The 72,089-nt window shown below is 39.2% G+C and overlaps 4 protein-coding genes, 3 long non-coding RNA genes and 1 other non-coding gene across 11 annotated transcripts; 5 read left to right on the plus strand and 3 right to left on the minus strand.

Annotated features, from left to right (window-relative positions):
* The first annotated feature begins 8,663 nt into the window (after positions 1-8,663).
* LOC113291529 lies at positions 8,664-9,191 on the plus strand. The gene is made up of 2 exons (XM_026541054.1): positions 8,664-8,861; positions 8,979-9,191. The coding sequence occupies exons 1-2, from the start codon at positions 8,664-8,666 to the stop codon at positions 9,189-9,191; spliced, it is 411 nt and encodes a 136-aa protein (XP_026396839.1).
* Positions 9,192-9,277: 86 nt separating this feature from the next.
* LOC113291530 (protein ALP1-like) lies at positions 9,278-9,784 on the plus strand. The gene has a single exon (XM_026541055.1). The coding sequence runs from the start codon at positions 9,278-9,280 to the stop codon at positions 9,782-9,784; it is 507 nt and encodes a 168-aa protein (XP_026396840.1).
* Positions 9,785-28,280: 18,496 nt separating this feature from the next.
* Positions 28,281-30,783, plus strand: LOC113289421 (protein YIF1B-like). The gene is made up of 5 exons (XM_026538669.1): positions 28,281-28,470; positions 29,272-29,444; positions 29,697-29,795; positions 29,891-30,042; positions 30,148-30,783. Exons 2-5 carry the CDS (start codon positions 29,274-29,276, stop codon positions 30,521-30,523), a joined length of 798 nt encoding a protein of 265 aa, XP_026394454.1. The 5' UTR covers positions 28,281-28,470; positions 29,272-29,273; the 3' UTR covers positions 30,524-30,783.
* A 412-nt stretch (positions 30,784-31,195) lies between these two features.
* Positions 31,196-32,820, minus strand: LOC113286221. Its single transcript, XR_003329173.1, has 2 exons — positions 32,574-32,820; positions 31,196-31,412 (listed from the first exon to the last, which is right to left on the minus strand). It is a non-coding gene; the product is annotated as an uncharacterized LOC113286221 (long non-coding RNA).
* Positions 32,821-33,147: 327 nt separating this feature from the next.
* TRNAM-CAU lies at positions 33,148-33,234 on the minus strand. Its single transcript is given in 2 exon segments — positions 33,148-33,183; positions 33,197-33,234. It is a non-coding gene; the product is annotated as a tRNA-Met (tRNA).
* Positions 33,235-50,428: 17,194 nt separating this feature from the next.
* Positions 50,429-57,214, minus strand: LOC113291531 (uncharacterized tRNA/rRNA methyltransferase YsgA-like). The gene is made up of 5 exons (XM_026541056.1): positions 56,982-57,214; positions 56,654-56,895; positions 51,167-51,222; positions 50,954-51,004; positions 50,429-50,866 (listed from the first exon to the last, which is right to left on the minus strand). The coding sequence occupies exons 1-5, from the start codon at positions 57,212-57,214 to the stop codon at positions 50,465-50,467; spliced, it is 984 nt and encodes a 327-aa protein (XP_026396841.1). The 3' UTR covers positions 50,429-50,464.
* A 1,123-nt stretch (positions 57,215-58,337) lies between these two features.
* On the plus strand, positions 58,338-60,174 carry LOC113286222. The gene is made up of 3 exons (XR_003329175.1): positions 58,338-58,482; positions 58,582-58,669; positions 58,880-60,174. It is a non-coding gene; the product is annotated as an uncharacterized LOC113286222 (long non-coding RNA).
* A 271-nt stretch (positions 60,175-60,445) lies between these two features.
* LOC113286223 lies at positions 60,446-62,712 on the plus strand. 4 transcript variants are annotated; one of them, XR_003329177.1, is made up of 5 exons: positions 60,446-60,545; positions 60,634-60,895; positions 61,753-61,821; positions 61,912-61,990; positions 62,314-62,712. It is a non-coding gene; the product is annotated as an uncharacterized LOC113286223 (long non-coding RNA). The 4 variants fall into 4 exon arrangements; XR_003329176.1 differs by having other exon boundaries at positions 61,912-62,712; XR_003329178.1 differs by having other exon boundaries at positions 60,455-60,545; positions 60,780-60,895; positions 61,912-62,712.
* Positions 62,713-72,089: the final 9,377 nt, after the last annotated feature.

The raw sequence follows: 72,089 nt of genomic DNA on the forward strand, positions 1-72,089 counted from the left end.
GACGGTGGTGGTCTGATTAATATGGAAACTGGTGGTTATGGTGATGCAGAAAGAGGAAGGGACAATGGTATTTGGACTATCAAGGTAAAGATAGTGAGACTTGGCTTCACGAATCCCCAAAGTGAAGTCTTTTAGTCGTAGACCTAGTTATGTTTCGCAGAGGTAACCTACGCCAATATAGGACGACTCTAGATTCAATTAGGACAATAAGTGTCAGGGATTGATTTTTCTAGTTAAAAAAGAACTTATATTTATAGTTTTTCAAGACCAGGAGTTGCTTAGAATTTAAGCTAAGATAAATTGAGAATCAAGAAAACACTTTCTCAGTTTAGATGAATATTGGTTAGCGTTTCGATTAAACATGTGAGAATTATGTTTTGAAAATACAAAAGAATAATATACACTATGGTCCGATTACGGAACCGTGTACAATGAATGTTCGGTTTGGCAAGTATTCCAAAGAACAAAAAGCAATTTGATGTTCACTTAAACACCTAAGAATTTAATCATGATGCGCACACATAAGTGTTTGAGTGATCAATGAAGTCTTATAAGTGTTTAAGAGGGTCATAACAATGTTAAACATATTTAAAAAATAAGTCTTTGAGTATCTGCTAAATTCTGTTGGGATCGTTGGTAGAACGGTTCGTGAACCGTAAGTTTTGTTTATGAGCCAGGGTCCTACGGTTCATGAACCGGGTTCGCCAACCCTACTAGACTATCGAACTCAGTTGACCACGGTTCGTGAACCGAGTTCACCAACTGATAGCCTATTGTTGATGGTGGTTTTTAGCTTAGGGTTAAAATCATAAAACCTTAGTCAGACAGTGACGTCACACTTGAGTAATAATATCGCCACTAACACATTTATTGAACCATTCAACATGTCTACGTAAAATTACCGGGGTACCTTTTTTATATGCCATGATCCACGGCAGAGCCCTCGGTACAGTCTTGCATCATCTCTGCACATGCCAGCCGCGTAAGCTAGCCAACCGTGCCAATGGCACGCCATGCCAGCCATATCTCCGCGCCAAAGGCATGCTGATAGACACATTTTTGTGTCTACGTTGTCCTTAATTTCATGTATTGTTGGTACTCGATTTTTGTACTTATTATGGTATTTTATGTGTTTTTAGGTATTTTTGGAAATAAACATTCTTGGAAAAATCGGCTCAAAAAGTCGTCTAAAGCACTGGAAGGAACGTGTTATTCAGACTCTCACTTGTGGATAAGGGGCGCCCAAATGATAAGGGGTACCCAAAGGATATTTGCACCCAAGCAGCTGATCAGAGATACCCCTCATGGCATCTTCTATTCGCACCCCAGGACCGGATAGGGGGCACCCATCTTCTTCTTCACGGGAAAGATATTTGGCGGGAAAATAAATCTCAACTATGTGAGATTCTGGTCATGATATTATGGGGATATTTGTGTCTTTAAGACATGATTATCTTCTTACCATGACAATAAGATTTTGTACGTGTCTTGAATGGAAGGAAATCATATACTTTTGGATATTTTCGAAAACAGAGAAGGAATTATTCACGGAATTAATTAAAGATATTCTCTTCATTATTTGGCTCAATTAAATGAGAAGATTTGGATATACCATACAACTCAGAAGACGTGTGAAAATGGGAAGAAAATATTCCCAGAATATTTTTCATCAAGGCCGAGTTAAGAGAGAATTATCTTGAGTTATAGCGAGATTTCTTGGTGCTACTGGGTATAAATAGGTTCTTAGGATCACATAAAAGGAGGATAAAGAGTTTGGGAGAGTTACAGAGCATCACAGAACCGAAAAATCGAGTTGCAGAGAACACCATTTCTGCTACTGCAGAACTGAAGAACACGAAGAACAGACTCACGAAGACAGTCGTTTATCAACAGTGATCACGACACAGAGGCGGAGGTCGTAGAAGCTGAACAACGACAGTTGGATTTTATCGCTTTATGTAACAGTGTTTTGCAACAATTAAAAACGTTGCAAACACCCGATTTTTAATAGTTTTTCTCCAATTCATCATTTGTAAACACTTTGGGCAATGAAATCAACTTTTGAGCGCGTTTACACAATGATGAGCTAAACCCAATCCTTGGGGCGACGGAGGATGCTATCTTTCCAATGAAAAAGTGGTAATTCTTAATTATTTAATTTGTGAAAATTTTATTTATGATTATTTGCCTAGATTGAAAATAAATTTTATGGTTTTTGTTAAACAATTGTATTTTCTTTTGATGGAACATGCTTATCCTAGGGTTTTGATGTCTCATAGTTTGGATTAACATTTGTTGTTTCTAAAAATCTACTTTTGCAATAGTTGAGAATCAATTTGAACGTGTGAAATTGCATGATTATAATTAGTATCACTTTGTAATTGGTAAATAGCGGTATCCTAGCCCCAGTCTCTCCATAATTCTCACAACACTTTTTATTCGAGTTTGTTATATTTTTTTATTTATAAAAATTAAGTCGTAAAAAAATCTTACTTCACAAGTCTCAACGAACCTTTTTATTACAACAACTTTGAAACCCCATCAAATTTTTGGCGCCGCTGCCGGGGACTTGTCTTTAGGCTAGAGTTTTTAGATTTATTTTTTTTAGGTTTTTATTTTTATTTGTTCTTCTTTACGTTTTTGGGTTTTTGTCTTTTTCTTTCAGATTTTGGAATTTGAAGCGAAAGAAAATTTTGCCAAAGCTTTTGGTGAATACTTAAAGACTGGAGTAAAAGGCAAAGCGAAAGGAGCGAAAGAAGAAGATCTTTTTTTTATATAAAAAAAATAGAGAGAAAAAAAAAGAGAGACATTTTTATTTTTGTAGATTTTTATTTTTTTTAGACTTTCTTTTTCCTTTGCACTTTATATTTTTGGACTTTGGACTTTAAATTTTGGGACATTATTTTTTTTTAAACCCTACGGAAGGGTAGTTTAAATATTAACTGTTTGCAGAGAAGGACGGTGATTACGATATCACCTCGGCCCCTCGGGTTCGTACATGACATAGGAGTCGTGTCCCGAGTCGACTACAAAGGTTCATCCCCCGTCTGGTACGGGAGGTAAGTTTGTCGAAACACTCGCGAATCCCCTGTCAGCGAGTTAATGTATTCCTTCGTATGCATATATGTTGAGGACTTGAAAACGACTGCTTTAATTACCTAGTAAAGGGCAAGGACTGGCCATACAAGATAAGGGTTCGGATTTTATCACCGTTCTCTTCTTGCCCGCCTTAGGAAAACGACACCAAACGCGAACCTAAGACTAAAATTTTGACTAGAACGAGACCGATAAGGTAACGATCTTAACAGGAAAGTCATTCGAAAAATATTGGTTACTCTTTTAAGCATACTTCGAAGTTCTTGACGGTTTCTGTAAGTTGAATGCGTGACTGCGTCGCCTTGTAATACCGGTGAGGCCTTGGGTATCAAAGCTCCACCGAGCTTTCCTCGCATCTATTCAACTTACTTTAACTCGGATTGATTCCAGAGGGGTTTGATTAAATTGTAACGAATTCCCTTTTGAAGGATTAGAAGCTGGTCTAAAAACAATCTAAGTGGAGCAATCACGCTTTTTGTTTGCTAGAAATCAGTAGGTTTGCTATGGTAGAGTTAGCCTTGTCAGTGGGTTTATTTTGAGAATGTCAAACTGGTACAATAGCCAATACAACGAATATCCAATTGAACAAAATGGACATTACTACTTTGACCATAGTGTGAATAGTGGTTGGGAACATCCACCTTTTGAAGGTTATGGGTCATACCATGATGAGCCTAATTACTATTCACACACCCACAGGTCATACGAGCAAAACGATCCTCCTATTTCTCTAGAAGAGTCTCTCAAGAGTTTCAGTGAGTCAACACAGAAGTTTCACTTATTTATGAAAGAGACTTATAATATTCCGCTTCCAGAAGAGTTCGTAGAGCAGTCAACTAAGATGTCTCTAGAAGAGTCCCTCAAGCAGTTTAATGAGAGTACAAATAGGATTATGGAAAAATTTGCTCAAGATAGTCTTAACTTCCAATATAGTGTTCCCAATACCACCCTTGAAAATAAGGATAGTTTTTATTCACATAATCAAGATGACGAGGTTAGAATTGGTAACACTACTAGTTTAGATGAGGTTCAACCATTTTCATATTATTATAATGATGATTGTGATGAGGATAGTGTTGATGAAGAATCAGACACATATAGGCATAGTGATCAGGAATTTGTTACTCCAATTGAGCTTTACAATAATAATATTATTTCTAGTTCAAATCCAAATAATTTTAGCAATTATTCACCTATTCAAAAGGATGAGGATTTGACTAGAAGTATCCCCGTTTTAGACGATGTAGTATCTCCTTTTTGCGAAGCCAATAATGGTTTAGAGGAAAGAGTTTACCCTGAGAATATTGTTTTAGAGTCTAGCGAGTTAAAAACGCTAGTCTTAGAAGAAGATAAACTCGTAGAGATAAGTGAGGATGCTGATTGTAACTTAGAAGAATCAATTGACTATTTTCAAGAATCTGATGATCTAGAAATTAGGGAGATTGTGACTAGTCTATCGAGAGACACTGAAAACTCTAAGTTTGGGGGTGATTATCACTTTCCTAGTGCCTTACCTTTAACTCTCAAAAAGTCCCCTCACTTAGGACTTGATATATGTGCCTCAACCATTGTGCCAGAATACCTTCATACTAGATCTCCTGAACCTAATAATTTCCAGGAAGAAGTTCAGTTGTTAGAAACCCATCCTCTGGTTGATGTGGTTTACCCAGGCGAAAGTACCCCAATTGACTTTGTTTTCCCACCAAATATTTTTCAACCAATTGTGGGAACGTATAAGTTTCAGATGTGTCAATTATTGAGTTTTGAGACTAAACCTAATTACTTTAGGAGATTAGGGTCGACACATTTGTTTAAGGAAGACCACCACGTTCATTATGGTCAGTTGTGTAAGTCAAATTTGATTGACTTATAGGATCCCCAATTATTCAGGTTACTTTTATGTGCTTCTAAATTCTTAGTTGAGTATTTCCAGACTCTACAACCTGACCTTCAGGATCCTGCCTTTGAGGAAGTCCGACCGATGAAAACCTTTTATCTAGAGCCAGTTATATAACCCGAACCTGAACCACAACTAGATATTGTTATCTTAAAGTTAAGTAAGGGTATGTTCGGTATCTTCATGGTCTGTTGCGATTTTCTCTTCGTTTGGGTAACACTTTTTGATTCAGATGACCCGCAATTATTCCGGCTGCTGCTATATGATTCTTCGTGGTGACTAATCCTTTCTTAGTCTGGCTGAAGACTTTAAACTTAGCACTTCCTGGGAGGTAACCCATGCTCATGCAACACGGTAATATCATTCCTTAACTCTTTTGCTTCAAGTGGTAACAATTTCTCCTTGTTCATGCTTTTAATTTTATCTTTAGAACATTGAGAACAATGTTAGATTTAAGTTTGGGGGTATGGGAGAAACTTTTAGTTGCAATAAATAAACTCCGGAGCCTAGAAATTTATGCTTATTAAGGTTGGCACTAACCAATCTAAGTGAATGGGAACATCTTGGTTGTAGGAGTTGAGGAACAATCTGATTAGATGGAAACATCTAAAGAGTCTATTCATAAAAGCACAGAGCTCAGGTGTTAGAATTACAAAAAAAACATGGTAGTTTCGCCATATCTCGTTGAATCCTAATCCTTCTGTTTTTATTTTTTTAAGTGATTTGGTGGGGCACACGATTCAAGTTGTTACCTTTTCTAGGGTGGAATAGAGTGATTGAGATACAAAAAAAAAATGAAAAAAAAAAGACCAGACCACTAGACCAACTGGAATAAATTCAATAAAGTCGACCACTGGTGCCCTTGTATATGCCAGTTGTGTTGACCTAGAGTTAGGTTTATCGACCACTGGTCCCCTTGTATATGCCAGTTGTGTTGATATTAGTCAGACCGGTATCTCTGTCCATTAGGATAGGTTCATCATAGCAGAGGCCTTCAGACAGATATGGGAAACACCGTTCACTTTAAACCATCTTTTTCTTTATCCATCTTCTTAATCTTTCCATGTGATTGGTTGACTCCGATTATGATGTCCAGAAACTATCTGAGTAGAGCTCTGTCACTTATATATGAATTTTAATATGCTGAGTGCAAACTCGTGTACATCAATTGAAATTTCGCATCAGGGTACTTCCTCCTATAGTCAATGATTGTATGCCAACCAAGAAGATTCTTTAGTGCCTTCCAAGGTTATGCGTAGATAGCTAGGGTCTGTAGTAAAGGTTTTGTGGGTACACCTCTGGTAAACCCTCCGGAGACAACACTCCGTCGTTAGGGCCACCTAGCGGTCTAACGGCTTGCTGCACGTGCTAATAGCGTGTTCGTTTCGGGTAATTGGGAGCCCAGGAATTGGATTCCAAGGGAATAGGCCCAATTTCCTTGAACCGAACAGCCATAAAATTTCCAGAATTGGATTCCTAAGGAATCCGATTCCCTCCTATCAGCTCTATTCCATTGCAGCGCTGGGTGGGTGGAAAAGAATTCGATTCCAGAGAAAACAAGGGGAATTGAGTTTAAATTATCAAACTGTCCATCTGAAAACAAAATCTCGATCTGTTTTTCAATTTTCATTTCTAACCATTTCTTCGTAATCGAGAGAGAAGAAGAATAAAACCACTGAAGAACGAGAGATTGAGATCTACGATGATTAGGTTAGGGTTTTAACTTCTGGTATGTATGTCTTTCATCTTCTATCTGTATGTAATTTCCTTTTCATTTTTAACTGCTCATTTAGTTTCTTTTCAGGGTTTTGATTTCTTTTTATTTTTTTGCTGGAGTTATTAATTAAACGACCAATTATCATCTCAATTGGATTTGCATCTTTGTGATAATCGGTCATCAACTCAGGAACAATAATCTCTTCCACAAGAACTGTAATTTTCATTTTCAACCAATTTCTTCTTCTCCCAACTCAATCAACTACAGTATTATCAGCTTTTCCCTTTGATTCAATTATTAAGAACTTTCAAGGTATAATTTGTTCACCAATTTCATTTAAATTGATTTCGGTAATTTTTTAGTATGGATTTGAGTGTTGGTTTTATGATAAAATTAGCTTATGCATGTGTATGTGTGTTGGGTTTATGATATAATCCATGAAATCATCTTTTCACTATCTCTTGATTGTGTTGTGTTATGTTAGTAGTAGTACCCTGCATAAATTTGTAGTTGCTGTAATTGGGGTTGTTCTATGTCTTCTCATATGAGTCAGGGAAATGATGTATAACAAAATTTGGTGCAAGAGATAGAAAGCTATTTATAATAGGAAATGCTAAGCAACTGGGTATGTTCTTTGTGGGGGGAAACTCATTTTGCTGTTTTCTAGATATCCGATTTCATTTTGTTCTCCGTATTCTGGTTAGCGGATAGTTGGTTTTTGTGATTCCAATTTCTTAAATTTGACTCACCATTCAAACACGGTAACAGCTCGTTGGGGAATGAACTGGTTGATAGTTTTAATGTGAGTTTATACCATTTTGTTAGTACTGAATTTTTGTGAAAACTTTTGAGTTTGGTTGGAACCTTTTCAGTTGGGAAAATAACACTTTCCAATTCTTTTAACTTTTACCATTTTTATGTGAAAACTAGTATATTTTTTACCTTGTCTTGAACTTTTCCTTAATCACTTTATTTGGAGAATAACTTCTGAAAATAGGCCTAAGCAAAGTGTGTACGAGAATCCATCTATAAGCTTTGGAGGAATTTGTGTTCATTAAGTTGTATCTTGTTTTGGTTTTGATCAGGTGTTGAGGAAGAAGAAACTGTATCTTTGGTGGTGGTTCATTTCGCAGTTGGCTTTAGCTTACACAGAGACTAACTTAGAGGTTTTTTTTGCATTTTTCTCTCATTGTGTGGTTCTGGCATAATTTTTTTGTCATGCTATTTGCTTCAGACTATCTTGCTTCAAAATATCAAATTTTATTTTGCCATTGAGGACAATGCTTCCCTACTTGAATGAGAATGATTTTACAATCCACTAATCACTTATAACTTAGATTATGCTTGTTTTGTCCTGAAAAACTTTTGAGATTTGATTTGAGGCCTATATTGAGTCACCCTGTGGCTGTATGATTTTTTATTGTTTCTATTTTTGAGATCTTGTGTTTTCAAGTGGTGTGATGGGACTTCAATGAATTACTGGGTCCGCAGTAATTTGCAGAATAATAATCTTCTCTAACAGTAACAAGTAGGTTAAAAATGGCAACACGTTTAGTTTTATTATCTGTCTCTCTATAATCATGTATGGTTGACCATTTTGTTCTTATGCTTTTCAAATTCAGACCCACTTCCAGTATGGCACCTCTAGTCTTGACCAAAAAAAAAAAACTTGAAATGATGACAGACGATATCCGAACAACGTTGGATGCAGTAACTTTATTTTACATTTATTTCTATTCATATGTCTCGCGTCAGCAAAGCTGTGTGTTGAGAGCCAATGATCGTTTTGAATTATCTATGGTACGATTGTGGGTGATGGAAGATTTGGTATACAAAAGTGACACCAAATGTAAATCCCAACTTCGTCTCGATAGATGCACTTTTAGAGTTCTTTGTCATAAGCTGCGCACCACTAGTGGATTAGAAGATAATAGAAATTGTGATTTCGAAGAAATGGTGGCGATATTTTTATATGTAATTGCGCATCACCATAAGAATAGAGTTGTGGGTTTTCAATTCAAGCGATCAGGAGATACGATTAGTAGACATGTGAACACGGTGTTGAAAGGAGTTATTAGGCTTCAAGGAGAGTTGTTAAAAGAACCGGTAGCAGCTACAAGTTCAGTTGACCAAAGATGGAATTGCTTTAAGGTATGAGATTATCTCTAATGAAATATTAAAACCTTGTTAACCTTATCTGTAATGAATATTAACGCTTGGTTTTTCGTATCTATAATGAACTATTAACACGACCTTGTTTACCTTTAGAACTGCCTAGGGGCATTAGATGGAACACATATTAGTGTCCACGTTGCTACAGCAGACAAGCCTAGGTATCGTACAAGGAAAAGTGCAATTGCTACCAATGTCTTAGGTGTATGTTCTCAAGATTTGGAGGTTATATATGTATATCCTGGATGGGAAGGATCAGCTGCCGATTCTCGTGTTCTTAGGGAAGCCATTTACAAAAAAATGGCTTAAAAGTTCCACATGGTAAGTTTGTTAGAGTATTGTAACTTGAATCTGCGGATTAGCGAGTGTTTTTCATGTTTTTTATTAAGATAATGATGGTTTTTTACATGCTTACTTGTTTAGGTTACTATTACCTTGTCGATGCCGGTTATCCAAATAGTGGAGGATTTCTTGCTCCCTTTAGAGGTCAACGTTATCATTTGAAGGAATGGGGGAGAGATCGTCTAGAACCCAGGACAGCTGAAGAGTTATTCAATATGAAACATTGTAGGGCTAGGAATGTGATTGAAAGAGTTTTTGGACTGTTGAAAATGAGATGGGAAATACTTAGGGGTCCCTCATGGTATCCTGTGAACATACATTGTCGTTTTATCATGGCTTGTTGTTTGATACATAACCTTATTAGGAGAGAAATGCCGATGGATGAATTTTTACCGGAAGATGAATATGAAGATGGACCAATTAATTTGGTTTCTCCTCAAGAAAGTCGAATGATCGAACATGTTGATTCCTCGAATTATTGGGATGTTCAGAGAAAGGAGTTGGCAGATCAAATGTGGGAAAGATGGACTGCACGTAGACGTAGGCGCATAGTTAGTTAAATGATTTCATCATTTTCCTGTATTAGCTTACATTTTTTATCACTTTCATTTGTACTGTACTGTTACAAGAACAAGGTTTATTACTTATCTTCGAATGGTATAATTTTGTCAAATGGTTTATTTCAGATTTATTTTTGCAAATGGTTGATTTTTTATCTCTATCTTAGTATCTATGTGGGTTTATATGTAGCAATGATTACTGTGTTTACTGCTCTACAAAAATTTAGATGGTGGTAGAACATTGGAGCATGTGATTACTTATAGAAATGAAATGCAGTTTTCCGCCTTTATGGCTTTCTGGAATTACTATTCCTAGACAGAAGTCTGTAGTAGTTGATAATGAAATGTATCATTCTTGTCATCAACAGTATAAATGTCTGTTAATAACAATTAATTTGTGTTCTTTTATTCCTTGTTTTATTTGATGTTAAACTATTTTTGAAATTATCTTGACGGAACTTGGTTGTAAACAGGCAAGTAATGGCACCTCATCGGAATTGGGTACAAGCTGAAGATGACATATTGGTTGATGTTTTGACGGAACTTGCGCTCGATGGCAAGTGGAAAAGTGACACAGGATTCAAATCTGGATATTTGAAAGTGATTGAACAGAAGTTAGCTGAGAAAATACCCAATTCCGGGTTAAGTACTACCAACATTGATTCTAGAATCAAAACACTGAAGAAGCATTCAATGACAATCAACGAAATGCTAAATGCTGACAGTGGTTTTGAATGGGATTATGTCAACAATAAGCTTGTGTGTGAGAAGAATTTATTTGATGAATGGGATAAGGTAATTTCAAACCATTATTAAATATATTCCTTTCGGTTTAGTCAGTTTGTTCTCTTAATCATGTAGTTTTATCCTTGGTTTGGTATTGATATCAGTATCATGTCATACAAGTAGTACGGGGTTGATGTCTTAGAATTGCAGAAGAAAATAAACATAGAAGTGTTATAGGAATGCCCTGGAGCTTACACTTTCGTTTTTTTCGACTGAAATTTGTGAAGTTCCAGTTCATTTTTCTTGTTTTTTGGACTGAAATTTTGTTGTTTGTGGATTTTGCAGTTTCATCCAAGTATAAAGGGAGTGTATGGGAAAGTTTTTCCTCATTTAGACGCGTTGGTTGAAATATTTGCTGAAGATAGAGCAAATGGTAAAGGAGATGCGTCTTTAGCTGAAGAGTAAGAATACATAGATAAAGAAGATGAACAAGAAAGGGAGAACGAAACAGAACAAGAAACAGAGCATGAACAAAGTAACCAGTCTGGATCAGTGGACGAAGCCAATAATAGCAATGGTAATGGTAGGAGAAGGAAAAGGGTTAGATCATCTTCTTTGGATATTGGATCCGGTGAATCAAGTGGTGATTCGAATGGTCTTCATTTGATGGCTAATTCTTTCAGCAAGTTTGTATCAGGCACTCTTTCACATTTTGAAGCGATTCGTAGTACATTGGCTCAAGAATCAGACACCAACAAGCAGTTGTTTGAGGAGCTGTAGAAAATTGATGGTCTTAATGATGATGATGTGATGGATGCTGCATCGATTATACTTGATTCGAGTACAAAGACCAAAATGTTTTTCGGGATGGACGAAGGAAAGAGGGCTTACTATGTGAAGAATAGAATACTCAAGTAGAGTAGTGGAAAAGGGAATCTCTTGGTATGTTTATTGTGCTCTTGTTAGGGCGGTATTGTACACAAGTTGGTTGCCAGTAACATTGTGGAGGAAGAATAGTGATCTTAAATCTGTTTTGAAATTTTGAATTCTTAAATTTTTGAATTTGAATATGAATTTAGTTGTGTATTAGAATTTGGTTGCCAGTTAGATTGTGGAGGAGTAATTGTCCAATTGTTTAAATTTGTTTTGAAATTTTGAATTCTTAAATTTTTGAAATTTAGTCATATATTAAAATTTTCAAGGATATTTAAGTAATATGATAGATTTGAATTACATTGTAATCCAATAACCCCAACCGAACATATTTTCTTATACCAAGGAATCCATTTCCTGGAATCCAATTCTAGGAATTGGATTACCCTATAATCCAATTCCTGAGATTTGAAAAACTTGAAACGAACGAGCTATAAGTGTAGTCATTTTATTTTCTAGATTAATTTTGCTCGAGGACTAGCAAATAATAAGTTTGGGGGTATTTGATAGACACATTTTTGTGTCTACGTTGTCCTTAATTTCATGTATTGTTGGTACTCGATTTTTGTACTTATTATGGTATTTTATGTGTTTTTAGGTATTTTTGGAAATAAACATTCTTGGAAAAATCGGCTCGAAAAGTCGTCTAAAGCACCGGAAGGAACGTGTTATTCAGACTCTCACTTGTGGATAAGGGGCGCCCAAATGATAAGGGGTACCCAAAGGATATTTGCACCCAAACAGCTGATCAGAGACACCCCTCATGGCATTTTCTATTCGCACCCCAGGACCGGATAGGGGGCACCCATCTTCTTCTTCACGGGAAAGATATTTGGCGGGAAAAGAAATCTCAACTGTGTGAGATTCTGGTCATGATATTATGGGGATATTTGTGTCTTTAAGACATGATTATCTTCTTACCATGACAGTAAGATTTTGTACGTGTCTTGAATGGAAGGAAATCGTATACTTTTGGATATTTTCGAAAACAGGGAAGGAGTTATTCACGGAATTAATTGAAGATATTCTCTTCATTATTTGGCTCAATTAAATGAGACGATTTGGATATACCATACAACTCAGAAGACGTGTGAAAATGGGAAGAAAATATTCCCAGAATATTTTTCATCAAGGCCGAGTTAAGAGAGAATTATCTTGAGTTATAGCGAGATTTCTTGGTGCTACTGGGTATAAATAGGTTCCTAGGATCACATAGAAGGAGGATAGAGAGTTTGGGAGAGTTGCAGAGCATCACAGAGCCGAAAAATCGAGTTGCAGAGAACACCATTTCTGCTGCTGCAGAACTGAAGAACACGAAGAACAGACTCACGAAGACATTCGTTTATCAACAGTGATCACGACACAGAGGCGGGGGTCGTAGAAGCTGAACAACGACAGTTGGATTTTATCGTTTTATGTAACAGTGTTTTGCAACAATTAAAAACGTTGCAAACACCCGATTTTTAATAGTTTTTCTCCAATTCATCATTTGTAAACACTTTGAGCAATGAAATCAACTTTTGAGCGCGTTTCCACAATGATGAGCTAAACCCAATCCTTGGGGCGACGGAGGATGCTATCTTTCCAATGAAAAAGAGGTAATTCTTAATTATTTAATTTGTGAAAATTTTATTTATGATTATTTGCCTAGATTGAAAATAGATTTTATGGTTTTTGTTAAACAATTGTATTTTCTTTTGATGGAACATGCTTAGCCTAGGGTTTTGATGTCTCATGGTTTGGATTAACATTTGTTGTTTCTAAAAATCTACTTTTGCAGTAGTTGAGAATCAATTTGAAAGTGTGAAATTGCATGATTATAATTAGTATCACTTTGGAATTGGTAAATAGCGGAATTCTATCCCCAGTCTCTCCATAATTCTCACAACACTTTTTATTCGAGTTTGTTATATTTTTTTTATTTATAAAAATTAAGTCTAAAAAAATCTTCCTTCCCAAGTCTCAACGAACCTTTTTATTACAACAACTTTGAAAACCCATCACATGCCAACCATGCCAGCCGCACCACCGTGCCAATGGCATGCCATGCAAACCACATCTCCGCGCCAAAGGCATGCCAACCATGCCAACCGCACCACCGTGCCAATGGCATGCCATGCCAGCCACATCTCTGTTCCAAAGGCATGCCAACCATACCACCGTGCCAATGGCATGCCATGCCAGCCACATCTCCGTGCCAAAGGCATACCAACCATGCCAGCCGCACCATAGTGCCAATGGCATGCCATGCCAGCCACACCTCCGCACCAAATCCATGTCGGACCTGCCTCCATGCCGCTGGATGCCAAACGAAGGGTTGCAACAATCAACGGCCACCCTTCCTTCTGAGATGCAAATCTCAGCCGTCCAAGTTCGCCACTAAACGCGTGGCAACTTTTGGCCCAATGCCAAGCCCTAATTTTGGCTGCGCCTAAACTATGCCAAAACCCTAATTTTGGCCGCGCCTAAAACTATGCCAAAATCCTAGCTTGGTCGCACCTAAACCACGCCAAAGCCATGTCGGCCATGCCTCCATGCCGCTGGATGCCAAACGAAGGGTTGCAACAATCAACGACAACCCTTACTTCTGAGATGCAAATCTCAACCGTCCAAGTTCGCTACCAAACGCTTGGAAACTTTTGGCCCAATGCCAAGCCCTAACTTTGGCCGCGCCTAAACTATGCCAAAACCCTAATTTTTGCCACGCCTAAAACTATGCCAAAATCCTAGCTTGGCCTCGCCTAAACCGCGCCAAAGCCATGCCGGCCACGCCTCCACGCCGCTGGCTGCCAAACGAAGGGTTGCAACAATAAACGACCACCCTTCCTTATGAGATGAAAATCTCAGCCGTCCAAGTTCTCCACCAAACGCGTGGCAACTTTTGGCCCAATGCCAAGCCCTAATTTTGGCCGCGCCTAAACTATGCCAAAACCCTATTTTTGGCCGCGCCTAAAACCATGCCAAAATCCTAGCTTGGCCGCGCCTAAACCATGCCAAAGCCACGCCGCCGGCCATGCCTCCATGCCGCTGGCTTCCAAACGGAGGGTTGCAAAAATCAACGTCTACCCTTCCCTCTGAGATGCAAATCTCATCCGAATAAACTTTCCACCAAACGACTTGTGGAAATCTCTTGGCTACGGTGCCAAAACCCTAATTTGGCCACGGTGCCAAAGTCCTAATTTGGCCACGCCAAAGCCATGCCTCCATGCAACTGGCTACCAAAGGGAAGGTTGCAACAATCAACGACTATCCTTCCTTCTCAGATATAAGTCTTAGCCGTACAAACTTGCCACCCAACGACTTGTGGCAATCTCTTGGCTACGGTGCCAACCCTTGGCCGGGTGCCAAAGCCCTAATTTGACCACGCCGGCCATGCCTCCATGCCGCTGGCTGCCAAACGGAGGGTTGCAACAATCAACGGCTACCCTTCCCTTTGAGATGCAAAATCTCAGCCGTACAAACTTGCCACCAAACGACTTGTGGAAATATCTTGGATATGGTGCCAACCCTTGGCCACGGTGCCAAAACCCTAATTTGGCCACGGTGCCAAAGCCTTAATTTGGCCATGCCAAAGCCACGCCGGCCATGCCGCTGGCTGCCAAACGGAGGGTTGCAACAATCAACGGCTACCATTCCTTCTGAGATGCAAAATCTCAGCCGTATAAACTTGCCACCAAACGACTTGTGGCAATCTCTTGGCTACGGTGTCAACCCTTGGCCATGGTGCCAAAACCCTAATTTGGCCACGGTGCCAAGGCCCTAGTTTGGCCACGCCAAAGCCATGCAGGCCATGCCTCCATGCCGCTGGCTGCCAAACGAAGGGTTGCAATAATCAACGGCGACCCTTCCTTTTGAGATGCACATCTTAGCCGTCCAAGTTCGCCACCAAACGCGTGGCAACTTTTGGCACAATGCCAAGCCCTAATTTTGGGCGCGCCTAAACTATGCCAAAACCCTATTTTTGGTCGCGCCTAAAACTATGCCAAAATCCTAGCTTGGCCGTGCCTAAACCATTCCAAAGCCACGCCAGCCATGCCTCCATGTCGCTGGCTGCCAAACGGAGGGTTGCAACAATCAACGGCCACCCTTCCCTCTGAGATGCAAATCTCAGCCATATAAACTTGCCAACAAACGACTTGTGGCAATCTCTTGGCTACGGTGCGAAAATCCTAATTTGTCCACGGTGCCAAAGCCATGCCGGCCATGCCTCCATGCCACTGGCTACCAAACGGAAGGTTGCAACAATAAACGACTATCCTTGCTTTTGAGACACAAATCTCAGCCGTACAAACTTTCCACCAAATGACTTGTGGGAATATCTTGGTCACGGTGCCAAAACCCTAATTTGGCCACGGTGCTAAAGCCTTAATCTGGCCACGCCAATCCATGCCGTCCATGCCTCCATGCCGCTGGCTGCCAAACGGAAGGTTGCAACAATCAACGACTATCCTTCCTTCTGAGATGCAAATCTCAGCCGTACAAGCTCGCCACTAAACCAAACGACTTGTGGAAACCTTTGGCTACGCTGCCAACTCTTTGGCCACGGCGCACACTTATCTATGCCAATTCTATGGTCACGACACCAAACCCTAATTAGTCACGCCAAGAGCATGCGCAAGCCATGCCAGCACCGTGGCCAGACCACTGGCTACCAACGGAAGGTAACCAAAATTAACGGCTAACCTTCCTCTCAAGATACAAAATCTCGACCTTCGAAGGTCACCACCGAGCCGGCAAGCCTCCCAAGATCAACTTGCAAAACAATAGCAACATGCTACACAAAACACTCGAGACATCAAAAACATGTCACAAACTGGAGGATGCTCATCAGGGTATTGGTCTGGCGGTTTACAGCGTGTGGCGTACACTACGCCCGTTAGAAGAAAGTGTCATAAGAGTGAGGCGGTTAGTAAATACAAGAAGTAATGGTGAAACGTTTCCTCCATTATGGAAACATCAATTCCAGGCGTTACCCGTTACCGTTTTCTTCTATTTACTCAACCGTTTCCACTTCTTACGAGGCCAGAGTACGTTTCGTTGCGACTTGTATAAATAGGTCTCACCTATTTCCACCAAAGGAAAAGTTTTGGTCAGGAGAATACAACACTCAGAAACCATTTATTAGCTTTCCACTTTCTGATACAAGTCGTCAAACAACTACTCTTCCCGAATCAACTATTCTGGTCTCAACACTCTCTTTGCTTCCATACCTAGACGAACCCTTCTCCTTCACTTTGTGACCGAAGCAAGTCTGGAACGGCCATTTCTTGGTTTAGGCCGGATTTGTACAGATTGATCTCTCGGATCAAAGTACTCCCTTACAGTATATTGTTTAGGGTTTAGACTCGTTTCTCACCCACACACTCGAAATTACAGAAATCAGCAGAAACTGTTTTCACCCACAAACAATTGGAGACCACAGTGGGAGATTATTCTATCGATCACAATATCAATTCACGATTTCCGATTCCATCTTTTCAACACAGATATCGAGATGATGGAAGCATACTAGCCGCCGCCTTGGTTATCATACGACTCTGGAACGACTGGGGATTTAGGAATGATCGGGGACTTTTTACAGTCACGGCGCCGCCGCCTACAAAAAACTCAATTTACATCCGGGAGATCCACTTTGTTGGGAGACTCTAAAAACCAAGTAAGTCTCGTCAGATGAGTTGCATGTTTTACTACCTATAATTTTCACATAGATAGTAGAAACCGACAGCCATGCTATCCCCATGTTTCATCCCGTACTTTCTACTGACAACACAACATTCACAACTCCATGACTCTCCTGGGGTATTTATGCCACATATAGTCATAACCAAAAACAACATTATTCTAAAAAAAAAATTCATTCCAAAAGAATAATCCAAAACCCTCATAGGAGACGATTATTTATCAGTTCAAATCGAACCATGAACCAGACGCTATGTTCTCCTTTTAAAAAAAAGAAGAAGCATAAATAAAGAAGTTCAGAAGACATGAATACATTCAAGGAAAACCATCTAGTAATGGCTTGCTCTTCTTTGAGAAAGAATCCTTCGTGCTTTCGAGAGCCGCCCGTTTCATCTTCAGCTCCGTGGACAACCTTTTGATCTCCGCCTCCTTCTGTGAGACCTCATCCGCAGAAGTGCCTTCAGCCTCCGTGGTCTGCAACTTTTCGATCTCAGAGAAACCTTCAACAAACCAGGGAACGTTGAACCCGTGGTCTACGCACACATCACGATGGAACTTCCATCTTGAGACCACGTCCTCAGAAACGGTATGGCCAGTCATTTTCACATGTCGTCAATCGGAGATAAAGCTTCCTCCACACGCTTGACCAGCGCAAACCGACTAGTAACCTTTTTGGTTATGGCGATGTGTCCATACCTTTCCCATATCTTGGTATATAATGTCTCGTATTTGGCTGGCACGCTGAAGTCGTCGATCAACACATGATCTGGATAAGGAACTAAGTATGGAGGAGCGAAAACGACACCCATAACCGAACCGAAACTGGAAAGGGATTCCTAACTACAATGGCGTCAGCGGTCGCTGGAGCACTCTCCGCTACTTGAGCCGTAACAACATCTTCATCTTGATCGACCTCCATTTCCGGGTCGCCAGGCGTAACTACCGCGGTTGGAGAAAAAGATGTATCTCCACGGTTTTCCGCCTCGGGTCCATCTTCAAGAGCGGGTTCTCCCTGCGATATCGTGGATTAGACATTTTTCAAAAAAAAAAAGAGAGAAAGGAAGAATAAGAACGCGTGGAAGACTCACTGATTCACTTCTAGACCGACTAAAAGAAGACTCAGTGCTGCTGTTGGAAGAGCTATTTTCATCATAAATAGATTCCGAGCTTTACTCCTTTTCGAGCTCTTCTTCACCGCAAGAAGGCTCGGCATTGTCACCCTCTGCCGCGAGAGCCGCCGTTCTCTGAGGCTCATCACTGCCACCCTCTGCTGCGAGAGCCGCCGTTTTCTGACTACGTGCAAGCTGGGAAAAGCCGTTCACGCCCTGGTTAAGGAATAAGGAAAGATTTTCAATAAAGAAATAACTGTGCAATCCGACTGAGTGGGCAAGGAAAAGAATACATAACCGAACGTTGGAAGAACTGAAAGTCATAAGGGCCGTTGAATCTGATCGAAAACTGCCCGCGCGATCTTTCGGCCTTCGCTCCTTCTTTTGGAGACTGTCCTTGTCCGTATTAGGAGATTTTCGTTTGGGCGAGGAAGGATCCCTTAACAATGGATGTCTTGCTAAAGTTGCAGCAGAAGGCTTACCACGGGTATTCTTCACTACGTCATTCACGAATCCATGAATGGCAAGGAACTCGTCTTGCCATAATATGTTATACTTAGAAGTTGTTGTCGGATTTCGTGCCGAGAGCAAGAAGGGAAGACTCATACCCGGCGCAAGAGCACTAGTATCAAGAGCGGCTGGAAACAAGTTTTCTGGAACAGCCTACTGACGAGAGAGCGGGACCCCTTGTTCAAATCCCATATGTCGAGCCGCCCTGTCAATGTTGTAAGAGACTGTCTAACAAGATCCTCGAAAGAAAGACGGTACATAACCAGGCATGCAACTTCGCATGAACACAACCTCCCCAATGCTCGTATTCTTTTCAGAAAGTAAAGATGTATTCGTAACAGAGGCAAAAGTGTTTATTTGAACTATGGATCCATGCACCGGAGCCCATGGACGAAAGTTGATTGTGTGGGAGTTGTCAAGGAAGTCAACCAGGTTTGAGCCAGATCTTGGGCGCCTGTTCACCCAGCGAAGTATCCTAGAACCACCCCAAGACTCGGGAAGTAAAGCCAGCAGTTTGGGAGCGCACTTCTCTAAATGCTCCCATAACCACGCTTGAAGAAAAGAAACATGGACGTACGAGTCCACTTTCATACAGTCGTTTGAAGCACGCATGTCCGCAACCAGATGATCAAAATGTGTGTAAAGATAACCAAGAAACAAGCCGCCCATGGGGAGAACAACACCTTTCGCTAATCTGATGGCAAACTTAATGAGACCTTGTCTTATTTCCTTTTTACCAGAACCGTCGTTAAAAATGTCCCTGGATAACCAAAGAACCAAGAATGCCGCGACATGAAGCGTACTATTCTTTTGATCTGGTTCCGACTCATATAGGAACCATTGAGACACCCACCAGCTGTAGAAACACCTCGTCTCGTTTTCCTTCCGGACAAAGCCTTTTGACTTCGCAACGAGATAAGCGTGCATTTGTTCTTTATCTTCAGACAAAGTGATATCAAGATTCCCGGTTATGGGAAGGTTCAGCAAGACAACTACACTTTCCAAAGAGACAGTTATTTCACCCCACCTGCATATGGTCGTATGAGTGTCTGGACACCATCGGAAGATGAAAGCAACTAAGATCGGGATATCTTTCCTGATTTTAAGCGCCGCATAAGCTGTGACAACGCCAATGATTTGCGCTTTGATCAAATTTGCTTTTACGCAATCCTGACTTATCATGAATTGCATCCACTTGTCGAAAGAACGCAACGGACTCTGACAGATTATGAAGTCAATGGAAGAAGCAGGATACTATTGCCTCTGAAGGCAAAATCGTACTACACAACCTGGTCGAACCGACTGGGTGTCTCCTTCACCCTCTGAACCGGTCAGAAGGACGGGCACAAACTTAGGATGATTTCTCCTAGCCGTGGCGGACGTTGTGAAAAATTCATCATCCATGTTTGGCTTAGAGCTGCCAATATTTTTCAAAGCCGCGGCATTAATTTTCTCAGGTGACATCCTAACAAAACCTTTTTAAGCTGCTTACGCTTTCAACTACAACAAAGAAAGGGGTACGAAGAGAAGTTACTACAAAGTGCATGAAAACTATTTTATCAACAACGGAGAATCCATTTTGGACGCGGACCAATTTGTTTTAAGTGGCAATCCATAACGCTCATAACCTAAAAAATGGGGATTGGCAAACCCTACGTTTCCGCGGAAAGCACGCCCCTTGCCAAAGTGGTACCTTGCAGCAGAAAGTACGCATGCGTCCAAGAAAGCACTCCCCACCGCGGAAACTATGCACACAGTCACCCCAAGGAAAAGGAGGAAACCCTAAAAATTAGGTTTTCATGGGAAATGAATTGGTGGCAGTCACCTACCCGTGCATGCCTATTTTGCATAATAATTGAGGTGGCTAACATTACTACGGTGTTCACGCTGAAATATTTCTACTAGTTCATGGAAGATACACCTATGGATAGGTTTGCACCAATACAAGAAAAAAAAGAGGTCGAAAGAGAAACCCTGGAATACATACCTGTAATATGCTTGCCCGCTTTATTGCTACCACTCTACGCTAGCGCAAGGATGTGAGAACAAAGATATGAGATACAAAAAATGAGAGCAAACCCTTTTATAGGCGTGACACTTTTGGAATTTGAATAAGGAAAGAATTTCTTATTTGAGCTATGTATGGAAAAAGGAAATTGGGCCCGCAAGAACAAGCTTCACGGTGCCAACAACCCGCGCCATGCCAAGCCAGCGCCGTGACAAGCCAACGCCGCGCCATGCCAGCGCCCATACCGTGTCGTGCCAGCACCCACGCCACACCAAACCAGCGCCCAAGCCCATGCCAACGGCTTGCCAAGCCAATCCAGCAACGCCAACAACTCCTCGTTCCCCAACCTAGCCAAGATGACGCCAACTGTTTGCATCCCGGACATCAACCACCACTACCAATCCACGGCCTAGATAGCAGCACCACGAGCAGAATCTACGCAAAGCCACCAACACAAGAATCAAGAATTCTCCTTACCACTCGAAAAGGTTAGACGGATCTTCCTGACCATCTTTTCGTTACTTGCCATTTCGATTTTGTCCTTGCCTGTCACCATCTTATGCTTACCTCGCAACAATGTCCCTGTTCCGAGCTAAGCAGGGGACTTAATGTTGATGGTGGTTTTTAGCTTAGGGTTAAAATCGTAAAACCTTAGTCAGACAGTGACGTCACACTTCAGTAATAATGTCTCCACTAGCACATTTATTGAACCATTCAACATGTCTGCGTAAAATTATCGGGCTACCTTTTTAATATTCCATGCTCTACGGCAGAGCCCTTGGTACTGACTGGCATCATCTCTGCACATGCCAGCCGCGCATGCTACCCAACCGTGCCAATGGCATGCCATGCCAGCCACATCTCGGCGCCAAAGGCATGCCAACCATGCCAGCCGCACCACCGTGCCAATGGCATGGCATGCCAGCCACATCTCCGCGCCAAAGGCATGCCAACCGCACCACCGTGCCAATGGCATTCCATGCCAGCCACATCTCCGCGCCAAAGGAATACCAACCATGCCAGCCACACCATAGTGCCAATCGCATGCCATGCCAGCCACACCTCCGAACCAAAGCCATGCCGACCATGCCTCCATGCCGCTGGCTGCCAAACGAAGCATTGCAACAATCAACGACCACCCTTCCTTCTGAGATGCAAATCTCAGCCGTCCAAGTTCGCCACCAAACGCGTGGCAACTTTTGGCCCAATGCCAAGCCCTATTTTTGGCCGCACCTAAACTATGCCAAAACCCTAATTTTGGCCGCACCTAAAACTATGCCAAAATCCTATCTTGGCCGCGCCTAAACCACGCCAAAGCCATGCCGGCCATGCCTCCATGCTGCTGGCTTCCAAACGAAGGGTTGCAACAATAAACGACCACCCTTCCTTCTGAGATGCAAATCTCATCCGTCCAAGTTCGCCACTAAACGCGTGGCAACTTTTGGCCCAATGCCAAGCCCTAATTTTGGCCGCGCCTAAACTATGCCAAAACCCTAATTTTGGCCGCGCCTAAAACTATGCCAAAATACTAACTTGGACGCGCCTAAACCACGCAAAAGCCATGCCGGCCATGCCTCCATGTTGTTGGCTTCCAAACGAAGGGTTGCAACAATCAACGGCCACCCTTCCTTCTGAGATGCAAATCTCAGCCGTCCATGTTCGCCACAAAACGCGTGGCAACTTTTGGCTCAATGACAAGCCCTAATTTTGGCCGCGCCTAAAACTATGCCAAAATCTTAGCTTGGTCGCGCCTAAACCACGCCAAAGCCATGCCGTCCATGCCTCCATGTCGCTGGATGCCAAACGAAGGGTTGCAACAATCAACGGCCACCCTTCCTTCTGAGATGCAAATTTCATCCTTCCAAGTTCGCCACCAAATGCGTGGCAACTTTTGGCCCAATGCCAAGCCCTAATTTTGGCCACGCCTAAACTATGCCAAATCCATATTTTTGGTCGCGCTTAAAACTATGCTAAAATCCTAGCTTGGCCACGCCTAAACCATGCCAAATCCACGCCCGCAATGGCTCCATGCCGCTGACTGCCAAACGGAGGGTTGCAACAATCAACGACTACCCTTCCATATGAGATGCAAATCTAAGTCGTACAAACTTGACACCAAACGAATTGTGGCAATCTCTTGGCTACGGTGCCAACCCTTGGCCACGGTGCCAAAGCCCTAATTTGGCCACGCCAAATCCATGTCGGTCATGCCTCCATGCCGCTGGCTGCCAAATGAAGGGTTGCAACAATCAACGACCACTCTTCCTTCTAAGATGCAAATCTCAGCCGTTCAAGTTCGCTACCAAACGCGTGGAAACTTTTGGCCCAATGCCAAGCCCTAATTTTGGACGCGCCTAAACTATGCCAAAACCCTATTTTTGGCCGCGTCTAAAACTATGCCAAAATCCTAGCTTGGTCGCGCCTAAACCATGCCAAAGCCACGCCGACCATGCCTCCGTGTCGCTAGCTTCCAAACGGAGGGTTGCAACAATCAACGGCTACCCTTTCCTATGAGATGCAAATTTCAGCCGTACAAACATTCCACCAAACGACTTGTGGAAATTTCTTGGCTATGGTGCCAACCCTTGTCCACGGTGCCAAAACCCTAATTTGGCCATGGTGCCAAAGCTCTAATTTGGCCACGCCAAATCCATGCCGTCCATGCCTCCATGCCGCTGGCTGCCAAACGGAAGGTTGCAACAATCAACGACTATCCTTCCTTCTGAGATACAAATCTCAGCCGTACAAACTTGCCACCAAATGACTTGTGGAAATCTGTTGGCCACGGTGCCAACCCTTGGCCACGGTGCCAAAACCCTAATTTGGCCACGCCAAAGCCACGCCGGCCATGCCTCCATGTCGTTGGCTGCCAAACGGAGGGTTGTAGCAATCAACGGATACCCTTCCCTCTGAGATGCAAAATCTCAGCCGTACAAACTTGCCACCAAACGACTTGTGGCAATCTCTTGGCTACGGTGCCAACTCTTGGCCACGGTGCCAAAACCCTAATTTGGCCACGCCAAAGCCATGCGGTCCATGCCTCCATGCAGCTGGCTGCCAAACGGAAGGTTGCAACAATCAACAACTATCTTTCATTCCTAGATGCAAATCTCAGCCGTACAAGCTCGCCACTAAACCAAAAGAATTGTGGCAACCTTTGGCTATGCTGCCAACTCTTTGGGCACGTCGCACACTTAGCTATGCCATTTCTATGGTCACGACACCAAACTATAATTAGCCATGCCAGCACCGTGGCCACGCCAATGGCTACTAACGGAAGGTAACCACAATCAACGGCTAACCTTCCTCTCAAGATGCAAAATCTCGACCGTCGAAGGTCACCACCGAGCCGGCAAGCCTCCCAAGCTCAACTTGACAAACAATAACAACATGATACACAAAACACTCAATACATCAAAAACATGTCACAAACTGGGGGATGGTCATCAGGGTATTGGTCTGGAGGTTTACAGCGTGCGGCGTACACTACGCCCGTTACAAGAAAGTGTCATAAGAGTGAGGCGGTTAGTAAATACAAGAAGTAATGGTGAAACATTTCCTCCATTATGGAAACATCAATTTCATGCGTTACCCGTACCGCTTTCTTCCATTTACTCAACCGTTTCCACTTCTTACGAGACCATGGTACGTTTCGTTGCGACTTGTATAAACAGGTCTCACCTATTTCCACCAAAGAACAAGTTTTGTTCAGGAGAATACAACACTCAGAAATCACTTGTTAGCTTTCCACTTTCCGATACAAGTCGTCAAACAACTACTCTTCCCGAATCAACTATTCTGGTCTCAACACTCTCTTCGCTTCCCTCCCTAGACCAACCCTCCCCTTCGCTTTGTGACTGAAGCAAGTATGGAACGTCCATTTTTGGTTTAGGACGGATTTGTACAGATTGATCTCTCGAATCAAAGTACTTCCTTGCAGTACATTGTTTAGGGTTTAGACTCGTTTCTCACCCACACACTCGAAATTACCGAAATCAGCAGAAACTGTTTTCACCCTCAAACACCTATTATAAAAACTTCAAAATTCAGTTCCCCGTTGTTCCCAACTGAATTCACATTTTGTGAACTGATTCGCCAACCTTCCCTGTATTTCTGAAACTCAGATATCTATGGTTTGCGAAATGGTTTTCCAACCTATCCTGAGAAGAAATAACATAAGTTCAAAATTTCTCTCTTATGATATTTGAAACATCTCAAATGATAAGACCATTTGCATCGACAATTTTCAATCGATCCACAAATTAAATCTCAAACCATAAATTTCTTCGAACTAATATTGTTAGGATTGTTGAACATCTTTGGTAAAATCATATTTCGAGATTTTTAACAAGACAAGCTTGACTCGAAACTTCTTCTTTATAAATCTACTAGAAGTCATATGACGTAATCTGAACAGATAAAATGGTAAGATATGGAGTAAAATAGAATGGTTCAGTCTTCACATACCTTATACAGAAGTTCTCCAAATGTCTTCGTCGATCTTCAATCTTCGAGGGTGATATCTGATACTCAACTCTCAAATCTAACCTAGTCCGAAACTTGACTTAGTAGACTAGAAATCAAGATGATTATCTAACATTAACAACAAGCTTGAGATAGCAAAACTTGTGGGTTCAACCTAGCATTGCTCCAACAAAGATGATGTGTTGATGCTTAATTTTAAAGGAAATTACAACAACTCAAGTTGAAACATAAATTGATCTAAGGTTACAGGGTTTTTGATTTTTTATACATATAAAATTATTAATTCCTTTATTTCATTCATGTGAATTTTGGTTATGATTTTTAGGGTTTTGGTAACTTCACAGAAATTAGAAAAATTAAAATTAGATGAGCAAGATTTTATTTTCCAGTAAATTTAATATTTAATGAAATTTATTTGATTTTCAATTTCGGGAAACAACAATTCAATAAGCTGCAAATAGTGGCTCATAAAATCAAAAGAAAATATAATTGCAACAAAATTGAAAAATTTGCAGTAAAGCAGCGTAATAAGGTTTCCAATCTAAGTTGCCACGTCCAATACTGATCTCTTAGAGGTATATGTTTCTACTAAGCTTGTTGTATTAGGAATTTCATATTATTAATAGTAGTAGCAGCATAACAACAATAACAACGTCTATGGTGTTTAGATGATTATTGTACATATACGCAGTCTGTGACTGAAATAATCATAATCTTAGTGTTAAGTTTCAATGTGGTATTGGGTTCTTGTTTAGATGGCCATTGTATATATATATACAATCTTTGACTAAAATACTCTTAATCTTAGTTTAATTTTGATTTTTTGGACTGCGATTGAAATACTCTTAGTAGTTTTAGTGGTAAGATTCAACATTTGGGATTCCAACTCAAATCCGATTTTAGTCTTAGTGTTGATGAATTTATGAGAAATTAGATTCATTTGTGAAGTTTGTTTCATATTCAATTCGATTTAGTCACTGGCTTTGAAATTAGTTTTTTTTTAATATATAAAACATAATATGAAACAGAAGAAATGACATAGTAGTGGTGAGACGATTTTATTTTCTCATACTTATGTTGCACATTCTTTTATGTATTCAACTAACAAAGGATGTTGGTGCTTTTATGCCTAACACTACCCATCACGTACTAGAATCTCTTTACCCAGACCCCCTGATAGCAAACCATGAACATGTAAGTCACAACTAGATTTTATCTTTCCAAAAGAATTCAAACTAGTTAAAAAGGGGGTTATGATTCCTCCTAGTCAGGTGGCGACTTCAATACCTCTCATCTCTACCGAGTTAGCTCCCTTATTAACGAACTAGTAAGAAGTGATCTTTATATGACTTGAGCAATAAACATTCACGAACGGATGAGCACATCTTATACTGGTTTCATCCCTCGACCCTATTATGCCATAACAGAGACCGGAAAATAGATGGACTCACATCCCGTGCATTACCCCGATTTCAGCAAACCTCTTAATCATATTCTTCATAAAACTACTTTTGTCTGTTTTTTGTAGGAGCAATATGCAAAGATAAACTACGCCATTGATCTGCTTACAGAATTCAAGTTTTACGAAAGCTACGTAAGTATGAAGGAAAACGTCTCGGAACTTAATACAGTACAAGCACCCTATGATCGTCCTCAAGATGGAGATGAAGATTAAGACAATTATAACGGCATTTTAGGTTTTGTGGGTATATTTCTTGTAAACCCTCCCGAGACACCATTAAACCGTTAGGGTCACCTAGCGGTTTACAGAATTGCTGCACCATCTAAGTGCAGCCGCGATATCTGCGAAAATCAGTTAGGTTTAGAATTCAGTAATTTATCAATATACAATCTTGAGTCGCATTCTAAAATTAATAAAATCATTTAAATATCCTAGTTCAGTTCAATGAAATTGACCTCGTTGAACCTTTATATCTCGACTGCAATACCAATGCGATGCAAGTGTGAATTATGTCTTAAGAGCGTAAGGGTTTGGCACGTCAGCATTAGCAATGCATGTAGTTGCCAGTTACATGTAGTTGCAATGTTTGGTGTTTGGCATGAAAATAAGATGAATGTAATACACCGATGCATTTTTAACTTTAAAATCTAACAATAGAAATAAAAATTATAAACAAATAAACAATATTCAAAAATAATTTTTTTAATAACAACTAAAATTATAAAAAGATTTAAAAAAAATAATAATAATACAAACTAAATTAAAAAAAACAAAAACTAAATAAGAAAATTAAAATTAAATATTTTTCTAAAATTTTAATAAAAAAAAATTGCTAAAATTTAAATAAAATTAATGAAAATAAAAAAAATAACATTAAAGGAAATATTTAAAAATGAAAAGAATTAAATCAATCAATTAATTAAAATTGTACATTTAATAAAGAAACTATAATAATATTAAAATAATGAATTGAAAAAAAAAAAACAAAAAAACTACAATAATTAAAAATAAGGAAACCGAAAAATAAATAATTAAAACTGAACATAATATAAAAAGGAAAAAAGAAAAATTATAAGAAAAAAAATAAATAATTATTATAATAAATTAGTAAATAAAATAATAATAAAAAATAAATTAACACAAAAAATTAAATCTGAATATTTAATAGTCAACAAATAAAGTTTAGAAAGAATATAATGAAAATATATCTGATTTTGCAAATAAAATAAGTGGTCAACATTTGTCAACTGTATAGTTGAAGGGTAATACAGGGCCGCTTTCAATGCACACCTCAAGAGGAGGTTATTCAAAGTAGCCCTTTAGAGGTAGCAGGAACTACGTTTACATGTAGTTGCTATGTCGTGCAGTTGGATCCATGCCAAACACCCAACATTTGAATGCAGCCCTTGACTACTCGCTTTGACTGCACTACACTCTCCAACTACCTCTGATTTAAGCGTGCCAAACGGACCCTAAATGGAGTGCATCTCGACTACAGTTCCAATGCTAACGATGAGTGCCCACTGTTTTAAAGTTGGTTGCCTTTAACAGTATGTATGTGCTGCCACTTTTACTTCGTGGACAAGGGAAAACTAAACAAAAAGAAAACCTGACTAAAAAAAGGGGGAAATTCACTAGTTCCTCTTCTAAAATTCTCTAAAAATCGTGCTGAGTTCTTTAAAAAATCTTGAAGTCATCAAGAATCAGATCTGGTTTGTTAAATTCATCAGAATTCATTGAATATTTACTCGAGCTACAGTATCGTCTGAAAAAGGTTTGTTCTCTTGATTCAGATCTGCGTTTTTTCTTTATCGTGTTTTTTCACTTCATGATTATTATTTTTCTGAATTAGGTTGAATTTCTATTTACTTGTATGACGATTTATGGAAGTCTATGTCGTACTTCGAATAATTACGATCTGAGACCTGATTTTGTATTTAGGGTTATGTAAGGATTGTTGTTTTACGGATTCTGGAAGAATCTTGAAACCCTAATAGAAATTAGAAATGAAGTGTTTATGTTTTCGTGATTTGATTAGATTTTGTCTCTGTTTGAGTTGAAACCACTGAACAATCTAAAAGGCAAACAGGAGGAACAACAATGCTGCAAAATGACTAGATTGACAACTGCGTTCTTAATCACCACATACTAAGTATGATATTTGACTAACAAATACATCGAATATGTGATGAAAATTCTTAAGATGCTTGGTGTCGACTGGAAAACGAAATCGTCCCCCCGAAGGGAATAGCTAACTTTCTTCAGGCAATGGTCCAGCTGCCAGTTTGTCCAAATTGATAATTAACCGAAACAGAAAAAACTGGAATGTTTGTTATATGTCGTTCCTGTTGTTTCGGAACATGCTTAAAAATGGGATTCTTATGATACGTTCATGTGTTAGTGATTAGAATGTTATAACCTACAGGTTATAACTAACCAAACCAAAAAGGCATGGTTTATATTCTTGTTCTTATCTGTATTTGTGTTGATGTTTCGTATCCGTGGATTTGTCTTCTGAGGTCTAACTCCTGCTGACTTAATCTTATGATTCATTATTCGATATGTGTATTTGTAGCAATGTATGACAATTTGGGAGGTCAAGGCGGGGGACCAAGACCACCACTAAACCCTCAGCCTAATCCATTTGATAGTGCAACTTATGGAGCTGGCTCAAAGTTCATCAGAGCTGGACTAGGTGCATATGGAGAGAAAATATTTGGATCAAGCTCCGAGTACGTGCAGAGCAATGTATGTAAATTATCTTGGAAGTAAAAATGGAAGGAAGTGTGAATATGCTTTTGCCATTATAAGTGGATCACCACTCTTTTTTTTTTTTTTTTCTTTGAGTATTGTTTCAATAATTGTATGTCTTGTTCATTGCCAATTAACAGTTTGATTGATCAGAAAGGATCTTGGTAGCGAGTCTAGTAATAGATTTTTGTTTGTACGGCTTTGGTAATAGATTGGAGAGTATTCTTATCAGTTTATCACATTATGCAGATAAGCCGGTACTTCTCTGATCCTCAGTACTATTTCCAAGTGAATGACCAGTATGTAAGGAACAAGCTGAAAGTTGTACTGTTTCCCTTCTTACATCGGGTAAGAACTAGAATTCTCCCTTCTTCTGCTGACTAGCTTTTATGTTTTGGAAGTCATTGAACATAATTTCTTTTGTTTCCCCCCTTAAAATTCAGGGACATTGGACGAGGATAACTGAGCCAGTGGGGGGAAGACTGTCATATAAACCTCCAGTATACGATATAAATGCTCCAGATTTATACATCCCTTTGATGGCTTTTGGTACCTACGTTGTGCTTGCTGGCTTCTTGCTGGGTCTTTCTGGAAAGTGAGAATGACAATTTGTAAAACTTAAGTATATGATTATTCAGAGAGTTGCAAAATCTTGTTCGTGTAAGTAACTCTTTCTCCCCTCTCTCCTTCATTTATGCAGGTTCAGTCCAGAAGCTCTAAGTCTGCAGTTCACAAAGGGAATGGTTGGTTGGTTTTTGCAAGTCCTGTTGCTTAAAGCTTCATTGTATTCGTTAGGGAGTGGGGAGGCTCCATTGCTGGACATTGTGGCATACGCTGGATATGCATTTACGGGGATGTGTGTTGCGGTTCTTGGGAGGCTTGTGTGGAGCTACTCATACTATTTCGTGATGCCTTGGACATGCTTATGTATGGGTGTGTTCTTGGTGAAGACCATGAAGAGGGTTCTGTTTGCAGAGGTCAGAAGTTACGATTCCAGCAAGCATCATTATCTCTTGCTTTTCATGGCCTTAGTTCAGTTTCCATTGTTCATCTGGTTAGGCAGTGTTGGAGCTTGAAATGTTTCCTTTTTGTGGCACTGATTCGTTGTTCTACATAAATTGTCTCTCCTTCACATGGAATAGAATTAAGGGATGTTATAAGTCAGAGAAAATGGTGTTGAATTTGTAATAGAGTTAGTACATTGGATGTAATCTAGTTGGTCAGCTAATTTTGCAGGTGGTTAAACTGAATGATCTGCATTCCACATCCCTGGTCTTTATTGTATTATTTCTTTGCCATTCTATATTGATTTTTTTTTTTCAGTAGACATTTTTTTTAATCCGTAGTCAATTCACCACTGTATGGTTCGATCAAAATTGAGTTGTATGGCTGCTAACTGGGTTGGCGAATCCCAGCATTCAGTCTGCCCATCAGCGGGTAGCAAATCCATTGGATGATGAATTTGACAATGGATTTAACTCGGGTGATAATCTGCAATCAGCCATTCATATGGGCACTGATATTCCAACCGGATATCAACCGCTGTTCACCCCTCGGGCGCACTGATATTCCAATATTTGTAGATGGAGAGGCATCGACATTAAACACAATTATATTGCACACCATACATTTTTTGGATGTTCACTATCAAATACTTCATGAAAATTGTGAACTAGATGACCCCGGAGGTAAGGTCCAAACTATTATAATACTATTGTAAATTAAGACTCAACAAGTGACCGCGACACTAAACTGAAACAACATAACGAAAATCCTTGAGAACTTTGAAATAATTGTAGTATAATACAAGGTTATTACGTACACATACACTAAGATTGAGCCAATTCATGCCAATATCATCAAATTGCTAACAAAAATAAATCAAAAGAGAAATGAAGCTTCCTCAATAGCTCTGTCCGTCATTGTCATCTTGAACCACCCATCAAAACAATGTCCCATTTGGTCCTAATTGAATCAAAGGAAACCAAATAATCAAAACACACAGTATTGAGGCCATCACAGGTGAAAATATCAGTAGACATAGAAATTGTGAAAGACATCAAGAGTGTGGTACGTGACAATATATGAATGCAGTGGGCCCAAATAAAGTTTCCAAATAATGTCTACAGCCATTGATTTCTCAAAGATTTGGTCCTACTGGTAGCTAAAAACAGGAGAAAAAAAGAGAAAAACCCTAAAGAAGCCGAGATACATTTTGATGAGATCAATTGAATGACATAAGTTAGAAAAAGAGATAACAAGTTGTTGTCAGCTCTCTGCCTGTACAAAGAGATATCCGACGATTGAGTGTTGCAGTGGCTAAACCAAAACAGTAACAATTCACTATCGCTCTCTCTCCACACTTATTTCCACACCCACATCTAAATTTAATGCCAAACAAATTGCGTCACTTCACTCTCAGGCTCAGTTGCATTGCAAGGTCCGAATTCCGGTGACGTTTCTCTAACCACACGTGTAGTATTTATCAAGCGTCACGTGTCACCCATGATCAGAACAATCAAGCCCATTATCCTTGACCAAAGTCATATCAAATTTGACTTTTACATGTCTATCTATCTATATAATAGGGTACTACTACCTACCATGGTCCATTAGTACGGTCGTAATGTTAGATTGATGTGGGACATAATGGTGGGCTAACACTAGTTAGGCAGAGGCTTCCTCAAAAGTTCAAACTTCATACAACAATAATATTATTAAATTCAACTTTGTACTTTGTTTAGAAAAAGAAAAAAAAAGAAAAAAAAGACAGAGATTTGAAAACAAGATCTAATTGATGGTTGAAACTTTAAACAATATCCAGTTAATAATGTACCTAGTTTTTGCAAATGTATGTATCATTAACAAATGTATGAATGTTGAAGATGGAGCATGGAACAACAAGAGAAAGAATTCTTTATAAATCTTACAAATTAGACCAAGAATTTGATGGTGAGTTTCAAAAAACAATCTCAGGGTTGAATTCTATAATAATCTCAACAAAGAAAAACTTCAATCATAAGAAACGGATACATTTGTGATTTGTGATACATGCTCATACTATCCAGTGTCATATAACACAACATGTTAAGGAAAACCCAAAGAATAACAGGAGAAAAATCACACCTTTGATGGTGCTATGGGGACAGAGAAACCAACTCCCAAAATGCTTTTCTTCTTCTTCTTCTTGGTTATCTTCATTGCACTGACTGCCTCTCTCTCTCTCTCTCTCTCTCTCTCTCTCTCTCTCGATACAGTGTGGTATTCTTCTCTTTCTTTGAAGTTCTTCTGCTCTGAGAACTTGAGAGTTGTATGTATTATAGGAGGGGAGTACTGTTTTCTTCTCTCAACAAGATTTTCTGAAAACAGAAGAACAACATCAACAGAGTTATTTAAGACGAATGAAATAATTAAAAAAGAAGAGCACTAAAAATGGAAAAAGTATTCACCCTAGCACATGCCCCCGCCGAAAACAAAATGCACTTTTTTTTTACTCTTATTAAATTACTTGCTACAGTCTAGAGAGACTCTAGAGTACAGTGTACATGTGTGACAACACAAAGTGAATGCTGCAGAGCTTGACCCCATTTCCACATGTCACGATCCACATGTTAAGAGATAAAATAGACTAATCAATAGCGATTGTTTTCGATCCGTTGGATTTGTAACAGTTTGAACTGAAAAGAAAGCAAAAAACTTTTGGGGTGAGAGAGGCTCGAACTCTCGACCTCAGGATTACTCGATATAGCTATGAGACCTACGCGCTAGCCAACTGCGCCACCACCCCTTTGGTGATGACAACCCAAATATGTTAGACTAACTTTGTTTCTTGCTCATTTCCTAGGACAACAAACAGCACACAAGCATATATGTAAGAGAGCTATGGAGTTATGGTGTTCAAAATTCGAGTCAGTCCCTAACCAGCACGATAATTCTAAGTCAAGCGCTTAGCCTTAGTGCACCTAACTATTTGGCGCGATTAAAAAAGGTGTTTGCGCCTTATCGTTAGCGCATGACTATTCAATTGTAGTCAATGCTGCCAATCACTGGATATAATATTTAGGTTAAAATTCACATTAGAACTCAATTCATCTCAAATTATTGCAGAGTCATTGCCTCTTCCATCTCAGTTGACACCCCAAAAAAAATATGACATCTTAGAAACCAGTATCTAAGACTCTAAAGAAATCAGATGGTTGTAGTAGTTCAACACTCAAGAAATCGTATGAAAACACCGTAACAAAGAGATTTCGAGATGGCAACACTATAAGAAGAAGTCCAAGAATAGCAAGGATCAAGAAGAAGTCCAAGATAGTTCATTGATTTAGATGATGAAGATGTCTATGTTCCAAAATTTACTCAACACACACAAGCTAGTGTAGCTGAGAATAATCCTGAGATGCTTGAAGAATTGACTCAACACACGGAAGCTAGTGTAGATGCACAAGTTAATTAGATACCTGATTTTGAAGAACAATTTAATCATGATTTTTGGGTTCAAGCTGCAACACAGGCTAGTGTGGTAGAAGATTTGATTAGAAGTTCCCAAGAATACAAGAAAAGTGATGAGTATGTTCTGCACTTGAAGAATGTTAAAGAAGATGAGTGTAATCATGTTGATGACCTGAACAATGTAAGAGAGTATGAAAGTTAAGAGGAAGATGACAAAAAGTATAAGCTTTTTCTGAAAATAGCTAAGAATGGGGGTATTTATCAGATGGCAGTTCAAGTGACATAAGTGATGATGCTTGTTAGAGCATTGCTCAGTCGAACTCACAAGTGTTTTTATCTCAAGATTGTTGTCAAATTTAGTTGTCAAAACTATATCTTGATTTCTAGTCTACAATTAGTTAAGTCTCAGACTAGGATAGAAGATGTAGTTGAGAAACGAACATCACGACGCTTGTTGAGGGGTGAATTTAGGTTTGAGGTTCTACCTGTCCTAGCTAGCAAAATGACCTCACTTTTCCAAGAATAGTAAGAGAGAGAGTTGTCTTTCCATTGTACCTTGTCCTTCTTTATATAGACTGTCCAAAAGCCCCTTCCTTTTATGACATCATGCCATCTGTCCTAAACTTCTTTAATTACTATTAATGCCATTCCTTCTCTAATAAAACCTCCTTCTTTCCTATTAATTTCTGCCTTGTCATTTCCATCTAATAGTCACTTTCTTGGTGGACTCGGGCTTTAGTCCTTAAGTCCCCATGTCTAATGTTGGGTTTGCCTCCCCTTGGAGGGCACACTAGCCCGTCTAAAGGGGTAATATTTTTCATGTATCAACATTATTCCCCTGACTATTGGGTCAAGTGTTAAATGACCCGATAGTCAAATCATCCTTTACTCTTGGGTCACAAACATCGGGACGGTTGCTATGTCATTTATGATGACACTTCCTCTATATATAGATGTTGTTCCTTATATTCGATCATCTTCCTCAAACACCTCGTTTTCCATTTTTGCTTCTTCCCGTAGGATACTTTAATTAAATGGCTCATTCCCTTCATGGTTAAGTTTTAACCTTAGCGCCTATTCCTGCGTTGGTTTCAATGTTCAAGGAGGCGGAACTGGAGCGCCTGTTGTTAGTGAAGGCCGCAGTTGAGGCGCTTCGTGAACAGATATTAGCGAAAAGGGACTCCATGGGTGCCCAGTTCGCGGTGCATCAGGCGGCTCAGAGGACCGGACACATGACATCTACCATTCAACACGCTTTAGATGACGCTGTCACAGCTCGGTACGCTGCCAATTCGCTTCTCATGGAGTCCTCACTAATGACAGAAATTATAGATCATGCCATCGCCGATTGTCGTTCGTGTACCTCTGATCAAGTGACTCCGCGGCTTCCGGGGTGCACCCTGTCTTTAGCGGCAGTCTCAGCGCTCGTAAACTTTCTTTATCCCAAAGATGAGCTCGCGCATCTGCTAGCATTAAGAGCAGAGGTGGAGGTACTGTGGGTTCTCAGATGACTCGCTTAGACAAAGCACGTACGGAGTGTGATGAACATGAAAGCACTCTTGCGCTCACTCGTAATGCAAGAGGTAAGGGAAAAGTTATAGGGGACATCCGCAGATTGATAAGCGAGGCTAACTGGGAATTATCTCAGGCCGCCATTCAGTGTGACGAGGGGCGTTTAATGGCGGAAGTCGTGGATATGGACATTGCCCGTTGTCGGGCGTTAATGGCTGATTAGGTTGCATGTCCTTCTGTAGGGTTGTCTTTTCATTTTGACGCTTGGTTTCCCTTTTATGTATGTTCTGAATCATTATGAATAGTTTTTGATTTTTAAGTTGTGGAGTGTTGTTTTCTTCCCTTTCTCTCCTTTTTTTTTTTGAATGTGCTTACTCCCTCCCTCTCATGCTTCTCTCTTTTTTTGTGATAAGGGTATGCGTACTCCCTCTCTCTTTTATGAGGGGGTTACCACTGATAAAAGAGGGTTAACGCCTTAGTAAAATGCACCTACTCTCCCCTCTTTTTATTGAAATGGTATTAGGTGGGGTGTCCTAGTGAAATGCGCCTACTCCCCCTCTTTTATTGAAAGGGTGTTGGGTGGGGTGGGCATTAGTGAAACGCGCCTACTCCCCCCTCTTTTTGTTGAAAGGGTGTTGGTTTTCACTAACGCCTAGTCTCCCTATTTTTATTGAAAGGATGTTGGGTGGGGCGGGCGTTAGTGAAACGCGCCTACTCCCCCTATTTTTATTAAAGGGTGTTGGGTGGGGTGGGCGTTATTGAAACGCACCTACTCCTCCCTCTTCAGTCGATCAAATGCCTTTGGCTGACCTTTTTCCGATTTGTCAGTCAATCAGGCACCGTTGGCTGTCCTGAGACCGTTCATAGGTTTGTCAGTCGATCAGGCACCTTTGGCTAACCTGAGACCTTTTGCAGGTTTGTCAGTCGATCAGGCGCCTTTGGCTAACCCGAGACCTTTTGTAGATTTGTCAGTCGATCAGGCGCCTTTGGCTAACCTGAGAACTTTTGTAGATTTGTCAATCGAGCAGACTCCCTTGGATGACCTGAGACCTTTTGTAGATTTGTCAGTCGATCAGGCGCCTTAGGCTAACCTGAGACCTTTTGTAGATTTTTCAGTCGATCAGGCGCCTTTGGCTAACCTGAGGACTTTTGTAGATTTGTTTGTCGAGCAGGCGCCCTTGGCTGACCTGAGACCTTTTGTAGATTTGTCAGTCGATCAGGCGCCCTTGGCTAACCTGAGACCTTCTGTAGATTTTTCAGTCGATCAGGCGCCTTTGGATAACCTGAAACCTTTTGTAGATTTGTCAGTCGATCAGGCGCCTTTGGCTGACCTGAGACCTTTTGTAGATTTGTCAGTCGATCAGGCGCCTTTAACTAACCTGAGACCTTTTGTGGATTTGTCAGTCGATCAGGCGCCTTTAGCTAACCTGAGACCTTTTATAGATTTGTCAGTCGATCAGGCACCTTTGGCTAACCTGAGACCTTTTGTAGATTTGTTAGTCGATCAGGCGCCTTTGGCTAATGTGAGACCTTTTGTAGATTCATATATACCACTCTTGACAACTTACTTTTATTGCTTGAAGCATATATTTATACATTACGGGGTTCAGGCGTGAAACTTTTTCAACCATTTACGGTTGATGGGTGTATTGACCTTGGTTCCATCAATGCGCCTAATTATAGTATCCGCTTTCTGTAACTTTTCTTATTTCGAACGAGCCTTACCAGTTTGGATCAAACTTACCGGCGCTAGCATTTCTTTGCACGTGAGAGGCGATTTTTAGTACCAAGTCGTCCACCTTGAAGGTTCCCTCTTTCACGCTCTGGTTATAATAATTGGCTGCGCGCTTTCTGTATGCTTCCGTGAATCGCTCTGCTCGCGTTCTTATATTATATCTAGGTGGGCGAAGCGACTTATCTCATCATGCGTGTTGTGGATGGCCATTGCTACTCTTGCCGATTGTATTGCTATCTCCGGCGACAATATTGCTTCTTCTCCATAGACTAGTGAATAGGGTGATGCTCCGGTGGAGCTACGCTTCGAGATCCTGTATGCCCAGAGTGTTAATGGCAACTTCTCGTGCCACTCTCTATGATGATCATACACTATCCTGCTGAGGATTCAGATGAGCGTCTTGTTTGTTGCCTCAGCTTGCCCATTTCCCTTTGGTTAGTAAGGGGTCGATGTATGAAGTCTTATGTTGTATTGGCGGAGCAGGTCGAGTACATCCTTGTTCACAAAGGACTTGGCATTCTCTGCTCTAATTATCATAGGCGCGCTGAACCTATAAATGATATGTTCTTTGATGAATGCGGCCACAGTTGCTCCAGCGTAATCTTTGAGATGTATTGCTTCTACCCATTTCGATGCATACTCGGTGGCCGTTATTATGTATTTATGGCGCTTCGAAGATTTCGGGTTGATTGGGACAATGAGATCAAGTCCCCAGCTATGAAACGACCATGGTGTCACTATGCTGTGTAGTTGCGTGTGGGGCGCTTGGATTAGATTTCCGTGAGTTTGGCAACTTAAGCATTTTCGGACATGTTCCGCGGTGTCGCCTTCCATGGTCGGCCAGTAAAATCCGCCTTCGTAAAGCTGGAGGAACAACTTTCGCATTCCTTAATGCTCGGCGTCATGTGACCGCATTATCACCTCCGCTGCTTCTTGGTCCGACATGCATCGCAATATAGCCCCGCTGTAGCTTCTGCGGTAGAGGATACTGTCATGTACGAAGAAACGTGCAGATTTCTTCTGGATTTTCAGGGCCGCTTTCCTTTCGCCTGGGAACTTTCCGTGTTGGATGAAATCTACGTAAGGCTGTCTCCAATCTACTCCCTCGACTGTACAAACTTCTGCGGGTTGTAGTGGAGATTGACAGTCGGCGCAGCTGTCTTGGAGGGCCGCTGCTTGTGCGGACATGCTCGGCCAGTATACTCCCAGTCTCTGAAGTTTTCGGTAGAGGTGAAAAACGTCGGTTTGTCCACAAGTTTCCTTGTGGAGTTCCTGAAGTAATTTCTCTTCCTCCCTTCTATTCACACATCTCGCGAGTGATCCTCCGTCATCTCTATAGTACAAAGCCCCTTGGACTATCACAAACTGTTTCAAGGCGTGGGTTGGCATTACCCGATCCTCATCCATCCTGGTGAGGTCCTCAATATACACTCGCCTCCAGTCGTCGGCTTCTTCGAATGCAAAATCTTATTTCCACATGCTGGGTAGTTCTTTTTTCCGTATTGTGACCGTACCCTCTTCTTTGTCGTTTAATTGCACTTTGCTTGCTAAGGTTTCCAAGGCATCCGTGTGTTTATTCCCGCCTCTGCCAGTATGGTCAAGTGTTGACCCTATTTGGTTTATCAACATTTGAGCCTCTGCCCGGTAAGGCGTTAGGTGCGGTTCTTTAACATAAAAATCGACATTCACTTGGTTTGTCACGATCTTCGAATCTCCTTTGACTTCCACGCTCCCAAGGTTAAGTTCCATCGCCATTCGTAGCCCTAGGATTAGCGCTTCGTATTCGGCGAAGTTATTACCGCATGGGAAATACAGTTTAAACGAGTACGAGAGTAACTCGCCTTGTGGGGCTTCAAACACTACTCCGGCTCCTCTAACAGTGCCATATGATGAAACGTCGAAGAACATGGTCCAAGGTTTGTCAGAATCCGTGACTGCCACCTCACCGAGTAAGTATCCATGCACCTCATCATCCCATTCTCCTGGAAACATAGCCATCAAGTCGGTGATTGCTTGTCCTCTTATTGCGTTTGGTCGTTGATATCTAAGTTCGAATTCAGACAATTGTAGCAGCCATCGAGCGGTCCTTCCGGTCAGGACATGTTTGGATGCCAGGTAAGCTATGGGATTCGCCGCGGCTACCACGATGGTCTCATGTGCTAAGAGGTAGGGTCACAACTTCTGTGTTGCGTATATAAATGCTAAGCATGCCTGTTCCACGCGCGGATATCTCAACTCTGCATCTCTTAATACCCGTCTGACGTAATAAATGGGCGATAGCTCATGTCCTCCCATGTCTTGTACAAGGACTGCGCCTATCGCTGAATTGGTAAACGCCGTATATAGATAGAGAGTACTGGCGGCTTAAGAACCCTGGGACTAGTAAGGCATTGCTTCAATTTTTCGAATGCGGCACGATGCATCTCACCCCACACTAAGGCCACCCCTTTCTTTAGTAAGGGGAGGAACGCGGTCATTAGTTGCGCTAAGACTGGTACAAAGTGTCGTATGTATGATATCCTCCCAATGAAGGCTTGTAATTCCTTCGCCTTTGCTGGGGGCGGCATAGTCATGATTGCCTCGACCTTACTCGGATCTACCTGTATCTCTTCGTTGGTTACCACAAAGCCTAAGAATTTTCCTGATTCCACGCCAAAGGCGCACTTAAGGGGATTCATTTTAAGCTTGAATTTCCTACACCTCTCGAAAGATGTCTTTAGGTGGGAGACGTGGCCTTCGGTTGCTTGTGTTTTGACCACGATGTCATCGACGTATACCTCCACTATTTGATGCAGCAAATTGTGGAATATGGAGGTCATAGCGCGTTGGTATGTGGCACCCGCATTTTTTAGACCAAACGACATCACTATGTAGTAGAAATTTCCGTACAGGGTTTGGAATGCAGTCTTCTTCGCATACGACGGGTCAATTTTTATCTGGTTATAGAAGCCATCCATGAAGGAAAATCGTCATTTGCCTCCTGTCGCGTCTAGCGTCATATCGATATTAGGCAAGGGGAAGTCATCTTTTGGGCACGCTCGGTTTTGGTCTCTATAGCCGACACAACATCTGATCTTTCCATTATTATTTGTCACCGGCACAATATTGGCTAACCAGGTCGGGTGTTGGATAGGTTTGATGAATTTGGCCTTCAACAGTCGCTCCACCTCTTTCTTTATTGCATGGGTTGTGGCTCTGTGGAACTCCCTACTCCTTTGCTTTACTGGTTTGAACTCAGGTGACACCCCAAGGGTGTGAGCTACGAGATTGCTATCGAGTCCTGGCATCTCATCAAAGCGAAGACATCCTTGTAATCTCTCAGCAGGACAATTAGCGCTTCTCTCTCTTATTTGTATAAACTCTTGCTTATCATGATAGGGCGCATGTCTCCTTCTGTTCCCATGTCGATTTCTTCTATCCCGTCCATAGTGAGGCCTCCGGATGTCCGTTCTTCTGTGATTCTAGTAGTTGCGTCTGCTAGCTGATCCAAACTTTGCTCCGTGTTTTCATAGGGAGTCTCGATTTCGTTTCTCAATACTTCCATGCAGTCTTGTTCATATGTGGACACTCCCTCAGTTAATTGTTATAATCGATACACATACCCCCCTTCCGTCTTAGAGAAGCGTTGGAATCTGGGATGCTCCTCTTGCTTTCTCTTTCTTTCCGCAGGGAATACCATCCGAGATGGGCTAAACACATATTTGGCTGGCTTCGGGTCTTCTTCTTCTCCCCATTTAGGTAGCGGGATGAGCTGTACTTCGGGCACTTCATCTGCTTCTTTCGGTTCATCATAGAAGATCGCGTCTGCCATGTAAGCTTCCCCTGGGTCAAAAGGATTGCTAGTGGATGGAATCCGGTATTGCTTACCTCATATGTTAGTCTTGACACATTGGTGGTATGTTGACGCTACCACCTTGTGATGGAGCAACCATCCTCGCCCTAGTAACACATGGAATGTGGTATCGTCTTCCAGCACATAAAACGGCGTTGGCGCTCGGATAGGACCGATCTTCAGGACCAAGTTGACGATTCCAATAGTTGTCTGAGCTTGCCCTCCGAATCCTTTTACCGTTGTGACCCGTCTGATTGCGGACCTTTGTACACCTAGAATGTCTAGTGTATGCATGGAGATTAGGTTTAGGGACGCGCCTCCATCTATAAAAGCTCTCTTTAGCGGTTGCCTGTTAATGTACGCCGTCAGGTATAAGGGTCTAAGGTGTTCCTCCGGGTAGAAGATATCTTCTTCTGTGAACACAATCGCCTCCTTGGGGAGGACACCACAGGGTCTTCCTGCTGCGATAGCCGTTATAGCCTTGGATGCTTCTTTGATTTGATTTTCATTGAAACCGAGGGAATCAAATAACTGTTGAGCCAACACGGTTTTGGCAAACTAACAAGCTACGCCTTATGTATTAGCGAATGCTGGGTTCTCTGCCTCGGCTTCACATGCCTCCTCTTCGTTATCTTACTAAGGCCTCCAAACATCTCCGCTTGGATCATGAGAGAACATCATGACTTGGTGTTGGATTGCCTTGCCATTATCTGGATTTCCCATCTCAATCTCTCCTATCTCCAGCTTCTTCTGGAACAGTCTCGGCAGATTATAACAATCGATTGTAGGGTGTTGTATCCTTCGGTGAAAGTGGCAGTACCTAGCATCGTTCTTGTCAATGGTGCTGGGGTCCATCTTTGTCGGTGGAAGTTGAGTTTCTTGATTTGTTATCCACTGCTCCAACAGACCCACGATCTGGTCCTTACTGCAAGGTAGGGGCGGAGGGAGCGATTGGGTGCTCCAGCCCTCTCGTTTACTATTGGAGCGAGTGTTCCTTGGTACAGTTGACATCGTGTTAACTGTGTTATGTCAAATATAATCTGAATTACGTTCCTCAACACAATCAGAGATCCTTGCCGCCGTTTCTTCCAGCTCGACAAACGTTGGGAAGCGGAAATTGACCAGGATTTTCTTAAACGACGGAGTCATTCCCCGTACACAGATTTCTACTAATGCTTCCTCCTTAACTTCCTCGTGGCAATCTAGAGTGATCAGTCGGAATCTGGTGATATATTTTCCTATATCCTCGCTTGGGCGCTGGTTGCATTTGCTCAGATCTATAGTTGTAACCTTTCCTTTTGCTGAATAAAACTTTCTGAGAAAGAGAGTAGACATAGTTGACCATGAGCTGATGCTTCCCGGCTTTAGGTTGTCATACCAGGTAAACGTTGTATCAGTTAGCGAATTTGGGAACTCCCTTAGACATAGCTTCCCGTCGGTTGCGCGATCATTCATGGTAGACAGTATTCGGCTAAGGTGTTCCCTCGCATTTCCTTGCCCGTCATAGACTTTGAATTTAGGTGAAGTATAGTCCTATGGGTATTGATACTCTTTGATTTACGAGGATTAAGGGATAGCCATGAAATCGTAATTATCTTGCTTGACAACCCTATATGTCATCTCCAAGTATTTAGCCATCGCTTCTTGCGTTATAGCTACGGGTCCCTCTTTTTCTTCTGTAACTTACGCCGCCTCTTTAGTGTTCTTCTCGGCGCTCGCTGCCTTCATAAGTTTTATCAACTGTTTCTATCTGCGTATGTGGTCTTCCAACTCCTCCTGCATCTCTTTGAGGGAAGGCTGTACGGGTGGTGTTTCCTCGATTTCTTGTTGCTCATCGCGCGCGTCGTCTGACTTTCTCGCTTGTGTGATGGGCTCTGATACTATCCCTACTCTTTCTCCTCTGTGTTGAGTGGCAGGACGTTCGGTGGATTCTCTGTTGCGCTTGGGTTAGCGCTTCCTACGTGTGTCATGGTTAGCTAGGCACGACCCTCCGGGTGTGGTCGCCAAATATTGAGGGGTGAATTTAGGTTTGAGGTTCTACCCGTCCTAGCTAGACAAATGACCTCACTTTGCCAAGAATAGTAAGAGAGAGAGTTGTCTTTCCATTGTACCTTGTCCTTCTTTATATAGACTTTCCAAAAGCCCCTTCCTTTTATGACATCATGCCATGTGTCCTAAACTTCTTTAATTACTACTAATGTCATTCCTTCTCTAATAAAACCTCCTTCTTTCCTATTAATTCCTCCATTGTCCTTTCCATCTAATAGACACTTTCTTGGTGGGCTTGGTCTTTAGTCCCTAAGTCCCCCTGTCTCATGTTGGGTTTGCCTCCCCTTTGAGGGCACACTAGCCCGGCTAAAGGGGTAATATTTTTCATGCATCAATAGCGCTCATCATTGTATTCTATCGTTTGAAGGCGAAGATCAACCTAAGCTTTTGGAGAACTTCTTCAACAAAAAGTAAGTGAAGAATGAACCACCTATATCTCAAGTTATATTCATTTTTCTATCTATGAGACGATGTCGTGTAACTAATTAGATTATTGTAAGCATATCAAGAATTTCGAGTCAAATTTATCTTGTAATTAGTTCTCGAAATATATGACTAAGCTTAATTAACAATTGTTCATACTTGATGAATTTCGGTTAAGTACAACTTTTTGTTCGTAATCTAAATTATGATTCAAGATTGTCATTGAAAATAGCCTGGAACAATGATATTTTTCGTTGATGTTATTTGAGAATATTTAGAATTGATTTAGAGAGAAATATATAACTACTATTATTATCGGATATAAGACAGTATGTATACCAGTCTTACAAACTCGGAGAACTGTTATAGGTCCGAAACCGTAGTACATGTACACGTACCAGAGTAACTATATGTCGACAACAACTTTTTTGTATGCATACCTTGAAAAGTCTGTGAACTTGTGAACCCGCAACCGCACGTAAACCAGTATGCGTACTGAAAAAGAACTACCGGTTTTGGAACCGGTGTGGTATCCGTACCAGGTACACATACCTGAAAAGTTATGTATGTTCTTGAATATTAATTTTTCTTAAAGGTACACATAAATATGTTCACGAACAAGGTTTAAGTATATGTACTTGCCCTGTCTATTAATTTCAGATGCACATAAAATTAAGTTTGTGAGATAATTAGCATTGAACAATCTCTAAAAACACTATAGACATATTTGATCAATGATTGTGACTCAAGATTAAATTCTTAAGTTCTTTATGAAAATGATCAAGCTTATAGTTCAGTTGGCTAGTCTCGGCTAACCATTCATGAACGTTGTCTTTGTACACGGTTCGGTTACGGTTCATCCTAACCAGAATCCATATCTTAATATGTCAATCACAGTTCAAAGATTCATCTAACAATGGATATTGTTAGCTTGATTCCAAAGCTATCTTAGTTTAAACCTAAAGCAACCCATGCTTTGAAAGTCTATAAAATGGGAACCTCAAGCAACTAGGATATTTGAATCCCGACACTACTTTTTGTGTGTCCTAGTTGTAAAATAGAGTCGTCCTCTTCCTAAAATCCTTTTATGGTTTAACGACTACAAAGATTTCATAAGGATTCGTGAAACCAGGTAAAGCTATCTTTTATCTTGATAACTTGAGTATCCATATCTTATTTGATTGTTAAGTTGTTCACTTGAACAAGATAGATAAAAATCATCAAAGTTCTCTTCGTCCCAGACTTTGATCGATTCCACAAGTTTAATACTTGTGAGGTGAACAATAATCTAGGATACACTTCGGGTAGCATAAGTCCGGATTGTGAGGTAAGCTAGGCTTTATCTATAGCTATTGATTTACAGTCTCACCTTGATCTACGATCAAAAAGGAAATCACACATAGAGGCTTATTTTTGGGAGGCAGATTGGTTTAAAGTCTTCAATTGAGTTGAAGCAACTCTTAGGTTGTAAAGGACATCAGCTAAGAGAATCATTTGCTCGGACAACTCTTAGGTTGTAAAGGACATCAACCAAGAGGCGTAAGGAGTGCGACTGTAACTGAAGTGTTGTGAGGTTTTAATCGGTCTCAACTATATTACATTCTGAAGTTAATTGGTAGTAGTCTAGTTTCTGTAGCGGCTTAATAAGTTTGGTGTTCAATCTGGCCTAGGTCTCGGGGTTCTTATGCATTTGCGGTTTCCTCGTTAACAAAACTTCTGTGTCTGTGTCATTCTATTACGCATTATATTGTTTATCTTTATAATTGAAATATCACAGGTTGTATGTAAATTCATTCAAGTAGATACATCCATCCTTGTTTGTTGGATGCGACTTGATTGATTACTTGTAAATTGATCTTTGGAATCACACAAGCTGTCTCACACGTAAATCAGTTTCATGAACTAGTCTCTGTAAACTTTCTGACCGTGAGAGAAAGAGATACAACTCTAAATATTGTTCCTCGATTGAGATTTATTAAGCTGAACTCTCGGAATTGTATTTAAGTTTGTCCATACGGATTGCCTAAGAAAAGTTGGTGGTGTATTTTGGTACCCCCGGTGTTTTCAATTGGTAACAGAGCAGGCAAACAAGTTTAATACCTAATAAGTTTTGTGTTCTTAGCAATATGACTATATGGACAAGAGTAAAATACCTGATAAACGTTTCACCAGTTTAAAAGAAATTGTTTTTATGGATTCTGTAAAAGAGTCAGAATTCTCAAACTCTCATATAAACGAATATTTTGTTCCCATAAAACCGTTGGATATTGATAAGTGTTATCCCTATTATCTTACTGATGAGTCTGACTCAGAAGTAGAACGGGTAGCAGCCAAAGAAAGTTATGAGATTTTCAAGCGTATAGAAACACAAAGTCAATACTCTCATTGGTATTATTTTTATGAACATGATTCCAAAACAAGGATTTTTCTTGAAGAACATGCCAAAGTGAAATCGAGAATTCTTTAACTCAAAGCTAAACTTAAAGATAATTCCTTGGAGATCGAACAATTGACAAGTAAGAACTCTACTCCACGTTGAGATAGTGAATCCAAAGAAAAAACTACGAAAATAGCTTATGTGCAAGGCGATGGGTAAAAAAAAGTAAGACCACTTGTTGTTCATGATATACTAATAAAATCGTTGTCAGAAACTTGTAATCGAAGTATTGTTACTTTGACAAGAGATGACCAGTTTAAATTCTCTGACCAGAAGAAAAATATGTCTCCAAGGAGTAATTGTTATTTACAAAACAAGTGTGATAAAACTAACGTTTCCGATTTCATTGAGACTCAAAAAGTGTGCTTCTATTTCAACACTAAAGGAAATGTTCAAAGAAAGTGTAAACCGATGTTGGAAAACTATCAGTTTGACTGCCTTCAAAACACCTTTGATTTAATTCTGAAGGGTATGTCTGATATTCGGATGTCTAAACCTATTGGGGTGAAATCACATTCAAGCAAATATGCTTTTAGGAATGTTAGTAATTTATGGTCCACGAATATTCGAACAAGTCAAAAAGGTAGTATGCAAAATCGGTTAAAAAAGAACTCAGTGAAACCTTCACATATATGGGTTCGTAAGGATACTCATACACTTCCTGAGAAAATTGATTTTTTCATCAATGAAACAATTCAAGAAGCTAACATGAATATGATCATTACATGATACAAAAACATTATTGATAAACTCTCATCATTCATACAATCAACCTTAGGTAAAGGTTCTAATCTTGTTTCTTTTCACGATGATAGTAATTTCTATGATCACTTCTCATGTCCCAAAAGAACTGCCTTAGCAAAAGAAAGAGGTAAACACAGGAGTAAATGTCAGCAAAAATCGCATGGTGCGTGTACAACTCACATTTTTGTAAACTAGGCATATGTCTTGGAACCTTGTCCATAAAAATCCTGCTAGACAAGGATTGTTGTTTAATAGGTGTATTATTTGTTTCAAACAGTACTTAAAAGTGATGAGCTATTTTTTTATTTGCAATCTTTACATATTTTATATGTTCTCAACCAAAAGAGTGCAAAAACTTCTCATTGAGCCATGCTCCAGAATTTTCAAGCATTTAATGATAAAAACCTTTCTGATAAATACTATTACTCTTGTGCTCTAGACCCCTGTTTATTGAACTAAGAGTGTATTGATGTTCAAAAGGGAATATGAATCATAATAGAATATAGAGTGATTACAGTACTGAAAAAAAATGTCTTTGTGCTCTCTAAAAATGGTTACCGTCGTGTAAAAATATGTCTTTAAAAACTTTTTAAGAAGTTTGGTTTGCGTACCATGAGAAGGTACCTGTATTTGTCATTTGTGACCGTACGAAAACCCCAATTTCAAGTTAGGTCACGAACCGACCTTCAACCCGGAAAAATACCCCTTGAAAACTCGTTTATATACTTAAAATTGTGATTGAGAAATTCTCATCCAAGGTGTTCCTCAACCAAGCATGTCTTCTATGTCACGGATCATTGGAAAGCATGGAGAAAGCTCTTAATTGTGATGGTATTGAAACAAGAGGAAAGAAGAGGAATCTGGTTGATAACGAAGTTGTTGAATCATCAGAAGATCTTTCTGGTGTGAATTGTTATTTTGCGTATGATCATCAAGATGTTGAGCTTGAAGAGATGATCTCTGCAGATGTTATTTGTGATTTTCTTATACAATTTGAGGAAGCAAAACTAAAGTTTGTTGAAACGCTAAAAGGACTAGACATGTTAAGAACTAAGATGATAAAGGTTTCCGATGACCTTGTTCTCATGAAATCTCATGTTTGTGATCTTCTCAATGAGGATATTTTCTCTGAAGAGATCGTGGATACCGTTGATGATAAATTCAAGGTCTCAATATCGATGAAGAGTCTGGAAAAATCTAGTTTATTTTGTTTTCAGTGTTAATTTATAGGAAACTTCTTTCGAGAATTTATTCTTGTTTTTGAGAAAGATAACTAGGGTTTGGTATGGCATAAATTGTGATTACACAAGCTATTTCCAACGATTTTCATCTTGCATATTTTTAGATTTATTTATTTAAATTCTAGAGTTTTTGGAAGATGAACTTGCAGTATGTAATCATTAATGGTTTATTGCAAAAGTCTTATGAGATATATATGTCCTTTACTTTATGTCAACTGAACTGATATCTCATATATGCTCATATTTTAAATCTATTATGTTTTTATAAACTAAAAATAGAACAAACTCTTTGAGAATTTTCTCGCAGTATCGATATACTTGTGATCACACTTCTGTGTTATTAATGTACTACACGCTCCGTAAGATTTTCTTATGTTGAGTTATACAGATTGAGATTATCTCTTTGTTCGTAACTAGCATTGAGATTAATTAAGTCGATGTTAAGGATACAAATCCATGTGATTTTTTAATGCCCGACAAAATCCTTTCTTTTTACGAAAATAAGGTCACTCATGTTGTTTTCTTGGGAATGACATCAAATTGGGGAGAGTTCTTAAATGAACTGGTGCTTAATTGCTATATCTTTGTGGGGTGTGTGGATGTGGAATTTACAGGGGATGCTTGTATTTTAAATCTCCTAGATGAGCGCTAAGTATTTTCATACTATGTGATATCATCTAAATAAAGTTGATATGATGAGTTACATATTAACTATGTTATTATGTATTATCTCTAACTTCCTTAAATCATGAAATATCTTTTGGTTGAATTCATAACGATCCCATGATTTTCGTACCTTTCCCAAATTTTATTGACAAAAAGGGGGAGAATTAGTTAGTAGTTTCGCACTATATACATATGGTTTACGGATCATTATGTAAGGGGTAGTGAGTCAATAATCTATAGGTTTCACCTATTATGCAAAAGATGTAAGTATTGATTAGGGGGGGGGGGGGGGGGGGGGGAGACATATCACCGTAGTATTACTTCAAAGTTGTGATACAATTGAACTTTGGAGAAGATAATAATACTATGTTTCTGTATAACGACGATTGAGAATATTTATTTTCAAAAGGTGTTAGCGCTATGGATACGGATCTTCAACAACAACGATGATGAGTTGAACACGTTCATGCAACTTGAAGTAACAAAGAATTCAAGGAGTTGAAGAAATCAAGCATGATGGATACGAGGAGTTTTCAAAGCTTTATTTTTTATCCATATGATTGATAGTTTTGTCATTAAAATTGACAAAGGGGGAGATTGCTAGACAATTGCTCGGTCGAACTCACAAGTGTTGCTATCTCAAGCTTGTTTTCAAATATAGTTATCAAAACTATATCTTGATTTCTAGTCTACAATTAGTTAAGTCCCGGATTAGGATAGAAGATATAGTTGAGAAACGGACATCACGGCAGTCATCATTGCGTTTTACCGTTTGAAGGCGAAGATCAACCGAAGCTTTTGGAGAAGTTCTTCAACAAAAAGTAAGTGAAGACTGAACTACCTATATCTCAAGTTATATTCATCCTTCTATCTATGAGACGATGTCGCATAACTAACTAGACTATTGTAAGCATATCTAGAATTTCGAGTCAAGTGTATCTTGTAATTAGTTCTCGAAATATATGACTAAGCTTAATGAACATTTATTCATACTTGATTATTGTTCGTAATCTAGATTAGATTATGATTCAAGCTTATCATTCGAAAATAGCATGGATCAGCGATATGTATCATTAATGTTATTTGAGAATGTTTCGAATTGATTTAGAGAGAAATATAGAACTAACATTATTCTCGGATACAAGACAGTATGCATATGTCTTATAAATTGGGAGAACTGTTATATGTCCGGAACCGTAGTACATGTACCTAGTACACGTACCGGAATAACTATATATATCGACAACAAATTTTTGGTACGCATACCAGTACACAAAAAGAGAAACTTCATTTTAATTAACGAATTAGGAACATAAAAAGGTTAAAAAAACAAAAAACTCTGAATCAGCGCCCAGTATAACTCCTATCATTCTGAAGGAATCCATCTACTGCAACACCACATTCTTCGTATTCATTGGCTAATATGGAGGTATCTTTATTACTGGCTTGGTCACAATGGATCAAAGTTGTGTACTTTTACTGGAGTGTTTGAAAGTTCCTGAAAGATTTTTTTCCTCTACAGAGTTACTAACTCTTCGCCTAATAAGGTTTTGGAGACTTGGTCTCTTGAACATAATTCAGTCGGCTTGATTAACACAAGAAGATATATGCAACAACTAACAACCAAATACTTCTAATTTCAAGAATCTTAAAATAGGAGTCCCAGTTGAGCAGAATTAGGATATAACCGATCGGCCACAAAACAAGTCCTGCATGCATTTTTTGGTCTAAAGAACAAGCATAATAATGTAAAAAGCAGTCTTTACTCTTCAGATCAGTTTGGAACCCTTGCTGTTCCACCCCCAAGGCCCAATCATTTGGCACAAGGATCGCTGGTGAACATCGTGCAACCATGCTGCCAGATTCTCAGAGAGACCTAAAAGAAAAGAGCTATGCACAGTGGAAAGATCAGATCAAAAACGAAAATTAGACTAATGTTTGGTTTCGAGATTGTAGCATAAACAAGAAAATGCCTCCGGCAACTGAAACATTAAGAGATTCAAAATTTCCTGCCATTGGGATGGTAATGAGCTCAGAAGCTTGTTTTGATTCCTCTGAAAGACCATTGCCTTCACTGCCCATTATCCAGCACAAATTTTTATCCATCAATGCCTTTGCAAGTTCTCGGGAAAGTGGAGATGAGGATTTCGGTCCTTGGTCACTCTCTGGATGTGCAGCCAGCATCTTCATTTTGTTTCTCTTCTTGAGAGTTTCCAAATGAGCCCAATTACCAGAAACTACAGGAATTTGAAAGGAAGCTCCTCTAGCCGCCCGGAGTGCTTTGTCGTTGAAAGGATCGCAACATCCAGGAAGCATAAATACACCGTCCTGTTTTGTGCATAAACATATCGATTGACCAATACTGATAAAGAATGTCAAATACTCAAAATTACAACAGATAAGAAAATAACATACCCATCCGAACGCAATAGCGGATCTAAGTAATGCACCCAAGTTACCAGGATCCTGTAATGTGTCCTCAGTTAGTTCGATCATAAAAGCACACGGCCAACACGAAAATATGAATAAGAAATGCGCATAAACACTACTTGGTGGAAGCAATACGCACCTAATTTTTATTCTACAATCTGACAATGAACTGAAATCACAAGGGTTTCTTGAAATTACCTGGATTCCATCAAGAACTAGAACCCGGCGAGGCGAAGGGAACAAATCATGAATGTGTGTACATATCTCACCATCAAACACTTGTATATAGGAAGATACGTGGAAAGCATGCAAGCCAACACATCAAAACATGATGTACCGCGGAACACCAAATAACTCCCGAAGAGTTACTTTATCCCATCCCCAAAAGGAGCTAAGATCAACGGTGAAGAGAAAGTTAGCTGACACGGATGTGACAGGGGTAGAAGACACTTGTCTGACACGAGCAGGCGCCTCAACTACCCGCATTAAACACTCTGAGCAGTATACGTGTCGATCAACCCGTGGAACGAATGAGGATGGTTCTGCGTGATCAAGTGATGAACGAAGACCTCCGCGGGACGGACACGAAACACAAGAAGATAAGGATTCAACGGTCCTCAGATATGGGTCCCAGACTCTAACCCTATAAATACCCCATCTCCACCAAGAGTGGGGGGGATCGGAAAAATCAGGGAGAGAAGGAGAGAGAAGAAGAGAGAATAATTGTGAGTGTAAGTCTTTTACAATAGATAGACATATGTAAACTCCAAAGTCATTCGACTATCCTTGTAACTCTCAAGTACATAGTGAAACAACAAACCCCGTGGACGTAGGCCTTTGTGCTGAACCACGTAAACCCCAGTCTCATTTACATTTCAGCACTTTACGTTCGTCTAAAACCCCATGAATCTCTATTTCTATGTTGGGTCTTCTTTATCTTTACTCAGGTCCCGTGCTCAAATGCCTCGCACGGTGTTATTAGATGAGGCTGTGACAAACCCGAGGGTTTTGAGCCAAGGAATCGGCACAAATGTATCATCAGTATGAGTCTGTCTAGATTACGAACTTTGGTTGTGAACACGTAGATGCCTTCGTGATTTAAGTGTTTACAATTTGGCGCTAGAAACAGGGACTTCGTCCTGGTAAAAGATCTATCTTATCCTGTGATTTCATAATTAAATTAGCGTAAGATTGCTCTGCTTCATTATCTCTGACAGTATTTATCTTTTATTAACTTTACCATGTTCAAAAACGCACCCGTTGTCTTCGGTACTACCGGAAGTATCGTCGTTTACTGGTTAAAAGATTTATTACTTAGATCCACGGATCTACATTTTTTTAGATCTCGTACAGACCTATCTTTCCGTTGGGTTTTTGTAAGTTTTCAAAGGATTTACGTGCAGTTTTAAAAGGGATTTTCTCGCTTTTCCTCGTACTTTCAATAAATCCGCACTTTTAATAAGAATTTAATCCATATACTTTAACTCATGTTTAATCAAATGAGCTTCCCTAAGAGTTCTCTGTGGCCCTCGGGCAGTTTCTCCCTGTCTTGGAATTAGGAATTTTCGCAAACTAACCCGATCCGCACGGACATTTCTGTTTCCGCTGTTTGAAATTCCCTTGTGCAGAAAGATGCAAGAAGTAGGAAAATCCAGAGCCACGTCGAAGGAAGCACCGAGGACAACCCCGGTCATCACCCGGAGCAAGCAGAAAGGAGACAAAGCCAAAATGACCAGTCAGAGACAGGACACTGCGGAAATCACTTCGCCTATGAATGCTAATTCCGTTGCAGCCGCGGCCCTCAGAGCAGCGGCAACAAAATATAATACGACAGCGGCAGTCCCGAAGACTACGGAAGCCATGAAAACTCTTGCTACGAATCAATTTCACCAACCAAAAGAAAGGGTGGATGAATCCAGAACGTACCAACCCGCGCATCCGCCAACCTTCGGAATGCCATCAACCAATGAGCTGAATCAAACTGTGCGGTGGCTCTAACACCGCAGATGGGCACTCCGCCCGATCTGGGAATGCCAACAATCGAAGCTGAACCTCCCCCGCCTTTAGTACAAACCATAGAAGAAGGCGGCACGATGGCCGTAATAGCACGAGCTGGGACTCCCAATCAAGGGTCGAACCAATCAGACCGATTGATGGCCGAACTTGAAGAATTGAAGAAAAGCCAAAAGGTTTACGCGGATGCTGTGGCTTTGTTGGCCAGAGAAAACCAGGATTTAAAAGACCGGATTGCCTTAAGCACAAAGACGAGCCAACAACTCGATGAAGCAAATTCAAAGGCACCCGAACCAAACCGAGACCGAAGAGTCATCGTAGCAGCCAATGGAAACGCGGCCAGGGAAGTAGCGCATCCGACCCAGATTATAACGATGGAGAGTCAAGCTATCACGAGAGGAACGTAGGGCACCACCGCGCGATGGAAGAGCTGCGTGATGAAATGATGGCAGAGATCAGGCAATTAAAAAGTAGACAAGGCGGAGGAAGGTTAGAAGAGTCATGAGAGAGGCTAACTCCACACCCTTAACTCATCGCCTGGCCAACACCCCTATTCCACTCAAATGCCCTGTCCCGACATTCGAATGCTATGACGGATCCAGCGATCCCGCTGCACACATTCGGTATTATAACCGTGTACTGGCTAGATGGAGCCAGAACGACGCAGTACTCTGTAGATACTTCCCATCGAGTCTGAAGGGATCGGCATTGTCTTGGTTTGATAATCTGCCGCCAAACTCCATCCACTCCTACGACCAACTCGCAGAAAAGTTCTTAAGAACTTACATGTACAACAAGGCTGTTAATACTGGAATGGATAAGCTCTTTCACTGGCAATCGGCTATAAGGAAACCACGAGGGAATACACCAACAGATGGCACAAGGTCTGCCAAGCCATAGGAAGTGTGGACCCGGTGGTAAGTATCAACTGCTACAAGTGGGGATTAGACCGAATGAGTCCACTCTTTGTTGAGATTCATGGAAGCGTGCCAAGACAGGGGGGATCTTCGAATAATTATTGAAAAACACGCTCGTCTTGAAGAAATCCAGCGTGAAAACCCGAGGGCGTACCCACAGAGAACTCACCGTACAAATTCCGCAGAACAAACCACTGGAACCAAAAGGAATTGCTCGGTGGAACGACCTCACGAAGATAGGAAAGAACGAAGGGACGAAAGGCGAAAGACGATCGGAAGTTCGAAGATCAAGTTTACACAAAGCTCAATGCTAGCTATGCTCGGATCCTGCGAGAGATCAAAGGAAGGGAAAATCTGGAATGGCCATGGTCTAAGGGAAAACAACCCCCAAGAACCGAGAAATCCAAAGATTACTGTGAATACCACTGTTTCAACGGACACCAGACCGAAAAATGTAAAAACCTCAAAATAATGATCCAGAAATTGATTGATGCTGGCGAGCTCAAACATTACATACGAAAGGATTTCACAGAGGATAGATCTAAACGAACCAAGCCAGTCTAACTTCCAGAAGGGAACCGCACAATCAACACCATCTCGTGTTCTGAAACCGCAGGGCCCTCACTTACAACACAGATAGGAAAGAGGCTACGGAAGCAGTTCGAGGACCGATGCGAATTGTATAAGATCGATGGGATAGAGGTGGACGAACATGAAGAGTGGATGGACTCACCTATTATCTTCGATGCTGAAGATATCGACGAAGATATGGAAGACCATAACGACCCCCTGGTCCTCACACTACCCGTGGCTGGATGTAACCTTAAAAAGATCCTCATAGACGGGGGAAGCTCAGTGAACGTTCTATTCTACGATGCATTCAAACGAATGAAGCTCCATGAAGAACATCTAATGAACTCTTATTACACCATCTACGGATTTAATGGAGCACCCACGAAGCCATTGGGAGACATCGTGTTGCAGGTTGACGCCGGACCCAACACGGTTCAGCGTAGTGGACGCCCCGTCCCCCTACAATGCCATCATTGGACGAAAATGGTTACATAAACTCAAGGGAGTGGCGGCAACGTACTACCAATATCTCAGATTCCCTACACCTGAGGGAATAATGGAAATCAAGGGAGATCGGGTCTCTGCAAGAGAGTGCCAAGCCACTCAGGATCGCATCAACAACGAACAAGAAAAGCAACACAAAACCCGAAGACTTAAAAATAAAGAAGCTGCGAAGGAGAAGGCCATAGACCAGTTTCTCAAGGAAACTACAGGAAGGGATTTGACCAAAGATGATAATGTCCGGAACACAGAGACAAGTACTTCAGCAGCCAACGAGGGACGGAAACATACCAAGTAGCAATTAAAGAACGTCCAAGTCCTCGGGGATCCGAAGCCGGTTTTCACGCCAGTAGAGCCCGTAAAAGAAATCAACATAGGAACGGAGGAAAACCCGAAGATGATCAAAGTAGGGACCATAATGGACGAAAAGAGAGAAGATTCTATGACCAAGTTACTTAAAGAATACACAGATGTATTCGCCTGGAAATTAGGAGATATGCCTGGGATTGACCTAAAAATAATCCAACACGAGCTGCGCATCAAACCAGGCACGACACCTTTCAGACAGAAAATAAGAAAAGTTGCGCCGGAATATCATAAGGCAGTGGAAAAAGAACTTCGAAAACTACTCGACGCAGGTTTCATCAAGGAGGTCAAGTACCCTACGTGGATCTCCAATATGGTTGTCGTTCCTAAGAAAAATGGGGGGGGGGGGTTAGGATATGCATCGATTTCACTAACCTCAACAAAGCATGTCCAAAAGATAGTTATCCATTGCCATGCATAGATCAGCTGGTAGAAGCAGTAGAAGGATATGAAGAACTATCATTCATGGATGGACATTCTGGCTACAACCAAGTGGCCCTGGCAGAAGAGGATCAGCCACACACAGCGTTCTACACACCACATGGTCTTTATTGCTACACTAGAATGCCTTTCGGACTTCGAAACACAGGGGAAACATACCAAAGAATGGTCGATGCTATCTTCAGGCCATGGATCAGAAGTACCTTAGAAATCTACGTTGACGATATGCTCGTCAAAAGCAAGCTGCGCAAAGGTCACCACAAGGATCTGAGAGACATCTTCGAAGCAATGAGGAAACACCGCATGAAAGTAAATCCAGAGAAATGTACGAAGACCTCCGCGGGACAGACACGAAACACAAGAAGATAAGATTTCAACGGTCCTCAGAGATGGGTCCCAGACTCTAACCCTATAAATACCCCCTCTCCACCAAGAGTAAGGGGGATCGAAAAAATCAGGGAGAGAAGGAGAGAGAATAATTGTGAGTGTAAGTCTTTTACAATAAGATAGACATGTAAACTCCAAAGTCATTCGACTATCCTTGTAACTCTCAAGTACATAGTGAAACAAAAAACCCCGTGGACGTAGGCCTTTGTGCTGAACCACGTAAACCCCAGTCTCATTTACATTTCAGCACTTTACGTTCGTCTAAAACCCCATGAATCTCTATTTCTATGTTGGGTCTTCTTTATCTTTACTCAGGTCATGTGCTCAAACGCCTCGCACGGTGTTATTAGATGAGGCTGTGACAAACCCGAGGGTTTTGAGCCAAGGAATCGGCACAAATGTATCATCAGTATGAGTCTGTCTAGATTACGAACTTTGGTTGTGAACACGTAGATGCCTTCGTGATTTAAGTGTTTACAATGAACATTAGCTTCTCTTTGGTTATTATTTAGATTGCAGAAACTGGTTGGAATTCTCATTAGAGCTATTGCTTCAATAGAATCGATTAACTGAACCCCGGATACTTTTTTCATCACAGTTGAACTCACACGAACAATACGCATAAACGAATAAGATAAGCCTTTAGGAACTTCTACGCCATCCAGTACAAGTAAACAATCCACAGTAGTAGGTTTTCCTTCTACCAATTCTTGGAAATTGGTAATTTCCCTACACCACATTAGTTGATTATTACTTGATAAGTAGTAGAAAAGAGGTAAAAGTGAAGCAATTTTGAAGGGTATAGAGAAAAATACCTGATGAGGTTTGTACCAACAACAATAACAGAGGAATGAGAATGCCGATAAGACGAGCTTTGGCGGAGCTTTAAGCAATGTTTTACAAATGGGTTTGTAGGACTGGAAATGAAATCAACATTAGAAGGTAAAGTTGGAACAGATGGAGTACCTGAGTCATCGTATCTCCTTTTTGTAGGGTTTAACTGTAAAACCCTATCTCGGAAGCTAATTGAAGCTGAAGATACTTGCATCTCCTCAACTTAAAGTTTTTATCTTTTTTTGTTTATCCGTTTGTAGGAAATTCAGTCTTTTGCTATTTCATTTTTAAGCCCCAATGCTCTGTAATTGGGAGTTTGGAAATATCCATATATTTTAATGAAATTGGGAATTGCCCCCATACTGGCCTGTTACACATTCAGTCCCTCGTCGTCACCAATGTTTATCGGGGAACTTTTTCTCTAGCGCAATTTTGCTTTTTTGTATATTAAAAACTCACCATTAAGATTTCAATATACGTGAAACCCAAATTTATTCAACATATTAAAAATTCACCATTGTGATTTCAATATATGTGAAACCAAAATTTATTCAAAATATGACATGATTACAAGAATAGCGTTTTATCTAATTAAAAAGGGACATTGTAATTTCAAATTTGAAAGTTTTCTCGAAATACCCAATATGTAAATTACGTTATTGTCCCTTTGGAATTTGAAGGCCATCATTTTACGTATTTATCCTCGAATTATTTTCGCTTCTCTCTCAAATGCAGTGTTATTTTAGTAAAGCCTTAAAAAACGCCTTTGCATTATAATAGTAAAGATTTGGTATCTTATTTTTTATTTTTTTGTTATCTTAAAATTAATAATAATGTATGAATCACGATCAGTTAACAATGCTTCCAAAAGAAATAAAAAAAATAAGATAACAAATCTTTAATATTATAATGCAAAGGCGTTGTTTAAGGCCTTTTTACCAAAATAACATTGTATTTGAGAGAGAAGCGAAAATAATTCGAGGATAAATACGTCAAATGCTGTCCTTTAAATTCCAAAGGGACAATAACGTAATTTACATATTGGATATTTCGAGAAAACTTTCAAATTTCAAATTTGAAATTGCAATGTCCCTTTTTAATTGGGAATTTTGATAAAATAAACCCGTTTTTTTATGCCCATAAAATTAATGCCCTTGTTTTTCTCTGCTTTGTTAAAATGTCCTTATCGTTTATTTTCACGTCTTGGACCCACATAATTGAGTCAAGAGTCATTTACCAAGTCAAAATGGGTGGTCAAATGACCATAAACCCCCACACTAAACCTAAATGTGGTGAGAGAAAGTAAATCTCGTCATTTTCTTTTCATTCCACCGACACTCTTCTTCACTCTCTTTTATTTCTGAAAAGGGAAAAAAATGGCGATTCAATTGAATCGATAGAATAGTTGGTAGTATTTGATGATCTTGGTTTGATTATAGTGTTTTTGGAAAATATGTGCAAATCATCTGGATTCTATTTCAGGTAAAACTTACTTCATCATTTTGATTAGATTCAATCTAAGATATCGGTACAACATTTTTTTCTTTTTTAATTTCGTTTTCAATTTTACGTTTTGGGTAGATCTGATGTTTCTCTACAAAAAGCTCGGTCTTGGGATGAAGGTGTTTCATCTAAGTTCTCTACAATTCCTATTAAAGACATCTTCAAGGTTTGTAATTTCACTCTCTCTAAACATCATCCCGTTTGGTTTTTCATTTTTTTTATGAATCGGTGTTGACTCGTGCTAATTCTTTTGGGAAGTTATCAGTTTTGGGCTTCTTGTAAGTTCAATTATTTGACCCGATTTATTGATTGGATATTTCTGTTGTTGATAATCCTTAAAATGGTTTTTGTTACATCTTTGTATTTGGTTTGGTAGGGTGCGTTTACGTGTGTTTGTTCAGCACCACATGTACCTAGTTACAAGAAAAACATATTGATAAGCTTAAAGCAAAAGGAATTGAGTCTGTGATTTGTGTTGTTGTCAATGATCCATATGTTATGAATGGATGGGCAGACAAGCTTGATGCCAAAGATGTTGTAAGTCCTTATTTTTCATATGCAATCATTTTTCTTGCAATGTTCAATAACTAAATGTCGTGGCTCTAAACTCTTTTAGAGTGATGCCCAATTGGTGAAGAATATTACCTAACCCTTCTGATCTAAGGCATCAGTTAGACTATGGGTGACTTGAGTGTTGTGTGCGTCAATATTTTAACAACTTTTTCTACCTGCCAAATCTGTGTTGAAAATCTGAAGATCTGACACCATAAATAATATGCTTGGGGAAACAATTTGGAGATGTATGACCATTGTTTTTGCTCGCTAAGAGCTCCTAGACTTTAGTGCATTAGGTAGTGAACCATGACTACTAAAACTCAAACTGCGATGTTAATTGTCTTGTTTAGTTTACAACTAAATTCTATCTAGTGGGTGATCTTTAACTAATTGACTACACTCTTTTTTAAGACATTTCTAGAACTAACAAATAATAACAAGCTCACTGACCAAGCATGTATATCATTTCCGGAACTAACTTAGTCAACACATTACAAGACATGTATAGACACTCTTGGTTTTGTCAAACAATTCAAGACTTATCGGGGCATAAGATAGGATAGACCAATGATTTACTAGACTACTACCAATAGTCATGTGTTAGTAAGTCGAGTCCTGTAGAACAAGAACTAGTTAACATGATAGCTAAACCAATGCACCAATAACTTTTGATGTTAGCAGGTACTGCTGTCATTGTTATACAACATACATGACAACATATGCTTTAACTGTGTTTCCATTTCCTGGTCAATCATCTCAACCATATGGTGTTGGAGAAACAACAGCTGCATCTTTTAAAGCTAAGAAATCTCAACCATCTGATATTCCAAAAGCTGCAATCCATCTGCCACTAAAGCTTGTAGAAATTCAAAGAAGCATAACATGAGTCAGACATTCTCAGGGGTTGGATCTGTTCAACAAATATTAAACCAGAAAATGACTCGGGCAAAGAAATGAATGGTTGCAGTTTGGTTATGTAGTTTGCAGTAGTTATTTATGTTTTTTTTTTATGCTATTTTGGTTGATGAAAATTCTTGGTATTGAGGTTTCATCTTTATCTGTACATTTGAATGTTACTTTTGGAACATCTTTATCAATGAAATTAGTACTTTTTAAGAAATGTATGTTTGACATTGAAACGAGTTGGCGTTTCGAATCGCCGATTCAAGTAGAATCGTGTCTCTACTCTGTTGAAAGGGCTTTTTAGACTTTTTGTTGTTGCCACCTAAGCGTTAACGGCTGTTTACCGTTTTATTAAAAAAACGGTCAAAGAAGGGGTACTTTAACAAATTTTAAAGAAAAGGGGGAATTATTTTAGTGTAATTTGAAAAGTAGGGGTACTTTATCAAAATCCCCTTTTTAATTCCCTTTCCTCTCCAAATCTGTCGCTCTTTCAACCCAATCTCCTCCTTCATTATTGTTGCAGCAACCATGGCAAGAAGAAAACATCCGCCAATAGTTACGCCAAGCGGACTAAAGGCCCCCTGGTAATATCTCTCTCCCTCTCAGTAAAGCTTGATTTTGGTTTGAATAATGAGATTTTTAAAAACAGTAATATGGTATTCCACATTTCAGGTCAATAATCACCCAGTTCAAGTTCTGATATACTCACTCTCACGCTCAGTCTCTGTCTTTCTAGGAACTAAATGTCATTGAGGTTGTCTTTTTTTTCTTTCTTTTTTTTGTTGGTGTTGAATTTGCGTAATGTTGTTTTGTAGCAGGCGTCTTAGAGGAAGCCGTATAGGCATAATCATATAACAACATCACTTAAACAGATACAGAAATATCAGAAGAGTATTGATTCTTTTGTTACCTGGAGCCCCTTCTTCTTAGAACTGTAAGTATTCTCATTTTTAGGTCTAAATTTTAGTTTTACTTACCTGCTTCCAAAGTGTTTGTTTAATTGCATGAATGAAAGACTTGGTCCACTTGCATCAATGTGTTTGAACAGTTGAGCTTACCGGGTTAGTTAGTGTTTGGCTTGGTTTTTCTTTTTTTTGAATTACTCTTTTGGATAACGAATCAAAATTGATCTGTATCATGGATACATACATTCAGGTTCTCTTTCACTCTTGAAATCTGATTTTTTTTATTTTCTCTTTGTTATTGTTTTAGCACTTGGTTATATGTTGTTGGGTCTAGGTTTGCTAAGAAATCTGGCATCTAAATTTGGTGATCTGATAGCAAGGGATTGAACGAGTATCTAGGTTATATTTTTAATCTTATTTTGATTCACTCGGTTAAAGTTGTGAATCACTGCCATTGCTCTTCAAAAGAGCAAAATCACCCTCCGTAAATTCTGTTTTAATTTGTTATTTACTTCTATTTCGTTTGAGTTATGATTTTTATTGTATAATTGCTACTTTATATTGACTAGATTCTTTGATTAATTGCATGTGTAGTTACTTCCTCTAGGCTGTTTTCGTTATGTAAAGGTGCGGTACGACAGTCATACCCTAAAAGAGATCGTGATGTGATATTTTTTTTCATGTTCCAACAATCATGAGTTTTTTGTTTTGTTTTTTGCGGTAGTTAAGAAAAGAAAAAGAGGAAGATATGAAAGAATGAAAATTAGAGTTCTTTGTTTTGATGGATAGTGAGCAATGAGGCCTCTTTTTAGACTTCAGGATTTGGTGTTTTTCTTTACAAACATTCAATCTTCATTATATAACAATAAGTATGGTATTCCTGCAGGTAGAAACACGAAGGGATTTCGTACATGTTAATGAGCGAGTGCAAGTAATTGATAAGGATGGCAAGTTGGTGTGTCCTTCATTTTCTTGCTGAGTTTAGAATTTCTATGTTTATTGGTGCTCTTAATAGTATCTTACAGAGTGGGGTTTTGATTATTAGGTTCCTAACTTATGCTGCAATGGTGATGCGAATGGAAAACTAACGCTTGCTCATGCAGCAATTGGACAAGGGATTTCAGGTACTAATCTTATTCCATTGAATGTTCGCACCGTATACTGATTCTTACTTGAAAGCCATTTAAATTATCGGTTAAGTAATTGTTTTGAGGTGGTGGTGCTGGCCGCTGGGCATTATCAGTTATGATTGTTTGGTAGCCAAGGAGGCTGTGTATTCTCTATCTAGACTACGACAAAAAATTGTAGATGAAAAAGATGCACGCAGCACGCCCCTGCCATGGTGTATGTGAATTTCACAATTAGTAGAAAGTAGTAATCTACATGAATAGGAGAATAAACCTCACTCAATGTTTGTAAATGTTTTTTTTTTTTTTTCTTTGTCGAGTTAATGAGAAGAACATATAATTTTTGGTGGAGTGGAGTGATATTGCACAAGCTACCTGGGATCAGAAGAAAATGTTGATCCTGATTTGTTCAAAGAATTTGGAGTAAACAATGAAGAGATTGTTGTTGTGGAGAAGGTTTGATGGGTGATTCTGCGTACACAGAGGTTTAGAGAAGTGAAATAAACAAAATGGAAAATAAAGGTTGTTGTGGGGATCTAAGGCATGCAATCTAGCTACATAGACCACTTCACAGTGTCTGGTTTCTAATGGCCTTATCTCATTCTACAGTCAAGTTTTATTGGATTTTTGTAAATGGTCAGATTTGAAATGAAATGTGGTTTACTTTTACCTGTACAATGCACATACTTTCTTCTTTTTAATACATTCAATTTTTTCTATCACACGTGCAACGCACGTGCCGTTTACTAGTCTATATTGACAATCAATGAAGATACTTGCTTCTAGATTATAGTGTACTCATCACGGATTTGTAAAATTATGGATACATACAAGTACAACTAGCCCATTAATAAACCTTGGAGCTCGAAAAACAACGAAACACCTGTCTGTTGGAAGATAATCTCACACATAGAACCACCGACTATATGAATCCAGTAAGGATCAAAGTTAATACGGGGTGGTGGTGTATGATGGAGATGGAGATGGAGATGGAGATGGAGATGTAGTTATAGAACGGTGATGGTAGTACACATCGACTGCATAGAAGATGTTCAGTAAAGATTAATCTATTGGTATTGGAAAAGAAGAAGAAGAGGAAGAATAAGAAGAGAACCAGATATCCAATCGTAGTATAAAATACGGAAGCAAGTTGATTGACCGAAAAGGAAAATATTTTAGGGAAGAAAAACTGCACGCCGGAAATAACAACGAGAAATTAATGAAGATAATAACTATATCTACCGGAATTAAGGGAAACAAATTAATGAAATATTTTTGACCACAAATAACGCTAACAAAAAACGACCGTAACTAATACAATAATTATCTTGGAATTTTTCCTTAAGTTTTTTATTATCAATAACACTTAACTAATTAAGGTTAATTTAGTCCTACTAAAAATATGATAATGTAAAGTCAGTCTAAAACTTCTAATCTTAACCGTATAATTTGGGCTACTCATATATTCAATCTTAATGACAGGTTAATGGAAGAGAGAGGAAATAAATTTGGGTTCTCGTAAATTTACACATTGTTTATCTGTTTGTAGAATGGAAAAGGAAATGTAGAAATTGACGTTTAGTCCCGTAATTTATGGACTTTAGACTCTCTAGCCCACCCCTCTCAAGCCTGGTACTCTTTAGTCCAAATTTGCTTAATCTGAAATGAGTTAATATCTGCAAAACGATTTAGTCCAAAACTGACTACTTTTGTGGCAAAAATACCGATCAGCGTCGTATTACTTCTCAAAGTTCAGTTTATTCTTCATTTTCTTTCTTTGTCGTAGCTCCCTTTCCTTAATCAAGAACTAATCCTAGAACCTAATCTCGACATCTTCAACTTCCAAAGGCTTGATTCAATTATGAACAAGCCTAAATCGTCATCATCAATTCTTTTTCTTGAAGATTCACTTGAAACTAAGGGGGAAAGTTGATGAGACTGATTTTCAGCAAATTACTTTGTGGAATTCAACATAAAATCGATTTGGAAGGTAAGGTTAATCTATTCTTATTATTTAATTTGATCGCAACTGTTAGTTTATTGATTTCAAAATGGATTTCAGGAAAACAAACCCTAATTGTTCAATTTCAGTTCGAATTTTTCTTATTCGATCAATAATCAGAGTTTAGATGATCTACGTTATTGTATGTTGAATGATTGCTTATGTTGACTACACATAGATTCGAAAATTCCTCTGTAAAATTTCTAGTAGTCAACATATGTAGATAATTCCCATATACTTTCTCGGTTTATTTGAAAATTCACAATCCGGCAATTAAATTATGTTTACAGTGCAGTTATTAATCTCACTCACTATCAGATTATAGACATTGAAAATATATTGAAATTATTATTTGGTGGTGAACTGTAATACATGACGTAGGTATGATTTCCGTTGATTTTACATTTGGTGATGACTTAAGCAAGAGAGATGATAATAGGCTAAGTGTTAATTTTGCATTCAGTAGTATAAATAAGACTAAGTGATTCTTCAGTTTCAACTAAGTGAAGGTATACACCCTTTCTAATTATTGTTGTGTTTTGTTTTCTTTTCATTCTTTAATCTTTCTTTTCTTTTGCAAATCATTAGATAGTATACACTAGTTGTATGTTTTGTTATGGTTTTTAATTTTTAAATCCTCGACCTAATCACTATTATACGTTCTAAATAAAACTTTTTGATTGGATTGCTAGATACTTGCTATTAAACATATCATGACTTGGCTTGTGAAGAGAATGTAGTACCACTTATATAAGTAGTGTTTTTCTTGCACAATAATTAAAATAATTCTTTTTAGTTCGTCGTGGAGTTAACTGCATTTTGTGAGATATGATTTATTTTTATTTTTATTTTTTGTTTTCTTTGGCTGTAGAAAATTTAAGGCATTTCTAGGAATTTAATAGGGTATGGATTAAGCCAAAGAGTTGCGAAACTGCTCAAGATTGTAGGAAGGTATCGATAACGTTAATAAAATGAAATGCATGATAGAGCAAAAATTAAAGTTGACAAATTAGAACTAGAACCCGTTTCTTTTTAGTTATGGTCAATCTTAGATGATGTTCTGTCTTTATTTAGTGGGAATTCTAGGTACAAGTATGTTAGAGCACTGCTCGGTCGAACTCGCAAGTGTTGCTATCTCAAGCTTGTTTGTCAAGTTTAGTTGCCAAAACTATAAGTCTTGATTTCTAGTCTACTTATAGGTAAGTCTCGGATTATGATAAAAAGTGTAGTTGAGCATTAGACAACGCTGCCGTTCATCAAATTGAAGACGAAGAACTACTAAGGGGAGCTTGTGGAACTTCATCAACAAAAGGTATGTGGACACTTGAGCTCATATATCACTCAAAAGTCTATCTACTCTATCTCTTATTTGAGACAAAAGTCGTGTAGCTATATAGACTTCGATTATACACATTTGATATTTCGAGCTGAGTTTAACTCGCTTACATTTTTTTTCGAAATATGTGTTGGTAAGCTTTCGCTTTAACCAAGTTCATCTTATATTCTTGACGAAAGTCAAAATATGATCATGTGAAAATCGCCTAGTAACATCTTACATGATTTGTGTGAGACAATCATTTGATGTAGACTTGGAATGTTTCGTATTGATCATTCGATCACTTGAAAATTGCTTTGAAGCTTATAGTTTGTGTGAGACAGCTATTCCTGTCTTCCGAGAATGTTTCAATGGTTGAAATGAGAGTTTAAAACAATTGGATATAAGCATAGTATGCGTACTTGCATATATGTAATCCATGTTCGGGAACCATGGTATGCATACCCGTATGCGTACTGGTTGGTTTAGTGAAAGTCCGGGAACCTTGTATACGTACCGGTATGCATACTGGCGTAAGGTTCAGGTCCGGGAATTTCTGTTAAGTTTGGAGGTATGCGTACCCGTTCGCATACTACTGAACCCAAACTTAGTCCGGCCACTAAGGTATGCGTATCCGTTTGCATACCTGAGTGAATGATGTTCTAAAATCGGTTTGTTCATGAACTAATACATTTATATAATAAGGAATGCAATCTTTTGCAAAACGTGGCTATAATTTTCATGACTTGATTCGAGTGAATTAAAGTCGATTTTTCTTCAATAGTATCTTGTATACTTCTATGAGAATATTAACAATTGAACAACTCTATAACTAGTTTCATTTGAGTCATTTGAACTGATTATGGTTAAGATGAATGAGGTTGATACGAAAGTGTTCATATGACTAACTTCGGTTAACTATTGTTGAGCCAACAAGGTGTACACGTTTAGGTACGGTTACTCATATCTAAATGAAGGTACATTTCATTTGTGTATAACAAGCTAAGTTCGATCTAACGGTTGAAATATATTAGGTTGAGTTTAATCAGGTTTTCATCTAACGGTGAATATTGAATACTTTTTTACCAAGGTAGCATTGATTGCAAATCCTAATTTGGATACTATATCAAAGAGAACTCTAGCAACTGGGAAACCTAATCCTCACACCTTCTGCGTGATACTAGTTGCGACTAGAGTCGATTATCCTTTAACCTTAGGTTTTTCACGAAACCCTGTAGGTTAATGACTTGAAGACTTCATTGGGATTTTGAATCCAGACCCAACTATTTTCTTTGTAGTTGCATGTTCTGATGTTGTTGTTTTCTATCGTGATTGAGTACAATCTTCTTTAAGATTGGCTCGAGATTTAATCTCCGATAGGCAAGATAAAAAGTAGTCATAAACATCTTCGTCGCATTGTTTATGATTCCACAATATCTTGTTTCGATACCATACGATTAAGAATATTGTGAGGTGATTGATGATTCTAGGCTATTCTTCGGGAATATAAGTCTGGTATATCAATTGGTTCCTGTTCACCTTGATCTATCAAAAGACGGAACAAAATTCATAGGTTTATCTGTGAGAGATAGATTTATCTATACAAAAGACTTTTTTGTGTGACACAGACTGGTTTATCAAGTCTTCGACTTTGGGTCGTAGCAACTCTTAGTTGTGGGTGAGATCAGCTAAGGGAATCAAGTGCGTAGAGTCCTGCTGGGATTCAGAAACGTAAGGAGTGCAACTATACATTGATCAGTGTGAGATTCGTTAGGGCTCAACTATATTTCATTCTGAAGTTAACTTGGAGTAGGCTAGTGTATGTAGAGGCTTAATACAATGTGGTGTTCAAATCTGGACTAGGTCCCGGAGTTTTTCTACATCTGCGGTTTCCTCGTTAACAAAATTTCTGGTGTGTGTTATTTCTTTTCCGCATTATATTTTGTTATCTAATAGTAATATCACAGGTTGTGCGTAAGTTCAATAAATTGTGAATCCAACCTTTGGTTGTTGATTAAATTGATCGACACTTGCATATTGGTTTTGATATCGTCCAAGTTATTTCTTATATTCAATCGGGTTCGCAAATTCCTTTTTGTTTGATTGCGGATTGAATTGAGAAATTGAGATATAACTCTTTGATATACTTTTCTTAAGATTGAGTCTGACTGTCAAGTTGATTCTCTTGAAAGTATACTGGAGTTAGTCCATACAGATTGCTAAGCGAAATATTGGGTGTGGTTGTTGTACCCTCGCCTTTTCAAAATCTATTGAGGTGAGGTCAACTTTTCAGTGATTTTTTTCTTTATGGCCAATTTTTCATTGTACTTCCACATAATCAATCAAGGAAGTGTAGCTTGTGGTGTTTGTTTCTGATAAAGTTAATGAAATTTTGGTTCGTGATCTGGGAAGATTTAGACAGATTATTACAAATATTGTGGGAAATTATGTTAAAGTAATTAGTCATTTCATATTCTTATATTATTTTTTTCTCTCGCAATAATATAGATTTGGTATGATCAGAAGAAAGTCATGTTTCACAGGGGTGTAGCACTTCATAAAACACCGGGATATTTGTATTAAAGAAAGACGAATAATAAAGAGATACATGCTCCACCTTAGAGCTGGCAACGGGTCGGGTTAGGGTCAACCTGTGGCGGGTTGTGAGGGTTGCATATAATCAACCCTAAACCGGCTTGTTTTGGTCTACGGGTTGTATATAGTCAACCCTAACCCTGAGCGGGTTGGCGGGTTAACCCGTGAAATTAACATAACAGTGAAAACATTTGATGTCGTACTATTTTAAATCAGTAAAAAATTATGTAGTTGGTGTGGTTCGAACGTTGACATCCTAGGTTACTTACTGATATTGGAACCACTGTACTAACTTAGTATTTATGCTTGCATTTCGTAACCAATTCAAACTATAGAAATGTGTGCCTCAAAATTAGGTTAAAATTCTCGAAACAAACATGACACATCACATATATTCTTTCCCATGGACCATCATCTCCTTAACCTAGTCGCCTTCTCCTTTATCATCTTTTTCTGCGTTTCTCTTGGTCGCTCTCACTCCATGAAAAAAATGAACCTTGTAAGGATGAAAGATGACGAGGAAGAAGAATTAGAAGATCATCAAGATGGGGATTTCATTGTGAACATGTGAAGTTCTGAACAGATAATTAATGTAAAAAATTGAGGAGTTATCATTGATTGTTTTCTTTTGATTATGTGAATAAAATTATTGTAATTGCAATCGTTGATTGTTTTCTGTTTGAGTATGTGAATAAAATTATTGTAATTGTAACTAGTTTTTTCTTTGGGTAGTTATTCTTTGGGTTATTGGAATATGGAATCACAAATTGTTATGATAATTTCATGATACATGGAAAATAAGTTCTAAACTGACGATAGATCCTTAAAATTTTAGAATAAGGAGGCTAGACGGGTTATGCGGGTTAACCCGCGGGTTAGGCGGGTCAACCCGTTTATCAACGGGTCCTAAAAACCTCAACCCTAACCCGGATTGTTTAGTCAACGGGTTTACGCGGGTCGGGTTAGGTCTAAACCGCGGGTTTCAGCCCTAATTGCCAGGTCTACTCCACCTAGTGATGTTTTGCTTGTTTGCATGATGGTAATTATCCCACTTTTTTTTTTAATTATATTCACTTTGCTAAAACTACTTTTGTCAATGTGACTCATTTTTCGTATGTGCAGGGTGATAAAGGAGACTAGTTGATTCTGGACAAGACTAGATCTCAGTTGAATAACGGTCTATTATGTAATTGTAAGGCTGGAAAAAGGTAGATCCAGATGAATTTCCATGTGGTTACTTGGAGATTTATAAAGAGTGTTTTTTCTTATGAAATACGGTTCTATATTATTACAGGAGTTGATCGCATTAAGTGAAGCAGGTTGGCCTGAAATCTGAGGTCTTTCAATTGACACAATTGCTGCTTTACCTTATGTAAGTTACAGAGATCAAGAACAGGATGGAGTCACATAACAGCAAATACAATAAGTCAGTAATTGTTTCTTATTAATCAATCATGCAAACACCACCTTCAATGCGTAAACAGATGGCTGCAAATAAACAAGGTTCTTCTACTCTTTAAACATTTCTTTTGTTGAGAAAACCTTCATATACAATAACAGAGAAATTTTAGAGCCTTGTTTATTAAATAATATGTACATCATCTTGTTTTTTCAAAGTATAGAGGTTTAAGTCTTAAAATAGGACCCTTCTTTTAAGTCAAATATTTTGGTGGAGTAGTTAACACACGTGTGTTTTTTTGTTGCTACATAAGCGTCAATAATAGTTCTGGTGTTTATTCATATATTAAAAAGTTTTGGGTTGATTCTAATAAGAGACGTAAGTCATATGGGAACGGGGTCTATATGGAAAATTGTACATTTAGGGTTGATTTGCTTTAATTATGTTGTTGCGCTTTGTATGTACATAGTCTCACGTAAAATCTGACTTTCAGTTGGTTTTGTATTGAATTGTTAATGTGTACATAGTTGTACACACGTTGGTTCTTAATTTGTACATAATTGTACACATGTTAACTTTCTATGTGCATATTGTTGTACACTTGTTAATCATTAACGTATATATAGTCGTACACCTGTTAGTTAATGTGCACATAATTGTACACCTGTTGATTTTTAATGTGCACATAGTTGTATAAACATGTTATGCTTGTTAGAGCATAGCTCGGTTGAACCCTCCAAGCGTTGGTATGTCAAGTTTGCTTGTTATATTTTGACGAATCAAAACTCATCTAAGAGTCGCTTGATTATGTACTAGAGATAACTTCATATAGGTTAGACTAGAAAGTCTAGGAATATTGAGACATACAAGTATTACTCGAAGAACTGAAGAACGTGAAGAAACAACTAGCACAACGACGACATCGTCATTCCTCTTGAGGTTAGTAATATTGATTTGAACCGTTTCATTCCTAATATATATTTCAAGTTGTGTTATATTGAAAACATAACTGCGAAGCTGTAATGAATATTTTACTCTAGTATGTGAGACATGATCATATGATAATAGTATTAAGGAATTAGATTACGAAGTATAACGCTTATCTTTTGAACTTCGTAGATATGACATCGACATAATCTTATGAATATTGTTCTGATTATGTGAATGGGTAAAGGTAAAAATTTCATCCTAGGAACAATGTTTTACATTTGTTTAAAGGAAGTACATTAGTGAACTTGTTTATGAATCGAAAGGGAAATCGCTAGGCTTATTGGTACGTTATTTGCGAATCTTTGGATTACCAATATGTGTGAGATAGTAGAACCGATCGTAAATTTTTCTAGTAATTGGTGTGACCGATCACAAAGAGTTTGTAATCGATCTTTGTAATTGGTGTAACCGGTCCTGGTAATTGGTGTAACCGATCCTAGTGACTGGTATGACCGATCACAAGAAGTACCATGTGTATATGGTAACCGGTCCTGATAATTGATGTAACAGATCATGGTAACTGATGTAACCGGTCCTGGTAACTTGTGTAACCGATCACAATTGTTCCATATTAAGGTATAACCGATCCCAGCGATTGTTAGAACCGATTGAACCCATAGATGTGATTTGATGTTTTGATCAATCACATAGTTGTCTTGGAATACAGGTGAACCAATTCTAAACTTGTTTGTAAGTGTGGTATAATCGATTCCAAAATTCTAAATATAAAAGAGGATTTATAAAGAAAAGATGTCAACATAATTTGAACACGAACATTAACTCTTATCTTTTATTGTTCAAAAATATTCCTTAAGTACTCAAGGAGATCATGTTGCGAAATAAATTAAGAATCTTTTAATTAAGGTTTTTAGTTTTATATGTTTTAATTACCAGCAATTAAATGCATATCTCTAAAGAATAAAAATTAGTAATGTTCATTTACTAATTGAAGGTTTTCTATTGAGAGATTTCGAAAAATATAGGACAAAAGATTTCCTGGAATTATGAAAACCGAATGGGCATTTATTGCACATCTTGAGAACACTTTTGATTTTGAAAATTCTTTGGTGTCCAAACATCCTTGGTTTATAAATACCCAAGTTTGCATTTATATCAAACTATCTTAAGAGACAGGAAAACCGCTCGTTTAAAGACTTTTGTGGGATCAAGAAGCTCTACGAGTACCGTTGGTGGGAAACTAGATAATTGTAGTGTTATTAGTTTTCGATTGATTTGATTAACTAACGGTTTTTGAACTTTGATATAATATTGTTTGTTTATCCTTGAGAATTTTCTCTTCTGATAACAGATTCACTCAAACTAGATCTGAGCGTCGACGGGATCTTTAGAACTGTTTGTATATCTAAAGACATCTTGTGATAATTCATTGTTAACAGACTCCATTCTGTGCGTGATTGATCACAAGAGATTCAAGAGATGTTGTGCAGGTTTTAATTGAAGATTAAAGAAGATTTGAAGAAGAAGAAGATTTCTTATTGGTTTCTCATATCTTTGTGTAGCACAAACCTTGATTGGCTGGGATCCAACTAGAATCGGATTTATTCGATTAATTAGTTGCATGAGACTGGTAACGCCTAATAATTCTCTTGAGAGTCTATTTTGATTGTTACAAATCCGAATTTTATTACTTAATAGAGATTGGATTGATCTAACCAGGTAAAGGAGTTTATTAGTTTAAACATAAGAGCCTTTGCATATGACTTGAGATATCTTTATCTTGAAAGAATCAATAGAGTTGTTACCAAATCGAATTTGTTGTTCCTTTACTTTTTGG

This window comes from Papaver somniferum, chromosome 6 (assembly GCF_003573695.1).
Source record: "Papaver somniferum cultivar HN1 chromosome 6, ASM357369v1, whole genome shotgun sequence".
Lineage (NCBI taxonomy): Eukaryota > Viridiplantae > Streptophyta > Magnoliopsida > Ranunculales > Papaveraceae > Papaver > Papaver somniferum.

Bases quoted from the DNA above. Each gene is read 5' to 3' on its own strand.
- LOC113291529 (XM_026541054.1), top strand. From the start codon at position 8,664: ATGGTGGCGATATTTTTATATGTAATTGCGCATCACCATAAGAATAGA. The intron at 8,862-8,978 runs GTATGAGATTAT...GTTTACCTTTAG, and splicing joins AAAGATGGAATTGCTTTAAG to AACTGCCTAGGGGCATTAGA.
- LOC113291530 (XM_026541055.1), top strand. From the start codon at position 9,278: ATGGTTTTTTACATGCTTACTTGTTTAGGTTACTATTACCTTGTCGAT.
- LOC113289421 (XM_026538669.1), top strand. From the start codon at position 29,274: ATGTATGACAATTTGGGAGGTCAAGGCGGGGGACCAAGACCACCACTA. The intron at 29,445-29,696 runs GTATGTAAATTA...CACATTATGCAG, and splicing joins CCGAGTACGTGCAGAGCAAT to ATAAGCCGGTACTTCTCTGA. The intron at 29,796-29,890 runs GTAAGAACTAGA...CTTAAAATTCAG, and splicing joins TGTTTCCCTTCTTACATCGG to GGACATTGGACGAGGATAAC.
- LOC113291531 (XM_026541056.1), bottom strand. From the start codon at position 57,214: ATGCAAGTATCTTCAGCTTCAATTAGCTTCCGAGATAGGGTTTTACAG. The intron at 56,896-56,981 runs GTATTTTTCTCT...AATGTGGTGTAG, and splicing joins GTTGGTACAAACCTCATCAG to GGAAATTACCAATTTCCAAG. The intron at 50,867-50,953 runs GTATGTTATTTT...TGCACAAAACAG, and splicing joins CCGCTATTGCGTTCGGATGG to GACGGTGTATTTATGCTTCC.